Here is a 70,532-nt window from a genome sequence, read left to right as displayed (position 1 = left end):
TTGAGAAAAATTATCTAGTGTGGACACATTTGCAAACTTCCCTTCTATGCACAGTCCTGGGTGCTTTCTACATGGCATAGACTGCCTGAAGCTAAAAAAAACTCTCGTTTGTCGACTGGAGGCTACCCAAGTAGACCAAACACAAGCTGGGAGTCGGGAGAGGGGTGTAAGGGGGAGTCAGACCCCGTAGAAATGGGTTAAACCTCACCCCCTTCAAGCTGTGTGTCCTTGGGCAAGTTGCATAACTTCTCTGAGCCTTAGTTTCTTCCTCTATAAAATGAGGCTAACACTCCTTCTCACAGGCTGTTGTGAAGGTTACATGGCATTGTGCACAAATAATGCTGAGCAAATGTAGGTGCTGATTAAATGTTAGCTATGATTGGTGCCATCATGACTGAGGTCTGGATTGGTTGGGTATGGTTGCTGTGCTTCCAGAGACAAGCTGTCACCCACATTGTATCTGAACACGAGTAATGATGGTGCAGAATGAATACATTGGGTGGAGGCAGAAGGCTTCAGACTCACTGACTCAGAACTTCCGTGGGAGGGGCCTGGGAATATGCATCTGTGATAAACTCCAGGTCGATTCTTTTTTTTATTGAAATGGAGTTTCCCTCTTGTTGCCCAAACTGGAGTGCAATGGTACAATCTCGGGTCACTGCAATCTCCGCCTTCGGGGTTCAAGAAATTCTCCTGCCTCAGCCTCTGGAGTAGCTGGGATCACAGGTGAGCACCACCACACCCGGCTAATTTTTTGTATTTTTAGTAGAAACAGGATTTCACCATGTTGGCCAGGCTGGTCTCAAACTGCTGACCTCAGCTGATCCACCTGCCTCCTCCTCCCCAAGTGCTGAGATTACAGGCCCGGGTGATTCTTACAGTTGAGCAAATTTGGGAAATCTGGCTTTAGTAGAAAGACTTTGGAGTTAAGCTGCCTGGTTCTGCTACTTACTAACTGGGTGATCTTAGGCAAGCTACTTAATCGCTCTGTGCCTCAGTCCCCCTCCCCGCCCCCCCGCCGTTAAGCCCTTACCCAGCATGCACTAGACTCAAGAAATGGCAGCTCCTCCTCCTCTCTTCGCCTTCATCCTCCATACGAAGCCTACCTCCTGCTCCTGCCGTTTCTCTCTGACTCGTCCTTTCTCTCAGTCCCACTGGCCCTCAGTGGGTCTATTTGGCATCCCCCGGCCTCCTCGTGGGCTTCTGTAACTCTCGTCCCCACCATCTCAGTGAGTCCTTCAAGCAGAAGCAACAACAGAACCTGCACTGTGGTTTATAGTTTTCAACGCCCTTTTCACGTATTTTACCTTATTGACTCTTCCCAATCATCGTGAAGCAGCACCATCAGGGTCTCCCCAGGACGAGTGAGCTGAGTCTGAGGCTCAGGGTGACTGTGACCATCCTGAGCCCCCACTCAAGTAAACAGGAGCATCTCTGCCGCCCAGCCCTGTGAATGTTCTCCTGTGACCTGAGGCCTCTCAGTTCCTCCACTGCCCCTCATCAGGAAACAACTCTGGCTCCCCAGCAATCAGGTCCAAGAGCCTGCACCTGGTTTCAAGGCCCACCACAGGCCACAGCTGGGAACCATTCCCCCTCCTGGATTTTCCTGCATTTCCCAGCCCGTCCACCAGCCCAGCGGGCTCCTCTCTGCCTTTCGTCCTCCCTGCCTCCCTGCTTGGACGCAAGCTGCTTCCCCACAGAGCACCCCCCAGAGAGAGTGGATAACACTGGGAGGAATGGAGGCATGTCCCTGCCTGGGGTCCCATTCACCATTCACAGCACCCTCCAAACCCCCATGCCTGGCCTCACTCCCTCAGCCTCTGCCAGGCCTCCTCCTCCAGGAAGCCTCCCTAGCCTTGAGGGAGTATCCAGTGCTCAGCCAGGTGGTCACAGCCTCTTGCTGCTCCGCTCCCGCCCCTGAGATCCCTCACACACACACTGGCCTTTGGTCCCTTTCTGCCCAGCACCTCGATCTTTTGGTCTTATTTGTATTGTCCTGTCGATTGTGGTGGGGTGGGGGACACGGCTGCCATCCCCCATGTGGAGCCCACTTGAATCCATGAACAGAATGGGGGTGGCTGACGGGGCCCCTCGGCCACCTTTAGGTGCTAGGGGTAGTGGTAGAAATCACCACTGGCTATTGTGATCTCCAAAAGCACTTGTCACTCACTACACGGTGACACGAAGGTTGGTTTCTGGCTCCTACCTGTGGCCAGAATATCCCTGGGCAAACTGTAAGTGCTCCAAGACAGGTCCAAGTCACACTGCCAGTGGATCCTCGCGGTTAGGCACCCAGGGTGGAGTGCGGGTGGGGCCAGGACTGGTGGCTGGCTCTGTTGTGCTCTGATGCTGCAGGAACAGACCGGATGTCATCCAGGAGCCTGGAATTTGGGGGATGCCGCTGGGTGTGGCAGCATTGGAAGCCTCGGGTCCGCATCTCCATCTGCCATGTGTGAGCTGTGTACCTCTGAGCCAGCAGCCTGTAGGAGTGAAATAATCAGAGCCACTGTGTGGTCAGAAGGAACAACAGGGGTGGAGAATAGGGGTCGGGGAGGGGCTGGGGGTCCTGGAGGGCTGGGTTTCTGCCCTCACTCCTGCCATCCTCTTGCAGTACGGGGCAAATATTTTTACCCACATCTGGCAGGTGAGGAAACAGAGGCCTGAGAGGCTGGGCTGGGAGGTCACATGAGACTCTTAGTCTTGGCATCACCAGAGTCACAAGCCAAGTCCAAGTCCGAGGCTACAACCAGACCAACTGAGTCAAACCCTCTGGGGGTGGGACCCAGGCATCAGGATGTTTATGGTTCCTATATGATTGTGGTGTGCAGTCAGCGGGGAGAGAGGCTGATAGCTCAGATGGCACTTTGCAAACTTTCAAGTTGTGCAAAGGTCCCTTCGTGTCTTCGTGTAGCTCCTGATCCACCCTGAGCGTCCGTCCTCCTCTGAAATGGGGTAGTATAGTTCCCTGCATTGATAAGTTGAAATGCTTCCTTAATTAACATTGCAGCTGGACCACCCGGCACTCTTGGTTCCCTTTTCCCTGTTTGGGGATTTGTTTCTGTGTTGCCATCGCCCTTACCACGTGTGAACATAAGAGATACTTTACCTAGTCATGACTTTCATGCGTTAGTGCTTGACCTTCCATGAGAGCACCATCTGCATGAAGGTCAAGATCTTCGTCATTGCTTCACTTTTATTCTTTCCTGTATCCCAAGCACCAAGCAACACAGTATTTGGCACATAGTACGTGCTTAACAAACAGCTGTTGAATGAATGAATGTGCCTGGCGCTGTCTAATACATGTCACAGGCATTACTGCTGCTGCTGGGGTTGTGGTCTGCAGCCCTCGCTCCCTTACCGCTCACCTCCCCAGCTGGTTGCAAACCTAATAAAGTCCCCCTGAAGTCAAGCTGATCACCCCTTTCCCCTGAAACATACCTCTGTCCCTGCTTCTTGGGGTCTCCCCGGCCCACCAGCTCCCCTTGGACACGCAGTGCCCGAGAGCCAGCAGGGAGAAGTGGCAGAGTTTCAAGATTTCATTTGTAATTCTTTTCAGATGAAATGTCAAAAATATTATAAAGGCAGAGTCATAAATCTGATCCTAATATAGCATAGAGCTTATTAATGAAGAATAAATCACCGAGGGAAACCTCCCCGGAGTGCTCCGCCGGGGCCTGTGGGGAAGGTGGCATATTTATGTGCATGCGTAGCAGGTCTTTTACTTTCTCAGATAAATGGCCAAGGCAGATTTGTCAGGGCAGTAGCCTTAACATCAGCCAATTATATTTTTTTCTAGTAAAAATTGATCTATTCTATACAAATCTCCTAAGCATTTATTGGATTAGGATCACATCCAAATGTAGAAAATTAAACACACACACACAGTGCACACCACGGTGGGACTCTGGGAGGCCCTCAAATGGAATGACGACCCCCCTACCCATTCTCCCTGCCAAGATACTCTCCCGACTGAAAAGCTCAGAGTGAAGGAGCCAGAGGTAGCAGCCTCATTGCACAGGCAGAGAAACCAAGGCCCAGAGAGAGGACAGGCCTTGCCCAGGGTCACCCAGATTGCTAAGGCTGACACAAGACAAGAACTCCAGGTCCAGGCTGGGTGTAGTGGCACATACCTGTAATCCCAGCACTTTGGGAGGCTAAGGCAGGAGGATTGCTTGTGCCCAGGAGTTTGAGTCCAGTCTGGGCAGCATAACAAGATCCTCATGTGTACAAAACACTAAAATAATACAAAAATCAGCTGGGTGTGATGGTGCACACCTGTAGTCCCAGCTACTCAGGAGGCTGAGGTGGGAGGATCACTTGAGCCCAGGAGGTTGAGGCTGCTACACAGAGTCTTGATCACCCCACTGCACCAGCCTGGGTGACAGAGACCCTGTCTCAAAAAAAATTTAAAAGAACCCCAGGTTCTTCTTCTCATCTCAAAAGATGTCCACATCTGAATCCCCTAACTGTCCCCATGTGAACATGTTACCTTATGCAGCAGAAGGAACCTTGCAGGTGTGATGCAAGGAAGGATATGAGGATGGGGGGTTGTCCTGGACTATCCAGATGAGGCCAAGATAATCAAAAGCATTCTTATAAAGGACAGAGGGAGGCAGGAGAGGCAGAGGAAGAGATGTGACAGCAGAAGCAGAGGCCACAATGACACGGGGCCAGAGCTAAGGAGTACGGCAGCGTCTAGAGGCTGTGCGGGAAGTAGAAAAGTTCCTTTTTAAAGTTTCCTTTCTTGTTAAAGAATAAGCATGCTAATAACTTTGTTCAGCCCTATCCTATGTAGCTGTTAGACATGCCGTGCTCACAGGCACGCAGTACTTATGTGTCCTTGTACTTTAACCAATATACCTGTGCTGGACCTGCTCACAGCCACGTCCCAGCTCTCCATTGCTTTACCTGTTTAGAAAAGTTTTAAGTTGTTAGTCAATCCAGTTTTAGTTTAGATCGTGAGGTCTGGCTCCAGCCAACAGAGATCAGACAGAGCAGTAAGGACGACCCTACATGTGTAAGGGATACATTTGTGTGTTTTCCTTTGTTCATTGTACTTCTGTGACACAATGGCTAGCAAGGCTTCCCTTCCTGCAGTCCAGGAAGTAAAAACTGCGTTGCTGAAAGACCCTTTGTCTCAGTGCCAATTTTTCTTTGTGGCACCCAGCGTCCCTTTCCAACAGGTTGGAAGAGGCAAAGACCAGATTCTCCCTGCAGCCTGCAGAAGGAACGCAGCCTGCGGGCACGCCGCTTTTTGAACTTCTACCTCCACAGCTGTCATAGTCCATCTGTGTTACCTGAGGCCACTCAGTGGCAATTTGTTACAGCAGTGACAGGAAACGCACATCGTGTTAGAGGGAGAAGCCTTGTCAGGAAAAATGCCCCTGGCCGTGTGGGCTTCCATCTGTGTGCAGTGCTAGGGAGGGACTGCTACCCTGAGGGTCACCCCAGATCACCCCAGATCACCCCAGAGTCAGGTGGCTCCTCTCCAGAGGCCACAAGGCCACCACCCACTGCCTGCTGTTCCCTCATTTGTGACACGCTCGCTCACATGCTGGCTGCAGGGGGGTCTTCCACCGTTTTTTTGGTTCCCCAGACTCCTGCAGTTTTTCTGCAGCCTGACCCCCTTTCAAATGGTTTTCCCAGTGCCTCACCTTTCCCTATCCCCTCCTCTCAAAGATGTTCTGTAGCATGGGAGGCTAAGGAGAGAGCAACCTGCATCCAGGCGTTTCCCTGCAGCCCCTCCTTGGTTCTCAGCCACCGTCTTTGGTCACCTCTCACTGCCTCGGGAGCCTCAGAGCACGGGCCTCTCCTGCCCATCTCCTGCCCATCGGGGCCTGCTCTGGTCTGGTGAATCCTCTCTCCATCTCTTCGCACATGGGGACAGAGATGTGGCTCAGAGAGCTCCCAGGGAAGCACCTGAGGAACAGACCCAGGTGGAGGGGAGAGAGGGCAGTGGGAGCTTGTGGAAAAAGGGCAGGTAGCCAGTGGCTGTGGTGCAGATGTTCTTGAGTCTGGCAGGCGGTTTGCTGGTGGCTTGTTAAAAGTGCATATTCATCAGGGCGAGGTGGCTGATGCCCGTAATCCCAGCACTTTGGGAGGCCGAGATGGGAGAATCTTCTGAGGTCAGGAGTTCATGATCAGCCTGACCAACATGATGAAAACCCATCTCTACTAAAAATACAAAAATTAGCTGGGTGTTGTGGCAGGCACCTGTAATCCCAGCTGCTCAGGAGGCTGAGGCATGAGAATCACTTGAACTCAGGAGGCGGAGGTTGCAGTGAGCCAAGATTGCACCACTGCACTCTGGCCTGAGCAACAGAGTAAGACCTTGCCTCAAAAAAAAAAAAAAAAAAAAATTGCATATTCTGACTGGTGATGGTGGTACATACCTGTAATCCCAGCACTTTGGGAGACTGAGGCAGGAGGATCACTTGAGCCCAGGAATTTGAGTCCAGCCTGGGCAACATATTGAAACTCTGGCTCTACAAAAAGCATAAAAATTACCTGGGTGTGGTAACACATACCTGTGGTCCCGCCTACTCAAGAGGCTGAGGTGAGAGGATTGCTTGAATCCGGGAGGTCAAGGCTGCAGTGAGCTATAATTGAGCCACAGCACTCCAGCCTGGGTGACCAAGCAAGATCCTGTCTCAAAAAAAGAGAAAAGGCTGGGTGCAGCGGTTCATGTCTGTAATCATATTACTTTGGGAGGCTGAGGTGGGCAGATCACCTGAGGTCAGGAGTTTGAGACCAGCCTGACCAACATGGAGAAAACCCATCTCTACTAAAAATACAAAATTAGCTGGGCGTGGTGGCACATGCCTATAATCCCAGCTACTCAGGAGGCTGAGGCAGGAGAAGTGCTTGAACCCAGGAGAGGGAGTTTGCAGTGAGCCGAGATCGTGCCTTTGCACTCCAGCCTGGGCGGTAAGAGTGAAACTCCATCTCAAAATAAATAAATACATAAAGTTCATACACTAGCTTTGCGTAGCGGCTCACAGCTGTAATCCCAAAAATTCGGGAGGCCAAAGTGGGAGGATCTCTGGAGACTTAAAGATTAGCCTGGGAAACATCACAAGACCTCAACTCTAGAAAAAAATTTAAAATTAGCCAGACATAGTGGTGTGCACCTGTAGTTCCAGCTACTTACAGGCTGAGAACTCCAATAGGAGGATTGCTTAAACCCAGGAGTTTGAGACTGCAGTGAGCTGTGATTGCACCACTGCACTCCAGCCTGAGCAACAATGAGACTCTGTCTCTAGAAAAAAAAGATCACATATTCCTGGACACCCCTTACCAATAAACACGTCCTTGCCAGAGCAGAATCTCTGAGGGTGGGCCCTGGAGTCTACCATGCTCCTGGGCTGTGTCTTACTACACAAAAATCAGGAAGTAGGCCTGCAGCAGTGGCTCACACTTGTAATCCCAGCACTTTGGGGGGCTGAGGCGGGTGGATCACCTGAGGTCAGCAGATCAAGACCAGTCTGGCCAATATGTCGAAACCCCATCTCTATTAAAAACACAAAAAATTAGCCGGGAGTGGTGGCAGGTGCCTGTAGTCCCAACTATTCAGGAGGCTGAGGCAGGAGAATTGCTTGAAACTGGGAGGCAGAGGCTGCAGTGAGGCCAAGATCGTGCCATTGCACTCCAGCCTGGACAGCAAAGTGAAACCATCTCAAAAAAAAAAGGAAGAAAGAGCGTGAGCTTTACAGTCAGGGAGCTCTGGGCCAAACTTGCAGCTTTCCCTCCTCCTAGTCGTGGGAATGCTCTTGAACTTCTCCAAGCCTGTGTTCTCTTCCATAAAGGCTCTGATCTGCATGTGGCAGGAATGATGAGGCATGAACAGGGAAAGCACAGATGCAGATGCTGCAGATGCCCTCCTGCATCCTGGAGCCCAGGGGACCTAACTCCGAACAGCCCGAGGGCCTCTGGGAGTGCTGAAGAATGAGTGTCCCACGAGCTCCACCCAGCAGCCTTCAGCAAGGGCTGGATGGAGTTGGTGTGTAAATACCTGCTCCCTCATCCTTCCGGTGGGATCACGCTGAGGAGTGGGTTCCACACTGGCTCCCAAGTTTTCCAGCAAAATTAAGCTCCCATCACCCGCAGGGGTGCCCTGCCTGACAACACGCCCCCTGTAAGCTGCTTCCTTCCCTGGGTCACCTCCCTGCCCTCCCACTGGAGTTTCCCATGAGCATCTCTCAAAACAAGTTGTCCTCAAGTCCTTGTCTCAGGTCAGCTTCTGCAGGACCTCGGTCTAACATGAGCCTGGCAGCCTGGAAAGGAGCCTTTTTTTTAAGACATCGCCTTGCTCTGTTGCCCATGCTAGAGTGCAGTGAGGCAATCACAGCTCACTGTACCCTTGACCTCCCAAGCTCAAGCCATCCTCCCACCCCAGCCTCCAGAGTAGCTGGGACTATAAGTGCGTCCCATCATTCCTGGGTAATTTTTCCATCTTTTTTTGTAGAGACAGGGATTTCACCATGTTGCCCAGGCTGATCTCAAACTCCTGGGCTCAAGGGATCTGCCCGCCTCAGCCTCCCAAAGTGCTGGAATTACAGGCATGAGCCACCACGCCTGGCCGTGAGTTCTTTTCGTCTCCTCCTCTTTGGCTGTCAGTGTGGAGAACAGGTTGGCAAGCAAAGCCACCACAGGGTCTAGGTCCCGCTGCGGCTTATAGGGGTATGTGTGTAGACACTGATGTCCAGGGGCCAGCAAGGACAGTGTTCCCCAACTGTAAGGATGCCATCCAAGTCCCAGGGAAGGCGGCTCACGCTTCCCTTCCCTAGATCCCCAATATCTGCTAGTTGGGGAGCAGCGCTATAGGCCCATCCACAAGAAGCCCATCCCCCCAATCCCACATCCCTCAATCTGAAATGACACTAATCACAGCTTTCCCTAGCTTCATCTTTCTTGACTAGCTCCTCAGACACAAAGCCAACAGCCGCTTCCCTGCTCCCTGGGGACATCTCACCTCTAAATCTTGAAACTGCCAAGCCCCAGCTGGCCAGACCCCCGGCCGTGTGAATTCTAGCCCCCAGGGGCACTGAAGTCACCTCCCCGAGAAATCCTATGATTTCATCTTCTATTTAATCTTTATTTCTCCTCATACTTTTTAGAACTTCAAATAATTTCTCGTTTGTAGTAACTAGGAAGCCATAAATCGCCCCTTTATGTCTGAGGAAAATCAATTGTTATTTGACATTTTACCTTAATATCCCTGACTTCCTTCAGATGTAATAAAGCTTCCATCTGCCTTTGATTTTACAGGCAATTAGTAAGTCACCTTTTTAAAATTTCTCCACATTTTCTATCAAATGAATGCTAGGATTGAAAGGGAAAGCTGTTTTATGGGATTGAACTCACTGAGTAGAAGGGATTTATCTGTAGCCTTCGAGGTACCGACACTCATTAATGGGTTTTATTGATTCGGGAGCTTTCTAACCCTTAGCAATAATACAGGTGTCACCTGCCCGCGGCAGTCGGGAGGGGGCAGGGATGCTGGGAGGGGCCGTGGGGGAGTCCATACATTTCTGAGCGCTGTGTCCAAGCTAGAAAGGGAGAGAAATGAGTTCTAGCCCTTTGAAATGTGATCACACTCAGCCCAACCACACCCTCAGAGGTAAGTCACAGCTCAGAAACTCTTTTTTCCTGGGGACAAGCTGGAGTTTTTTGGTTTTTTTCTTCAAATTACCCAGGGGAATGCAACACATTTGCACCGGTGTCATGAGATCAAAAGAAAGAGGCTCATTAGCCGGGCGTGGTGGCTCACACCTGTGATCCCAGCACTTTGGGAGGCTGAGGCGGGTGCATCGCCTGAGGTCAGGAGTTTGAACCAGCCTGGCCAACATAGTGAAACCCCATCTCTACTAAAACTACAAAAAATTAGCTGGGCTTGATGGCAGGCATAATCCTAGCTACTAGGCAGGCTGAAGCAGGAGAATCACTAGAACCCGGGAGGCAGAGGTTGCAGTGAGCCGAGGTCACACCATTACACTCCAGCCTAGGCAACAAGAGCAAAACTCCATCTCAAAAAAAAGGGGGATCCTATTGTTGGGATTCAAGGCCCCGGGCTTGGTCTGCCTCTTTTAGCCCTGGTGTTAACCTCTGAGACTCAAGTTTCCTGCAGTGTGAAGTGGGGAGATGAATCTTTTCTTTGACCTCCTCGAAGGGCTGCCGGGGTTCACCCCCAGACCAGGTCAGTGAGAAATGCTTAGAAGACCATGCAGGGCTCAAGAAACTACCGAAAAACCAACAAGAGCCTTGGTTACAAATGGAAACCTCGTCCGCAAACTCCAGAACAAAACCTTCCTTGCTTTTCTAGAACTCGCCTTAATCGGTTCTGCACCCCCACTGCCTGGGCTGGTGAAGCTTTGGTGCCAGTCTTTCCCTCGGAGGTTCTCCAAAGCCCCCAGCAGCCTTTTCCACCATCCCCCTGCCTTGAAAGCCAGCATTTGACACTCAGAGCCCAGGAAGCCTTTCTTGGTCCAGACGGCAAGGCTAGAAGCCTAGGAGCTGTCAGCAGGAGATGCGAGGCCAGTAGCTGAGGATAGAGTTCCAGGGAGAGCATGACTAAGACGGCAGAAGTCAATCCAGAAGATATTCATGGCAGGCTCTGGGGGCAGGTGCAGGGTGCTCACTGTAAAATTCTTTCAGCATTGCCATACACTTGAAACATTTTATTAAAATGTTGGAAGGGAAACAAAAGGCTAATCTGGGGCAAATACCCCAAAGTAGGGTACCTGCCTGTGATGGAAAAAGGGAACCAATGTGAGCATAGGAGGAAGGCAAGAGGCCCTCTGAATCTACACAAATCTGTTGGTAGGAACTGCTACGTTATTTGCGGGCCCAGTGCAAAATAAAAATTTGGGGCCTTTCCTTCATAAATGAAGAATATCGGCCAACACGGTGGCTCACACCTGTAATTCCAGCACTTTGGAAGGCTGAGGTGGGTGGATCACCTGAGGTCAGGTGTTTGAGACCATCCTGGTCAACATGGTGAAACCCCATCCCTACTAAAAATACAAAAATTAGCTGAGCATGGTGGCATGCCTGTAATCCCAGCTACCCAGGAGGCTGAGGCAGGAGAATTGCTTGAACCCGGGAGTTGGAGGTTGCGGTGAGCTGAGATCCCGCCATTGCACCTTCTCTTTCCTGGGAAACAAGACCAAAACTCTGTCTCAAAAAAAAAAAAAAAAAAAAAGGGTATCAAGCTGGGGACAGCAGAGCATTAAACTAAGTGCCCTTCTAATCTGAGAGTCCTAGGTCCTGCATAGGTCTCCTGCCCATGAAGCCAGCCAGACCTGCTTGGGTTAAGAGGTCTATTTTGACCAACCCCTTCTGACCCATCTCTCCATTTCTAATCTTACAAGAACATTACCCTGAACTTAGCATTTGACCCAAGTAAACAATAAGTGAGTAAGTTGGGACCTTTTCTAATAATCATAAGAGTTACTGCTCATAAGACCTTCACCATGTGCCAGGCACTGATTCAGTCTTCCACAGACAGTAACTCATTCAATCACCCCAACAACCCTATGAGACAAGTCTATTGTTACTCATTTCGCAGATGAAAAATCGGAGGCACAGAGAGAATCGGTAATTTGCCTAAGCTCTCAGAGCTGGTAAGTGGTAGAGACAAGCTTTGCTCGCAGATGGCTGGGTTCCCGAATCACGCTTTTAGCCATTCCACTCTACTGCCTCTCCAAAAAGATAGTCAGGACAAGCTGGACAGAGATGGCCTCCTGGCTGGAATTTTTACTAGTCTCAGGAAGGCGACCTTCTTGGCATGGCTAGCTCGGTGCTTCTCAACTACAAGGTCACCACACACCATCTTGAACTACGTCACAAGTGTCATATTAGTCAGAAAGAAGCAAAGTCTGTGAATAATTAAACTTCAAAAAAAATGAGAGCAGATTCAAGCAGTGTCTTCCCACATATTTGTATCTTAACTGGCTTTTCAGACTACAGGAACAGCCAACATCAGAGACGTCTCCTGCAAGGTCTCCTAGGGGGGTTCTCGGAGGAGAGGAATGCCAGTGAATGTCATGGCAAGGCGAGGCAGGACAGGAGAAGCAAGAACTGCGGCTCTAACCTTATTAATAGGGATTGAAGAGCGCTGAATTTATAAAAGCAGTGTTTTTACTTTCATGGGCTCCCTCTCTCATTGCAACTGATCCAGGACACCACGGACGCCTGGTGGCCACCCGTGGAATTGCAGGCTTAGTGTCCAGAAAGGACAGGACTGTGCAGGGTCTTTCTCCCATTTGCTAGAGAGGAGAGAAGCTACATCCTCAACTCCAAGAATCCGGTATTCCCCAACTCCACATCCTTCAGTCCAAAAGTGCCCCTAACCACTACTTTCCCTACCACGTCTCCCTTTCCAAGTTCCTCAAACGCAACCAGCCATTTCCTGTACCTGTGTGCAGTCGTAGCCCTACGCAGGGGATCCAATGTGCCTGGGTGAGCCAGGAGGACCCCTTGAGGACATGGCCCTTGAGGATGGGTAGGAAATGGCCAGGGAGACAATAGGGGAAGGGCATCCTCATGAAGAGGGGATAGATTTGGGGCCACGGCCTTGTAAGAAAGAGCTCCAGGATGCACCGTGATTATTGTTTCATTTAACCCTCACGAACAACCTTGCCAGGGAGATAGTATTGCTCACATTTAAGGTGAGGAAGGAAAAATTCAGGAAAATGAACTTACCTGTCCAAAGCAATCTGACAGGTAAGTGGCAGGGCCTTGTGAGTTGAGGAGGATTTGAGCTGGTGGAGATCCGGGCAGTCATTCTAGATCACTGGGGAAAACAATAAACATACAGGGCGCCTTTCACATGCTTGCACCAACCTTGGTACTGCAGCCTGCCCAGTCCTTGGGCACGGCCAGGAGGGATGAGGGCCCTTCCTACCAAGGTGGCTGCCGCCAACTGGCTGGGCTGTACTGCACGCAGGCCAGAGGGCCGGAAAGATGAGATTTACGATGGCCATGGCCGTCATGACTTAAAGGTCAGGAGTTGAGCTATTTCATCTCATCAGACAGTTTTGCCTAGAAATAGCCACAGACCTTCATTCCAGGATGGCTTTTAGTCATGAGGGGGTGACCTGCACATCTCCTAAATCATGTTAATTCCCAGGGCAGCAGGCGGTGCTTTCTTCTCTCTGCAGCATCTTTCACCATTCGCCAGCCATTTGCTTATCTGAAGGAAAGTCTCTCTGGGCAATGTTGAGGAACGTTGAGGAATGCAGGGTCCGGGGGAGCAGGAAGGCCACTCTGATGTGGCCTGACTTGGGACCATCTGTCCACCCAGACAGAGCTCAGCAAATGGTCAAGGAGCTGAGAGTCAGCTCAGTCCCTCTCTCTCTCGCTCTTCTTCCCTCTACCTCCTCCCCACTCTCTCAGCCCCTCACCTAGCTAGCTGCCCCTCCCCTACCTCCCAGGATCCCCCTGGGGTGGGACCGCTTGCTAAGCAGTTCAGATGAAGTCGGGACCCTTTCCTCTCTGCAGACTCAGAGGAGGCTGAGGCGGGTGGATCACTTGAGGCCATGAGTTGGGGACCAGCCTGACCAACATGGTGAAACTCTGTCTCTACTAAAAATACAAAAATTAGCTGGGTGTGGTGGCCCACACCTGTAATCCCAGCTACTTGGGAGGCTGAGACAGGATAATTGCTTGGACCTGGGAGGTGGAGGCTGCAGTGAGTTGAGACTGCACCACTACACTCCAGATCTGGGTGACAGAGCAAGACTCCATCTTAAAAAAAAAAAACAAAAAAAATGCCCATCCAATGGCAGGACTCTGGGCACAGGACATGGGACATGGGACAGTCTCAGTCATAGCCACTGGCTGAGACAACTCCAGCAAACAGTGTCTTTGCTGGTCCTTCTCACTGTCCACCCACTGGCTTTTCCTGACTCCTGGAGGGGCCCTGCAGACCCCTTCCCCAGATCTGATTCCTAGGTCTGGGATCCCACCAGCAGCCTCGATCACTCCTCATTCCCCTGGAGGTCCCACCCCACACCCTCTGGACTCTCCAAGGAGTGAAAAGCGCCTTTCACTTTCACTTTGCTGGTCTGTTAAAAGCCAAATCCAAATCATTAGCAAGAGAAGTCAGTTGCCCTTGGCAGATCCTCAAACCCTTCCTGGGAGGTGAGATACTTTTGTATCCTACCTGGCTGGAGACATGCCTTCCCCTCACCCTCAAACCCCAGAATAGGCAATAAACAAAAGGAAACTTTTCTAATGCAGTAAATAAAACGAAGAAAACTAAAGCAGACCAGATTCTGTTTTATTTCCTAATGAAACAGAGGCTGTATGTCTCCTGACATCCCCGGAGGGCCCATCTCATCTCACCATGTGAGTTGGCTGTAACTCATCATCCCTACCATTAAAAATACCTACAATGTACTGGGTGCTTTCTATATGGCATTCTATGCAAGACTTACACCGACCCTGAAATGTAGGCGCTATTATTTCCACTTCACAGGTAGGGCTCTGAGGTTCATTAGCTTTCTCAAGGTCATGCAGCTAAAAAATGACAAGGTGAATCCAGGTGGGTAGTCCCTCCTGTGGGGCCCCAGGGAGCTGCCGGCTGATTTCTGGGGCGTTTGCACGCAGAGCGAGACTGGGCCAGCAGAGGGCGCCAGTGCCCCGCCGAGGCCGTGGGAGACCGGCGGGAAGGCGGCCGTGAGGCCTGGGCTGGTTTGGGCTTAGAGACTACAGCCTCCAGACTCTCCGCACGCACAGCGCAGACCATTAGGACCCAAGGCTCCTCTCTCAGAGGATGCCCTGGAGCCAAAGTCTGGGGGCAGATGAGGACCAAACACTGCCTGGCTCTTTATTTTGCATCCAGAAACGGTGGTCTGGATAGCTGCAGCCCCCACCCGCTGAGGGAACTCAGGCTGGTTTTGAGGAGAGAAAAAGGAGGTGGCTCTCCCACCTGGGTTCTGGTCCCAGTGGACCATGGGAAGGCTGAGACTTTCTCCGTGCCTCTGTTTCCCCATCTGTAAAATCGCAGCATTTGTGCAGCCCAGACTCCTGAGTCCAAGGTGGGGGGCGGGGGCGTTGTCCTCTACCATTTCGGAAAACCTGCTGCCCAGCGTGACCAAGGTACCAGGGGTCGAGCACCAAAACGAAGAACCCCCCTGCATGTGGATACGGGAAAGGGAATTGATGTGCGAATACATGCAGCTTCTTTGCTATTCCCTAAATAAGAATATCAAATCAGAGTCCGTGGGAGTCAGGGTCTGGGGTTGGTGGTCAGAGATGGGATCCCCAGGCCTGTCTTCCTTTCCAGCTCTCCAAGCCCTGCCAGTCTTTCCTCCTCCACCTTCTCTCTTGCCTAAAGTGAAATTGTCATGAGCTTGCTAATCCTGAAAGGTTCTGTGCCCTCCCTGCTGCCAAAACCATCCAACCTATTTACCAGAAATGGCTTTGTTCTAAGAGGTACAAAATGGACCTCAAGGGTGAGGGCCCACGGGTCTGGCCCCCAGAAGCACCCTGGAGCAGCGAGGACCCACAGTGCAGTGACTTTCACCAGCCTTCCCTGGTGGAGGGGAGATTCACAGTGCAGACTCTTCTCCAAGGCAGGAACAGATGACCCAGCCTGAAATAGACCCACCTTGTAGACAGCAGCGGGAGCTGGAGGGACTTTGTTGAGGACTGGGACCCATGTGCGGTTGCTACCATGCCCTGCTTTGGCAGAGAAAAGATGCAGATCCTGGGGTCACACCATGTGACCTCTCCGGAACCAGAACAGCCTCTGTGTGGACTGCCATGGGGTCTCCCTTGAGAGCTGGAGCCACCACAGAATCTTGCTCACCCCAGGGAAGTGGCAGCAATAGGACCATCGTGACCTTCACCTTGACCTTTCACCACAGGCTGACCCCTCCCAGGTGGGAGTGAGCGCAATGGCTGGGGTCTGTGTCAGAGCCGGAGGAGTGTCTAAACAGGGAAGTAAGAGAGCATCGCAGAGAACATTAACTGCCCCCTCTTCTGTTTGCCAAGCACATTTTGCTTCCTGCTTTCTCCAGCCTGAGGAGTCAGGAGGCTCTGAAATGTCTAAACGTCACATGGCTTGACCACAGCCAGGGGGGTGCAAAGCCAGGCTTTGAAGTTTCTATTCTGATTCCCAAGAAAAAAGGAAGGACGGCAACAGTAACAAAAGAGAGAGAGCGAGACTTGTTAGAGGCAGGAGGAGTCTCAGGCCACAGGTGTCTCTCCCCAGCCCTGGGCTGGGAGGGAGCTGGGGGCCACCCTGCCCTCCTGCTCTTTCTTCTGCCCTGGGATTTGATTGCTCTGCAAGTTCAGTGAGCTGTCAGTGACAATACTGGGGGCTCTGGGCTGCTCAGACTCAGACACAGGTGTGCCCTCCCCACTGAATTTATGAAACCCCAGACCTAGGGCAAATCCTAGAGACCTGTTGAACCCATGGCTACTTAGCAGCAGAATTCCCTAGGAAGCATTAGAAAGCTACAGACCGCTCCAGGCTTCTGCAGGCTCAGCCCCCTGCTCTGCTGCCTGCCCCTCCCCGCCTACAGCAGCCCACCTCAAGGCATTTCTCTCCCCCAGTCCCTAACTGCCTGCCTCCCACCACCCCCTCCAGGACCCTCCCTCCTCCCACCCATCCTTGGAGCTGCCCACTTCCCTATGAAATGCTTCCCCACCCCACCACCCACATCAGCCCCTCTGTTGCCCTCTGTACCCCATACCTGGCATCCTGGCTCTCAGCCCCTCTAACAGTCTCTCCCTTTGCTTTCCATCAGAACTTTCCCCTTGACCCAAACTGCTGTGTTCCAGTCCCTCATTGCCCTGACCCTGGGATGCCTTCTGTGCCCTCTGGCTTTGTTCTTTCCCAGACCTACACAGGTGTGCACATGTGCATGCACACACACACACACACAGACACCCTGCCTACTGCTCACACACTTTCCTCCTCCTCTGAGTCTCCTGAGTCCTCTCCCTTTTTCAAGTACCGGCTCCAGTCCCACCCTCCTTGGACCTGCCCAGACCAGCCCTGTCCCAGAGACCTCTCCTCTCTGAACGGCAGTGACCATGTCCTCAGTCCTCATCCGTTCCACGCCCTCTCCAAGTTCATTCTCTTCCTGCAGAGCTGGCCAGACCTCCCCACGAGGAGCTCCTGAGGTAGGAGTTTCTTTGATCTCCTAGGTAGTCACTCAATGCCAACTTGTGGATTGACAGGTGATTCTTACATTTGCAACAAAATCTGCCCGTAGCCTGCTCCTGCAGCACGAGGAAAATGAGACTGGTCCTGAGAGGATTTGATTCGTGCATTCTGGAGGGACAAGCCTGCCTGGAAAAGCCTCCTGCAGGAGAGGCAGACCAGGCTGCCCCACCCTGAGTGTGGGTCCTAGCTCTGGGCTGCTGGGTGATGTAACTTCCCGTGTACCCATTATCCTCGTCCCGTCTCAGCAGCAACTCAGAATCTCTGTCTGGGTCTGGTCCACCATTGGCCCCTGTCTGAACTTGAACTCTTTCAGGGCTGTCACAGTGACCCATCATTCTATTACACCCACAGTCACCTGCTGGGTGGTGAGATGTCAATGTGAGCCCTGCTGTGTGCACCAACTTGACTGTCGATATTGTTACCTCCTTAAGGGTCAGAGAGGTTTAGAAACTCACCCAAAGACACCCAGCCAGTAAGTGGCTCAGTTGGGGTTCAAACCCAAGTCTATAAGATGCCAGATTGCCTGGTCCATCCAGACACCTGACTGCATCCTGCACTCTGCACACAGTAGATTTAAACCATTCAAACATAAACAGAAGTCAGGGACTGGGCGTGGTGGCTTACACCTAGAATCCCAGCACTTTGGGAGGCTGAAGTGGGTGGATGGCTTGAGCCTAGGAGTTTGAGACCAGCTTGGCCAACATGGTGAGACCCCATCACTACAAAAAAGTACAAAAATTAGCCCTGTGTGGTGGTGCAAACCCATGGTCCCAGATACTGGGAGGCTGAGGATGGAGGATCACTTAAAGTTGAGGTCAAGCCTGCAGTGAGCTAAGATTGCACCACTGTATTCCAGCCTGGGTAACAGAGCCAGACCCTGTCTCAAAAAAAAAAAAAAAAAAAAAATCTACGGAAGTGAATCTACCTGGAAACAGAGAACCTAAAGAATCAGCAGGAGATTTGGTTGGAAATGTAGCGTTGAGGTGTCTGAGAGCCTTTTAGACACAGGCCAAGTGGAGATCCAAGCCAAAGCCTCCCTCCATGGTTTTAGGCCTATACTGGTGAATGAGGCAGATGCAGCCCCGATAGCATCTGCCTTCCAGCTCTGCCACTGGGCGGAGACATCACAGACTTGTAGTAGGGATAGCTAGCCACCCACTGGGGTTCATGTGTCTTCCACTTAAAACCTAGAAAATGGAAGCTCAGAGTAGACATAAGCCTGGGCTGTTTTAAAAGGTTTAGTAACCGGAAAGTAGCTCTCTTCCTATCCCCGGTGTCTGCATACGGCTGTGGGGCCACAGTGGTTTGACATCGCCATCGGTCCCCCCTTTCTAGGGTCAGAAGAATGGGTCCTGCCTCTCGGAAGGTAGAGCTCTCTGGCCTGTGCACGTTGCAGAAAGTGCTGCGGTTCTAATTATCACCAGCAGATGGCGCTCCCAGGCCCTCAGCTGGGTTCATGCTACAATGTTTCCATCTAAATCCATGAATCAATTTTTCTCACTCCTCTGTTTGTGAAAGCTACACCTAAAATGTTTCTACCTAAATCCATGAACTGGTTTCCCTTACCCCTCCTCTGTAGGCGAAAGCTCCTCCAGAGACTAGAGCAGGATTTTGAAGGCCCATGAACTGAGAAATTAACTGTTTGGGTGCCAAAAGTGGGAGTTGTGATGTGGGTTAAACTGACGGAGGTGAATGCTATTGCTGTTTGAAAATGTAACCACATTCAGCTTTCAAAATAACCGGCGTCTCAGCCAGGCGCGGTGGCTCACGCCTGTAATCCCAGCACTTTGGGAGGCTGAGGCAGGCAGATCACTTGAGGTCAGTTCAAGATCAGCCTGGCCAATGTGTTGAAAGCCTGTCTTTACCAAAACACAAAAATTAGCAGGGCGTGGTGGCAGGCCCTTGTAATCCAACTACTCGGAAGGCTGAGGCAGGAGAATCACTTGAACCCGGGAGGAGGAAGTTGTAATGAGATGAAATCGCACCACTGCACTCCAGCCTGGGCAACAAAAAACCCCAGCTCAAAAAAAACACAAAAATAACCGAAGGCTGAGGACATGGGTTCAGTGTGTGAGTGTGTAACAAAGACCAGAGTGTGTAGACACTGGGTTTCAGAGCTCACCTCTGTGTCCAGCTGTCTGTGAATCTGCACTATATATACCGCAGTGGTGAATGTGGACATGCACATGTGTATGGGGAGCAGGAGTGAGAACATTGACCTGACGTGTCTCCTTTCGTGTCTAGCTGTGTGTGTGCATTGTTAGGAATGCTGAGTGTGGACTGAGCTTTTGTGGCTGTGTGTGTGTGTGTGTGTGTGTGTGTGCCTTCCCCTGCTTTGGCATTTCTGCCCAGATACAGGGGCTTTGCCCTATGGGTGAGCAGGCACACACGTGCTTAGTAGCATCCCTGAGGCCATCTGGCAAGGACACACGTGTGTGCTGGTGCTCTGAGCCTGTCTGTATTCAATTTTGTGTGATATGTGGCCCACATGCACAGGATGTATGTAGGGACTCTCAGGCTCCAGGGAGGAGGCGTGCATATGTGTATATGTGTGTTTATGTGTGTGCACCCCTGGTGTCCTGCCTCTCTGGGGCTTAGTCAAGGCTGGCTGCTCTTTGTTTCTGGGATGTTTTACTTCTCCATGACACAGAATCCTTCTAAGCTGCTGCTCTCCTCCATAAGCGCTGCACCTGCCTTTCTCTGGCCAAGCATGCCTTAGAGGAGATGGTTTATTTGTTCAATTAAAAGAAGAAAGACCCTGGGAGGCTGCATACTTAAAATTACATTTTAAAAAGCTCTGACATTCATGAAACTATAAACCTCACAGTGGTGTCCTGCTCCCCGCAGGCTCCTCCCCGCCCTGAACTAAGGGGTTCACCTCCTCCAGGACTTGGACGGCCCCTCTCCTGAGGCTGGGAGATCAGACCTTTTCTTCTCTGACCGGAGAGACCCCAGTATTGTTTGCATGTGTAATCATGTGTTAATCTTTCCTTCCCTCCAGATCTTTTTCTTCCTTAGTGTTGTATTCAGGAAAAAGGCTAGGAAGCAGAAAACCCAGATTCTGATACCCTCTCCCTGGCTGGGTGACCTCGGATGAGGTCCCTAACCTCTCTGGGCCTCAGATTTTTCCATGGCAGAATGAAGCCAGTGCACATTGCGATCTGAAGTTTCTTCCTGCTCTGACACAGACACCTGAGCCCCACAAAATCTTGACAATGAGTATAGGAGTTGGCATTATCCCCGTCTTATTAAAGAAGCAGAAGCTCATTAAGGTGAAGTGACCTCCCCCTTCCAGGGACACTGCATCTTCCGCAGCACCACTCTGAAATGGACAAAGGTGGAGAGAGCAGCGAGTAACACAGACAGGCACACGCTCACCACTCCCTGCTCGATCCTCTCTCAAAAAACCCCAGACGGCCAGGAGGGGATGGATGAGAACTTGCCTTGCAGCCCTACACAGTAATTATTGGTGTTCATAATGATGCCCTAAGGCATTACATTCCCCTGAAACGCCTTCAGAATCATCAAAGAAAGATTAAGCCGTGCCTACTATAATTGCTCTTTGAAATACCTTCTATTTTATTCTCCTGCTTGGAAAATTGATAACCTATGGATTTTCAATTAACTTTAAGTTACAAAGAATATTCAGTTTACCCAAGCATCCCATCCATTTATGGTTCCCTTTTAGGAGGAGCTGATTATCCATCTCAAGCTGTATTCCCCAAGGAGCCTGACATTTTTATGGAATGACTGAGTTTAGGGATGGAAAAACCCTCCATCTGTAATGGGAGGCCCTGGCTCCAGCCCCTTCTAGGACTGTGACTTTGGCAGGTCACCAGCCTCTCCAAACTTCAGTGTTCTCACCAGTTTAAAAAATGGATTAATGCCAGCTCTGCTTCCTCAGGGTCCTTGCCAGAATGAAGTAGATGATGGATGTGTTTGTAAATATCATGTCTATGCAAATGAGAGACGCACAGGAAGCACTTGAGAACTGCTTGGTGAGACCCCTGGCATAGCCAAGCCAGCAAAACTGCTGGGCTGGGCAAAGAACATGCAACAGGCTTCCCGGCCTCACAGCATTCCCATTAACAACTGATGCAGCCATGGCTAAGTCACTAGGCCTTTCTGGGCCTCAGTTTCCTGATCTGTAAAATGGGGAACAGAGAGACTTGGTGAAGATCAGAGATTGCAGATAACCAGTCATGCCAGGGTGCTTTTAATGGAATGGTAGTGTTTTAAATTCATTGCCAACACTTAAAAGTTGACAGGGCTGCTGATTTAAAAAAAATCTGGGAATATGGCTTTTCTGGACAAATGGAAAGATATGGTTGGTTATACTGGGCCCATGTTCATGCAAGGGGAAATTGGCCAGTGCCAAGTAGCTGTTGCCCTCCTCTTTCTCCCATCAAAGGAATCCAGTTGTCTCCCGCCCAGCTGGCTTGGGGAACTTGTGTTTGCTTGCTTGGCTCCATGGGTTCTGACCCCTAAACTGACCGATCTCTAAAGCTTTAGACCTTGAACCATCATCACACCTCCCCTGGGAATGCTGGCCTTCACTGGGAGGGGAAGGGCGAGTTGGGCAGTGATCTGGGACCTCCCTGGGACCACCCTCTCCACCTGGCCTGGGTCGGGAGAGGCACATTCCTTCGGCAGCTCCCAGGCCAGTGGGCAGAGGGCTCTGAAGAGACTCCCCCCACCCCAGCTCTCACAGCCAGAGCTAGTAACTCACAGCTGCGGTTACCCACACGCTGATTTCTGTTTTAAAAAATACTGCTGGGTAAACAGTGAGGGAAACCTGAGCTGTTCCCACACCACATAAATCCCCGGTTTGCTGTCCTATCTGGTTAGCTGGTTTCCCCAAATAATGGCACTGCTGCCTGGAAAGCAAGGGGCTGGGAAAGGGAGCCCCGGGAAGTGAGCGGCTGGGAGTCTCCCAGGCTGGCTCTGGGCCCAGGTCTGGCGGCCTCCCTCCTTCTTTCTTTCAGCACTTCCTGCCCAGGGGCACTCACCTTTGTCCCTGCTCCTTCCACCTGGGCCGCCCTTGCTCCACCCCTCTGCTTTGTCTCTCTGTAAAGACCTCCACAGAAGGCTTTCCTGGCGACCCTAGGCTCCTCCAGCAGCCAGAAAGCCCACAGCCAAAGGCAGACCTACCCCAACACCACATTTCCCTCTGGAAGGCTCCCTTAAACTTTCCTTCCAGAGCCTTCTGTCAAAGTGCAACATCCTGACTCAAAAGGTAAGGCTGGAGCCTTCTGCATCCTGAAAATAAGTTTAGCTGTGGATTAGGATTGCCAGATTTAGGGGGGGAAAACACACCCGGTTAAATTTGAGTTTCAGAAAACAACAAACTATTTTTTAGTCTATGTCCCACATATTTCCTGGAACATACTTACCTGGGCACCCTGCATTTCATCTGGCAGCCCTACCTTAGCTCTTTTCCTTGAGAATAGATTTTGATGGGGAAGAAGAAGGGGGAAGAATTATTGGGTCCACCAAGGTCCCAGCCTCCCCAGCAGCTCCTCACTGCCAAGTATATAGTTCTGACCAGTTGGTCTATAGAGCAGTTGTTGAACAGGACTTTCAGAATGCCTCCTTAAAACAGGGCAGGGTTGGTTGGGTGCAATGTTGCATGCCTGTAATCTCAGCACTATGGGAGGCTGAGACAGATGGATCATTTGAGGTCAGGAGTTCGAGACCAGCCTGGCCAACATGACAAAACCCTGTCTCTACTAAAAATACAAAAATTAGCCATGACGTGTCCCTGTAGTCCCAGATACTCAGGAGGTTGAGGCAGGAGAACTGCTTCAACCCGGGAGGTGGAGATTACAGGGAGCTGCCATTACGCCTTTGCACTCCAGCCTCAGTGACTGAGTGAGATTCTGTTTCAAAAAAAGAGAACAAAAGTAGAGAGGCTGGGCACTGTGTCTCACTCCTGTAAATTACAGCACTTTGGGAAGCCAAGGTGGGAGGATTGCTCAAGGAAAGGAGTTCAAGACCAGCCTGGGCAACAGAGCAAGCCTCATGTCTGTTGTTGTTGTTGTTGTTATTATTGAGACAGAGTCTCACTGTCATCGAGGCTGGAGTGCAGTGGCACAATCTCGGCTCACTGAAACCTCTGCCTCCCAGGTTCAAACGATTCTCCTGCCTCAGCTTCCTGAATAGCTGGGACTACAGGCACCCACCAACATGCCTGGCTAATTTTTGTATTTTCAGTAGAGACAGGGTTCACCATGCTGGCCAGACTGGTCTTGAACTCCTGACCTTGTGATTTGCCTGCCTCGGCCTCCCAAAGTGCTAAGATTATAGGCGTGAGCCACCTCGCCCAGGCCTCCTGTCTATTTTTCTTTAAAAAACGGGGGTGGACAGAGAGATGGGGAGAGTCCATTTGCCCTTCCTCCTTTGTGCTGCTAGGAATTCTGACATGCCAGTTGAACAAGGTGCCACAGGGGAGCAAGGTAGAGAGACAGCACCCGGAGGAGAGGCCATGGACTGCCGCTGCGCTTTGATGAGGGAGAATAATAACTCTGTGTGTGTTTCCCCTTTTGTCACTTGTTTTCATTCTGCACAGCTGACTCCAATCCAGACCGCCTGGAAAGTGGTCATTCGCTGGGTGCTTACTGAGTGTCTGTACCTGGATTATACAGTCAGCCTCCGCTTTACAGTCAAGGAAACTGAGTCATGTCACCTCCAAGAGCCAGGTTTCTATGCAGGCCATTCTGTGTATTATATTTTTCAGTCATCTGCCTACAATCTTGGCAGCAGAAAAGTATAGCACCAACGGTTTAAATGTGTGTATGTGTGTGTGTGTGTGTGTTGGTGCACATGCATACACACACATACACACACACACACACACACACACACACAGAAAACCCATCCACAGAACTTATCTCCCTTAGCTTTGTGTTTTCTGAGAGTTAGAGAAAGACCTCATTATTGGGCCCCTGGGGTGGAATGCAAGGGCTGTTCTGTAGTTTACTCAACTCTGACCCCTGGATCATATTATTTGAGCCTTATAAAAGCACTGTTGGAACTGGGCATGGTGGCTCACACCTGTAATCCCAGCACTTTGGGAGGCTGAGGCAGGCAGATAACCTGAGGTCATGAGTTCGAGACCATCCTGGCCAACATGCCAACATGGTGAAACCCTATCTCTATTTAAAATACAAAAATTAGCTGGGCATGGCGGCAGGTGCCTGTAATCCCAGCTACTCAGGAGGCTGAGGCAAGAACCCAGGAGGCGGAGGTTGCAGTGAGCTGAGATTGTGCCACTGCACCCTAGCCTGGGTGACAGAGTCAGGCTCCATCTCAAAAAAAAAAACAAAGAGCTTTGTCAGGCAGGCTGGCAGGCTGTAGTAACTCTGCTGCCTCAAAGTCTTCTGAGAAACAAAGGGCACATGTGTACATTTCAGATAAATCCCAGGCCCAGTGGTAAACACACTAGTCCGTAGCCATGTATGCCATATCCGAAATATGCCTGTCTTCTGTTCATCCCTTAAGGCCTCGCTAGAGACCAGGCATCTCATCTGATTCACACATTCTACTATGTAAGCTCAGGCTAATGGCTTCATCTTGTTCCCTGTTTGGTGGCATATAAATATTTCACAGGGCCCTTCTGGAGTTGTCCTTAAGGCAAAAATCTCAGGTATCATTGTCATCATGCAGATGTTACCCCTCCATGCCAGACCATGAGGAGAGTTTTCGTAGACCACCTCACTCATGTCTCTCAGCAAACCCATGTGTGGAAGGAAAAAGTTTATCACCATTTTACAGATGAGGAGACTGAGGCTCAAGCAATAAGGTAAGTCACTCAAAGTCATTTAGCTTATTAATAACAGAGCTAAGGCCAGGTGCAGTGGCTCATGCCTATAATACCAGCACTTTAGGAGGCCAAGGCAAGCAGATCACCTGAGGTAGGAAGTTCGAAACCAGCCTAACCAACATGGCAAGACCCATCTCTACTAAAAATACAAAAATTAGCCAGGCGTGGTGGTGGGCATCTGCAATTCCAGCTACTCGGGAGGCTGAAGCAGGAGAATCACTTGAACCTAGGAGGCAGATGTTGCAATGAGCCAAGATCGAGCCACTGCACTCCAGCCTGGGGGACAGAGCAAGACTCTGTCTCAAAACAAAAAAAAACATAGAGCTGAGCCCCTGATTCCCAAGGCCATGATTTGGACCCTTGGGTTATATTGACATAGGAAAAGGTATCTGGGGGTGAGGATGAGCCACCGTCACCTACATCACGATGTGACCTGCCCAGTGGCTCTGCATAGTTCTCCCATCCAAGTACTGGCCAGGCCCAACCCTGCTTAGCTTCTGAGATCAGGCACAGTCAGGGTAGTATGGCTGTAGACTGGCTCTGCCTAGTTGAGCACAGAGGTGTGGCTGTTCGTCACATGCATCACCCTAATAGCCAGATGTTCTAAGATGCAGTTCATTTATCCTCCTCACTGCCACGTGAGGCCAGAACTGTCAACTCCACTTTGCTAGTGAGAAAAATGAGGCTCAGAGAAGGGCTTCGATTTGCCTGAGGCCACACAGCCCATACATAACAGGCAAGGTCACACCTTGAACTGGTGTCTTCTGCCTCCAGGTCCAGGGTCCTTCCCCGACACCCTGTCTCTCCAGACTCAGGTGGGTGGGGTGGCCGCGAACAGAAGCCGCCCTGTCCTGCCAAGTACACGCCTGCCTGCTGCACACAGTGGGGGAAATTGCACAAGTTCCTTGGGATGGCTCAGGTGTGGCCAGGCTGCAAGCCCTCCCGGGGGCCTCCTCCTGACTCACACTTTTCCTCTTCCTCCCCTCATTCTGCACCACAGCTGCCAGAGACCAGGTTCCCTCCCTTCCTGAAAACAGGGCTCTCCTGGCACATCCGCAGGGCTTCTCTCTGTTCTGAAGTGGAGTCTGGCTCTGTTGCCCGAGCTGGAGTGCAGTGGTGCAATCTTGGCTCACTGCAACCTCCGCCTCCTGGGTTCAAGAGATTCTCCTCCTGCATGGCTGGGACTACAGGTGTGCACTATTGTGCCTAGTTAATTTTTGTATTATTAGTAGAGGCAGGGTTTCACCATGTTGGCCAGGATGGTCTCGATCTCTTGACCTCGTGATCCGCCCACCTCGGCCTCCCAAAGTGCTGGGATTACAGGCGTGAGACACTGCACCCGGCCCACAGGGCTTTTTCTACACACAGTCCCTTCCATCCATCTCTGTCTCTGGCCCTGCGGGGCCTTGACAGGGAAATGCTGACTTTGAGGAGGTGAAAGGTGCTGGTGCCCGGCCTTCATCTAACAAATGGGTTGTGTGAGGGGAGGAACTCTTGTTGTTTTTTCCTGATCTCAGAAGAGGGGCCTGTCAGGAAGATGTAGGGGCCAGGAGGCCCCCGGCTGCGCCCTGCAAGGTGGCTGACAGACGCCAGCAGCTGCCGGGGGCTCTGGGGTGCCCAGGCCCTGTGTTCTCAGGGCAGAGCACCCACCGCGCCCCCTCCCGTGGCCCTCCTGACCTCCCCACCCACCCCACCATGACACAGGGCCCACTCTGTCCAGGGGCAAAGGGCCAGGCGCTGGGCCTCCCTGCCATGAGGTCCCTGGGCCAGATGCAGAGGCGGAGCGGGAATCCGGTTACAGCCTGTGGCTGGCCCAGGGGAAGGTTTTCCTAGGGAAGCTGACAGACCAGATCTTCCTCCCAGCCTCCCACGGATTCCTTCCAGAACCCCCACAGCACAGAGTGCCCCCCCCACAGGACCGCACAAGGCTGTTTCTGTAGAATTTCCTCAGAATTCCCCATTCTCAGATTTACCCTTTGGGATCTTCGAGGTTAACCACAAATAAATGTGCTAGGAAGGAAGCTATGTTTGTCCATTACCTACTCTGCTCTTTGCATAAAGGATTTCATTGAAATTTACAAATGTCTGTGGGCTGGGCTGCCTGGATTTGAATCCTGGGTCCGTCCTCAACTTCCCTGCTATGTGACCTTGTGCAGATTACACAGTCTCTCTGCATCGGAGTCCTCTGCTGAAAAACGGAGCTGATGAGAATGACTCTTGCCTCCGAAAGCTTTCATGGGAATTCATGGAGGTAAAAGTGTCTAAGATGCAAAGTGCCTTAGACAGATCCCATTCTGACTGTCATCTCAGATGAGTAAACAGAAATTCAGAGAGGTAAGTGACTTGTTCCAGGGCACACCGCCAGGAAGTGGAAGACCTGAGGTTTGAACTCAGACCTTTCTAACCTCAAACCCCATGTTTCTTCCTCTGCATCTGACCTGCTCCAGACTGAAGAGCAGGACCCCTGAGCCCAAGTGCTGGTTCCACCTTTTCTTTGGTATGTGAGTCTGGGCAGTCCAGTCAACCTTCTGAGCCTCAGTTTTGTCATCTGCAAAATGGAGATGTAATTCTTGCTTTACCCATCCTAGGAAAGTTATGAGGCTCAGAGAATTGTGTGTGCCACAGCTAAGCCCTTGGCAAAGCAGAGGGATGAGTCTGGTTGGCAGCTATGACTCCATCCCCTCTACTGGTCTACAACACCCTGACCGCTTGTTCCAGAAGAGAGTATGTCTTGTCATATGAACGTCCCTCCTCATCTTTTACAGCTGTTCTTGCTCCCGGGATGTGTATCTGACTGGAGTTTCTGGATTAAAGACAAGTCTCGGCTTTATTTCACATCCCTGGGTGCCTTTCCGCTCTTCCTAGGGGCATCTTCTGCACCTACTCCCCCAGGGCCCCATCTCCACGCCGCAGAGCTAAGACCCAGGGGCCCCTCCTCAGGGAGCCCCTGTTGTCTTTGGAAGCAGCCAGCAGAGATGCTGCTGTGAGGTCCATGCCTGGTTCTGCCCCCATCCTGCTGCTCTGGACCACGTACATCACCCGTGGGAAGGAGTTCTGGGCCCTGGGTGTTAGGAATGTCATCCTCCAAGAAATTGCATTAACCCTGTGAGAGACCAGCAGGGCACAGCCATGAGAAAAACTGATTGGGCATCGAGATGGCACTTGGGCTGGCTGCCCTGCGATGTGCACCAGCCCGGAGACCCACGTGCCTGCTTGCCAAAGAGGCACCTTTGGGGAACAAGGAGCCCCTGATTCCTATCTCCCAGCCCCAGATTCCTCAGAAGCCTCTGCCTCTGGAGGTTGAGAAAGGGAAACAGGTGGGTGGAGGTGAAGGGGGCAGGGAGCAGGTGGGAGGAGACTCGAAGAAACTTCATGGACCTTATTTAAGAATCTTGCCACTGCCATGAAGAAAAATGACTTGAAATCTCTCTAGAGAAGAGTGTGGCTAATTGGCATGTAAGTTGGAGGTTAAAGAGCGGAAGGAAGAATCTGATTGTTTTTTTAAGTTACTGAGAAAGTGAGAATGCCACTCTGGGCAGAGAGAAATTCTTTTTTTTTTTCTAGCCTTTCTTTATTCTAGAGACCATAGTGGGCCGCTGAGACTTGCAAAAAAGATTTCTTTTAATCTACCTTCCTTTTTCGCAGGCAGAAGGGCGTTTAAACCAAACGCATTCACCAAGCTTCCTCTTGCACTTATTCCTCGCTTTGCTCCCTGGAATTTGGCATTTGATGGATTCTGGATCTGACTTAAGGCTTTTTCTAAATCCAAGACTTGGGGAATTTCGTTAACAGTGCAATAAAAATAACTTCATAATGTTATGGGAGGGACATTAAAGACGGGGCGTGTGTGTATATGTGTGTGTGTGTGTGCGCGCGCGCGCGTGTGCACGCTACTCTCTTTCCTTAAAATAAAAAAAAATACAATGTTTCTTTAAAAGTCTCCATCTGCAAATCCCATTAGATGTGCATATAAGGTTTCTGATGATTAATAGTTGCCTGCTAGCGTTTTGGTTGGAGGGGATCTTTGTGTGCGGGTTAACCCCTCCCTCTCCTCTCTCACATTTCACTTCAGAAATTTGTCACTCTCTCCCCACCGCAGGATTTAAAAGTGTGTCCCAGCAGCCCTGGTCCGGCCCTCTGCAGGCATTTGCTCCGGGCTCCAGGACAAGCTCCTCATCAGCTGGTGCGTCTGGGTTGGGACAGTGAAAATGTTTAGTGTCATTGGCGACAAATACACGTACAGGGGACCCCAGTAGGCAGGCTGGTGCATCGGAGGGGCAGGAGGAAGCCCGACATAGGTGTGTGCACACGCATAGGAGTATCTGGCCACATGTGTGTGTCCTTTAAAGAGAGACTTTGGTTTAGGTTTTTGTTTTCGGTCCTGGGGTAAATTTTCTGCTAAACATTTTTCCCTATTTTTTTCTTTTGCATTTAAAAAAAACTGAACGTAAAAAGTATAGAGTCAAATCTTTGAAAGGACTGAGGCGTGCCGCGGACAGCAGATGGATCCCGTGGCCAGCAGCTGCATGAGGAGCCTCCAGCCCCCAGCCCCTGTCTGGGGCTGCCTTCGAAACCCCCACTCAGAAGGCAATGGGGCCTCAGGGCTACCCCACTACCCGCCAACCCCGTTCTCCTTCCACCAGAAACCAGACTTCCCAGCGACAGCGACGGCAGCATACCCCGACTTCTCGGCCTCCTGCCTGGCGGCCACCCCACACAGCCTGCCCCAGGAGGAGCACATCTTCACTGAGCAGCACCCCGCTTTCCCACAGTCCCCCAACTGGCACTTCCCTGTCTCAGAGGCCCGGCGCAGGCCCAACTCAAGCCCGGCAGGGGGTTCCAAGGAAATGGGGACCAGCAGCCTGGGCCTGGTGGACACCACAGGAGGCCCAGGCGAGGACTATGGGGTGCTTGGGAGCACTGCCAATGAGACAGAGAAGAAGTCATCCAGGCGGAGAAAGGAGAGTTCAGGTAGGTGGCTCAGGAGCTGCTGATCGTTCCTTTACTGTGTGACCTTGGGGAGATTACTCACCCTCTCTGTGCCTAGGTGCTCTCACCATGAATTTCTGTCTAGCCTATCTAAATGCAGGAGACTAGTGGTTTCTTTCACTGAGAGTTCTAGGATTCTCTGGTGATGGGGACAGTGTCTGTGTCCCAGCACTCCTGGGCCCCAGAAAACATGTCCCAGCAAGACAATGAAAAAGGATCAGCAAGGATTTGGAGGACATGTGAAATGGATCCTCTGGATGCAGACTGATGGGACTGGTGAGGGGCTTTCCTGAATCAGGCTGCTGTTGAGTCATATTCCTCCCCACCACGCTCTGGCCAGCCCCAAGTGGTCCTAGAGCCACAGGCCTCACTTACCAAGGAAGTCAGCTGAGACTGAGGCTCTGGGAGCTAAGACTGAAGCTGGGACCCTGGGTGGCCACCCAAAGCCAGGACTCTATGTGTCCAGGAGCCTAGAGGCAGAGAAGTAGGCCTGGGATTGGGATGGGAGAGTGAAGGGGTGAGCAGGGGATGGAGGGCTGAGGTTTGGGGCAGACTGCCTACCAGGTATTACCCTGCAGAGTTGGGCTATGCCCAGGCCCAGGGGACAGCTCAGCATGCTGAGATCGGGCTGACCCCCTCCCAGGAACGCAGCCCCTCAAGGAGCCTCGAGGGATGGGCAGCCTGCGAGAGTCAGGGAGGCAGACAGCCGAGGGAATCCATGCTGGAGTCCCAGTGACTGGAGGGTGAGGTTAGCCTGTTTGTTAAGAGCCTAGCTAAAGCCCTTCTCTTCCCCGGGGTGGGGATCTGCTGCTTCCTCACCTCCCCACCAGGCCCTCCCTGGCTTCTCACACTGCCTGTTCACCTTTTGTCTGATTCTTTGTCCTGACCTTATTCAGAACATGGTAGTGCCCAGGCCTCCTGCCTGTGCTGCCCGGTGTCCTCCTGACAGCCACCCTCGGGGGCACACTTATCTGTCGGAGCCTGTAGAGGACCTTCCCGTGGGGCTAACCAGGGCAGGCCAGAAAAGGAGGGCACCAATTAGCAAGCAGGAATGCTCTGGGTTTCTTTACAAAGCACTTTCGATGCAGCACAGCTTTCCCGAGTTTCTGCTCTTAGCCAAGCCCCAGGAATGCTAAGGTGAATGAAGGGGTCTCACCCAAAAAAGCACAAACTGAGAGGAAGAATCGTCCTGCAGAGGCCTCTCTGCAGCGGGATGTGCCCTGATGGGGAGGTTCTAGGTGCAGTTGGATACCGACGCTAGCCCTTCTGAGTTTTATTCGTATACGAATCAAGCAGGTTTTATTCGTATCTTGACTGTCTCAGTGTGCAAAATGAGAGACTGGAAGTTTGTGAGAACACAGAAAGATTGGGGTCAAAAAAGAGTGAGCAGCTTATCTCCATTTGCCTAGAACTTTTCCAGTTTGAGCACTGAAAATCCTGTGTCCTGGGAAACCCCGCAGTCCCAGGCAAACAGGACAATCGGTCACCCTAGAAGTGCGTTCGAACCTCAGGCTTCAGACCTGATATCAACCCTTCTGCAGATTTGAAATGCTCACTTTGAAATGATCTTTGGTCCTCCTGCTTGAAGAAGCCCCTCAGTGAGCTCACAATGGGTGATAGGAACCCACCACTAAACAGCGGGGCCTTTTGAACCTCCAGCCAGTTAGATCCCCATCCCAAAAATGAACTCATCCTACCCCTGGCAGGAAATGTGCCTAGGAGGCGCAGGAACTCAGCTGTAATCTGGGTTGAAGAGCTTTCCCCTTGGTGGCGGCGCCTGCCACTTTCCAGGGTACTGGGAGCCAAGGGCAGTGAGAAGGGATAGCAAAGCCAAGAGGCTGCTGGGCACAGGCGGAGACTTCCGGCATTCTGAGTCTCAGCAAAATCTAAGTGCACCAGCTGTCCTCTCGGCAAGTGGCCGACAGCCCTGCAATGCAGGGAGAGCATTCACGCCAAGCAGCTGGCCGCCCAGGAATACAGGGACACCCTCTGCCGAACGGCCTGCACACTTTGGGGTCAGACTCCAGTGGAGGGAGGTTCCCATCCACAGGGGCCCTGGGCTTCCCTAGGGGTCCCCTCAGGAGCAGCAGCAGCAGCTGAGGCAGGGTCCAGCGAGCCGACTCTCACTCATCGCCGTGATTCCAAACAAACTTGCTGTTCAACATGGAAATCTTTATTGCCCAGTTGCTTGAGTCCTCTTTTGGGATTTAACTGAAGGGGAGGAAGGATGAAAGAAAGATGAGCTTTGTAAGAGCCTAAAGAAGCGGGAAAGTGGCCAGCCGCAGTGGCTCATACCTGTAATCCCAGCACTTTGGGAGGCTGAGGCAGGCGGATCACTTGGAGGTTGGGAGTTTGAGACCAGCCTAGCCAACAGGGAGAAACCCCGTCTCTGTTAAAAATACAAAAATTAGCTGGGCATGTTGGTGCATGCCTGTAATTCCAGCTATTATTCAGGAGGCTGAGGCAGGAGAATCACTTGAACCCGGGAGGCAGAGTTTGCAGTGAGCCAAGATCGTGCCATTGCACTTCAGCCTGGGTGACAAGAGCGAAACTCTCTCTCAAAAAAGAAAATAAATAAATAAAAAGAAGGGGAAAGTGACGAGCTAAGCTCATAACCTACTCCAGGAGTCTGGAATTGAGCTCAGAAAAGGCAAACCCCACAAAGAACCCTCCCCCTCCCGACCCTGCCAGTCCTGAGTCTGTGATTGGATCATCTCTCTAAAATTGTGATTTTTTTTCATCATCAATTTTTTGCATTAATTTTTGTTTTTAAAAATATTGCCTTAAAATATTATTGATCTTGATTACAAAGGATTTGGGCGTGCCCTCTCATTTGGGGCTCCCCAAGTCTGGGTTGAGTGGTCTCTGGAAGGTTAACCAGCATTGATCAGAAACGTGTTTTCCGTAGCTCTTCCTGGTCAGACAGGCTGCAGTGTCAGCACTGCAGCTTTTGGCTGCATGACTTTGGAAAAGTTCTTAACTTCTTCCAGCCTCTGTTCGCCTAGCTGTAAAATGGGAATACAGCAGTAGCACCTTCCATAGAGAGTCTCTGTGAAGGTTAGATGCAGTGATCCATGAGATTAACTCTGTGCCTGGCACATAGTAAGAGTTCAATAAACAGTAGCTATGAATGGTATCAGGCCCATATTTCCTGCAACCGCCATCAGAATATAAGATCTGACAAATATTTCTATATTTATGGAGATGGTGGAATTGAATATTTCAGTTGTGCTGTCTTAGAAATTCCTGAGTCTGGGGAACTTCTGGCAATCATTTTGGTCCCGTTGTTATCAGTGTGGATCGTGGAGCTCAGAGACCTGCTGGAGAGGGTGTGGGTGACTTGGGCCTGGCAAATGCACCCCTTTTGGAGTGGCTGAGAAGCCTCCAAAATTGAAAGTTTGTTGCAAGAGGAACATTCTCTGCTCTCCCTCCTCCCTCACTCCTGTGGAATCTGGAGCAGACCCACTCAAAGAAATGATCAAGAAAGCAGGGTTGGCCAGGCACCGTGGCTCACATCTGTAATCCCGCCACTTTGGGAGGCCGAGGTGGGCGGATCACTTGAGGCCAGCCTGCTGGCCAACATGATGAAACCCTGTCTCTACTACAAATACAAAAAAAAAAAAAAAAAAATTAACCAGACGTGGTGGCAGGCATCTGTAATCCCAGCTACTCGGGAGGCTGAGGCAGGAGAATAGCTTGAACTCAGGAGGTGGAGGTTGCAGTGAACAGAGATCACGCCACTGCACTTTAGCCTGGGTGACAAAAAAAAAAAAAAAAAAAAAGGAAAGAAAGAAGAGAGTTCCCTGGCCCTTGACACTTCTCCGCCCTGGAGACCAGCATGGTGTTAACTTACCCAAACCACTCCCAGCCCCAGGCCAATGGGGGTAAAGGCCCCTGCTGGCAGGAACAGCTGTGAGGCCACTGTTGTTTTTCCCTAAACTGTCCTTGCTACTGTGGTTGTCTTTAATTTATGGGAATGAGGGATTTTGCGGTGGGTTCCCGATGGGGTTCAAGGAAAGGTTGCGTGTGATTAGAGTGGCTCCAGGTGAATCTGACCGCCCACCTGGGAAAGCTGTGGGGCTAGAACTCAGCACTGCTCTCACGTCCTCCCTCTGCTGAGACGTGCCTTTAATCAGACGTGATTTGTCTCATCCTTCTTCAGCTCCAACACATGTGTTCCCAGAGCTGTCCTGCCCCAATTTCTCCTTGCAAGTTCTCTGCCTGCCCCTGCCCAACCATAAATTCACCTACGGTATAAAACCCCACAAATGGGCCTCTCTCTCCCACTTCCCCTCCTGATGCCCTTTGCCGGCCACCTCCCCCAGTTCCCCTGCACTATCCCTGCCATGAAGCCACACCAGGGACTGACCTTGCAAACACATCCTGTGTTTTCTTCCCCCTCTGACTGTGCTCTGGCGGTTTCTCCTTGCTTAGAGCACACTTCCCTTCCCCATACTTCTGCCTGTTGAAGTCCTGCTTAAAAACCACCCCTTCCAAGAATATTTGTTTCCTTCTTTTTCAAAAATTTATAGTTACACTTGTATGTAACATGGCATCAGAGAAACCTATAGTTAAGAAGTTTCTGCTAGAATCTGTGTTGATTTTCTCACTTTAGCCAGCAGTTGCTTCGTAAAGGAACTCTCCAGAGATTTCTTACCTGGGACATCTTATATTTGAAATCTCCTTTTTAAAAAAGTGTGGCCAGCCGGGCACAGTGGCTCATGCCTGTAATCCCAGCACTTTGGGAGGCTGAGGTGGGTGGATCACGAGGTCAGGAGATCAAGACCATCCTGGCTAACACGTTGAAACACCGTCTCTACTAAAAATACAAAAAATTAGCCCGGCATGGTTGCATACGCCTATAGTCCCAATTACTAAGGAGGCTGAGGCAGGAGAATCACTTGAACCTGGGAGGTAGAGGCTGTAGTGAGCTGAGATTGCACCACTGCACTCTGACCTGACAACAGAGCAAGACTCCATCTCAAAAAAAAAAAAAAAAATTGTGGTCAAATACACATAACATAAAACTTACCGTCTTAACCGTTTTTATGTGATATACACAATAGTTGTGCAATCGATTCTAGAACCTTTCATCTTGCAAAAAAGAAACTCTATATCCATTAAACAATTCCCCTTTTCCCCTTCCCCCATCCCCTAGCAATCACCATTCTACTTTCTGTTTCTAAGAATTTGATGATTTTATATACCTCATATAAGTGAAATCAGGCAATATTTGTCTTTTCGTGACTGGCTTATTTCACTTGGCATAATGTCGTCAAGTTTCACCCAGGTTGTAGTATGTGAGTATGTGACAGGATTTTCTTCTTCTTCTTTTTTTTTTTTTTTGAGACGGTGTTTCGCTTTTGTCACCCAGGCTGGAGTGCAATGGCGCGATCTCGGCTCACCGCCACCTCCGCCTCCTGGGTTCAGGCAATTCTCCTGCCTCAGCCTCCTGAGTAGCTGGGATTACAGGCATGCCCAGCTAATTTTTTGTATTTTTAGTAGAGACGGGGTTTCACCATGTTGACCAGGATGGTCTCGATCTCTTGACCTCGTGATCCACCCTCCTCGGCCTCCCAAAGTGCTGGGATCATAGGCGTGAGCCACCGCGCCCAGCCTCTTCTTCTTTTTTTAATATGGGGTCTTGCTATGCTGCCCAGGCAGGTGTTGCTCTGGGCCTCTAGCAATCCTCCCACCTTGGCCTCCCATAGTGCTGGAATTATAATGTGAGCCACCATGCCTGGCCTCCTTCTTTCTTAAGGCAGAATAACATTCCGTTGTATGGATACATCAGATTTCTTCATCCATTCATCTGTCGATGAACATTTAGGTTGCTTCTACCTCTCGGCAATTGTGAACAATACCGCAGTGAGCCTGAGTGTGCAAATACCTCCTGGAGAGCATGTTTTCAATTCTGTTGAGTGTATATCCAGAAGGAAAACTGCCAGATCATGTAGTCATTTTATTTTTAACTTTTCAAAAAAATTATTTATTATCAAAAAAAATACAGACAGGGTCTCACTATGCTGGCCAGGTTGGTCTTGAGCTCTTGGCCTCAAGCAGTCCTCCCGCCTCAGCCTCCCAAAGCACTAGGATTACAGGTGTGAACCACTGCACCTGCCCATATTTTTAATTTTCTCAGGAAACGTCATACTGTTTTCCATAGCAGCTGCACCATGTTCCATTCCCACCACCAGTACACAAGGGTTCCAGTTTTCTCCTCATCCTCGCCAACACTAGTTCTGTGGGTTTTTTTTGTTTTTGTTGGTAACCATCCTAACGGGTATGAGATGATATTTCATTGTGGTTCTGATTTGCATCTCCCTGATGATTAGTGATGTTGAGCATCTTTTTACATACTTCTTGGCCATTTGCATATCTTCTTTAGAGAAGTCCTGTTCAAGTCTTTTGCCTTTTTTTTTTTGTTATATATATACAGTCTCACTCTCTCTCTATTGCTCAGGCTGGAGTGTGGTGGCACAATCAGCTCACTACAGCCTCATCTTCCTGAGCTCCAGCAATCCTCCCACCTCAGCCTCCCCAAATGCTGGGATTACAGGCATGAGACACTGTGCTCAGCCCCCTTGCTTATTTTTAACTGGATTTTGGGGGCATTTTTTTTTTTTAAGAGACAGAGTCTCGCTATGTTGCCCAGGCTGGAGTGCAGTGGCTATTCACAGGAGCGATCCCATTGCTGATCAGCACGGGAGTTTGGACCTGTTCCGTTTCCGACCTGGGCCAGTTCTCCTTCCTTAGGCAACCTGGTGGTCCCCTGCTCCCGGGAGGTCACCATATTGATGCCGAACTTAGTGCAGACACCCGATCAGCATAGTGCACTACAGCCCAGAACTCCTGGGCTCAAGAGATCCTCCAGCCTCAGCCTCCCGAGTGGCCGGACTACAGGCACGCGCCACCATACCTGGCTTTGGGGGCTTTTTGTTGTTGAGTTGTAGTTCTTTATATATTCTGGATATCAACCCCCCATCAGATACATGGTTTGCAGACATTCTCTTCCATGCCATAGGTCACCTGGTCACTCTGTTGATTGCTTCCTTTGTGGTGCAGAAGTTTTCTAAGTTTGATGTAGTCACACTTGTCTGTTTCTGCTTTTGTTGCCTTTGTTTTTGAAGTTTTAGCCAAGGAATCATTGCCAAATCCAGTGTCATGAAGATTTCCTTGTGTTTTCTTCTAGTTTTCTATTTTTAGGTCTTACGTTTAGGTCTTTAATCTATTGTGAATTAACTTTTGTACATGGGGTAAGGTAAGGGTCCAGCTTTTATATGTGAGTATACAGTTTTCCCAGCACCACTTGTTGAAGAGACCATCCTTTTTCCATTGTGCAGCCTTGGCAACTTTACCAAAGATCATTTGACCATATATGTGGCCATTATTTCTGGCCTCTATTCTACTCCATTGGTCCATGTCTGTCTTTGTCCCAGTACCATATTTGTTTGTACCTCCATCATAGCATCAAAGGACGACTGGCCTTGTATCCAGAGGTATAGATGCACACAGCTGCCTCTCTCCCTAAAATGGAAGTGTCTGGAGGGGCAGAATAATATCTGATCCACCTGTGCAGTCTCCCTGGCACCTGGTGAAACATTTGCACACAGAAGAAGCCCACTGAATGTCTGGTCAGTGGCCTCAATTGCAGCCTGACATTCATTCATTTTTTTCACTTTCTGAGAGCAGCTCTACTGCCTGGCATGAAGATATCCACCCTGTGCCATATGCTTCTGTGAAGTGCTTCAAGATTTTCACAGTCTCACTTATGAGAACGATTTTCAGAGAGTCAGACTTCAATCCTAAAACCAGCCCAGGGTCAGAGTGAGTGCTGGGGCCAGAAAGAGACATAAACACCCACGTGCAGGCTGGGTTGACTCTGCAGGAACCCTCCACGGGGTGCTGACGCCAGAGGCACCATGGCTACCATGGATGGGAAGCAAGTGGGGCTGCCATGGCTGGGCAATAAGAAGGACCCACCATGGCTAGCCAGGTAGGGGCACCACCATGCTGGACAGCTACTGTGTCAGCTGTCACAGGGGTGTGTGGCTGTGTTCTCTATTCTAGAGAAAAAGCCACCTTTTTCTAAGCACAGAGGTCTCCTATAGGCTAGCATCAGCCTTTCCAAGCACCCCTCGGGACCTCACTCCTTCTCAGTCCTCCCCACTGGCTGTGGGTAGTTGGGGGGTATCTTACTCTGCTCAGGCTGCCATGACAAAACACCCCTGACTGGGTGGCTTAAGTCACAGAAATTCATTTTCTCCCAGTTCTGGGGACTAGAAATCTACAATCAAGGTGTCAGGAGGTTTGGTTTCTCCTACAGCCTCTCTCCTTGGCTTGCAGATGGCCACCCTCTTGTGTCCTCATGCGGTCTTTCCCCAGTGCCCTAGGTCCTTCCCTGGCATGTCTCTGTGTATTCTAATCTCCTCCTCTTTTTTAGAGTTTTGCTATTGCTCTGGCTGGAGTGCAGTGGCACGATCTTGGCTCACTGTAACCTCCGCCTCCCGGGTTCAGTCAATACTCCTGCCTCAGCCTCCCAAGTAGCTGGGATTACAGGCGTGCCACCACGCCTGGCTAATTTTTGTATTTTTAGTAGAGATGAGGTTTCACCATGTTGAACAGGCTGGTTTCGAACTCCTGGTCTCAGGTGGTCTGCCCACCTCAGCCTCCCAAAGTGCTGGGATTACCGGTGTGGCCACTGCCTCTGGCCCCTAATCTCCTTATAAGGATATCAGGCAGACTGGATTGGGACCCGCCCTAACAGCTTCATTCTAACTTCATCCCCTCTTTAAAGGCCCTATGTCCAAATATAGACACACTCTGAGGAACTGGGGTGGGGGCTTCAACACAGGAATTGGGGAGGGAAGCACAATTCAGCCCAGACAGGGACTGTACAGGGACAGGAAGAAGGGACAAGGTTCAAGCCATGGCACAGACCCTCCAGCTGAAAGCCCCTTTGGTGAAAGCAATGCCCCCAATGTGTGCCTGACCCCAGATCTTTGGTAATCCAGGGTCCTGTCAGCCGCTAGAGGCCTTCCACTCGAGATGGAGTTGTTTCTATCCACAAGCAGATCCCTGAGTTTCCAGCTTACACCAACAAGTACAGACATAAATAGTGGAGGCAGTTTTAGGGGTGAATCTCTCAAGAATGGGGCTGTTTGGCAGAGGAAGAGAGAAAAGAGGCAATGGGGCCAGGCGAGGTGGCTCACGCCTGTAGTCCCAGATACTCAGGAGGCTGAGGCAGGAAAATCACTTGAACCAGGGAAGTGGAAGTTTCTGTGAGCCGAGATCATGCCACTGCACTCCAGCTGGGAAGACAGAGTGAGACTCTGTCTCAAGATTTAAAAAAAAGGCAATGATAGAGATGAGAATGAAATAAATGGACAACTCCAAGAAGTGTCACCTGGTCACCAGAGTGATGCCAAGTTCCACACAGGTGATCTCATGCCCACACTCACCCCCTTGCTGGGCCACAGCACGGTAATGTGAGGAAGGGTGGTGAGAGACTAAGGTCAAACGCATTAGCCAGGTAGCCCGGGTTCAGGTCCCTGATCCACAACTTCCTGGCTGTGTGGACGTGGGTGAGTCCTAACCCTTCCTGAGTCCTCGTCTCCTCTGAGGAATAAGGATGACAGTACCTACTTCATAAGGTGGGTGACTGTGGGACTAAATGACATCAGAGATGCAGAGTCCACTTTTCCCAAACCCACAGATGAGTACCCTTCTCTCTTTAAAGTCTTCCCATGATGCTGGCTGGCTGCGTCAGGTTATCCATGTTCAAAGTCAGGTCAGAGTGACCTGAGCTCTGCTGAGTCTTTGCCCCTGACATCAGCCGGGCCTGCCTGACTCTGAGGATGTCACTGATCTAGGGTTGTGGCAGTGCTGGTGGGGTGTGGTTTGAGCGGTGCACAGCTGCAGCAGCCCCTCTTGTCCTGAGTCCATGTCCAGAATCCCCAGTGAGGAAGAAGTTTTATGGTCCAGAGTGGCCAGTGTGGGAGGGGAGACAGCAACTGCACACTCAGCCAGTGTCTCTCTGGGCATCCCGGCCTTCGAGTTAGAGCTCCTGACCGCCTCTTCCGACAAGCAAAGAACGCTGAGCCCAAAGCAGGACTCAGGTCTTGGCCGCCATCTGAACTCAAAGGCTCCAGCACAAATCTCACGCCTGGGTCTGCTCAGGCCCTGATCAGGTACAGTCGAAAGCTCTGGAGATAGTCAATTTCTGTTGAGGCAGCAGGATCCTGACCAACGGCAAAGAGGGAAAGGTCCAATAAGCCCGTGCACCCAAAAAGGCCATCCCAGGGGCCACTCAGCTTTGTCCCAACACTCTGCCATGCTAGGGAATCCGGGATCCTGCCCATTCACCTATTTCTCTGGCTTGAATAAATCAGGGACACCTGAGCCCAGGGAGGGGGTAATTCAGAGGCAAAGCATCCTCTCTGTCTGAGAGGCAGGACTCAGAGCCCCTGCAGAGCTCCAGAGCTGGCCCCTTTGCCCAACTCCCTCTCTGCCCATTACTTGGGCTTCCCACCAAATCTGGTTCCCTGGGTTCTGTCCAGGACCCGCCCCCATCCTTTTCTGTTTTCTTCCCCCTTGTTTTCCTTGCATGCCAGGTAGAAGAACAGTGTGAGCAGTGGGCCTGGGTCTCAAGGCCACACTTCCTTTGGTGACAGCTGAGGATGACATCTGGAACTTATAAGCAAAACCCAGCACTGCCCACGCCTCTCCCAGCCCCTCTTCCCCTCACCAACCTACCCCACCTGGGACCCTAGCAAAGACTAGCACCAGGCATTTTCATTCCAGAAGAACCTGCCTCTCTCCCATGAATCATCTCTTGAATTCCCTGGCCCCACTGCTGGGCTCCTCAGAGAGGCTGGAGCCCTGCCCATGTCTCTTTAGGCACCTACAGGAGAGGGAAAGGGCCTGGACATTGGGGTGGGGCAGAGCTCAGTGAAAAAGTCAGCCCAACCCCAGGAAGCCAGGGAGGTCCCAGATGTGAACATCTAACCAGTCTTGGGCTAGCTCCATTCAATTATTTTCTATTTCCATGGGCTTTGACCCCTCCTTCTGAGGTTGAAGGTAGCAGAACTTATGAGGACATCAAAGTGTCTATGCTGTGATGTTGAAGAAGCCACAGACACTATTTTCAGAGGATTTGCCAAGGTTTCACCTACTGGTGTCATGCTCCAAATTCTCCCTTCTTCTTCCCTCTCTGGGGAGTCCCAGGGAGACAGACCTGAACCCAGACTCAGACAATGTCCCTAGGATAGGCACGGCCTCCCTATTCATCATCCCCCTGGGGCAGTGTGACATGAGGCTATAGCCCTAGACTGGTCCCAGAGGCCTTGGGCAAGCCATTTAGTCTCTGGGTCTTAACTTGCTCATCTGTTCAATGGGGTCATGTGGATCTTACCTACCTAATGGAATAATTAAGAGGATACAACAGGAGACAGCCCAGTAGGGTGGAAACAGTTTTCTATCAAGAAAACCTGGGTTCTAGGCCCAGTTCTGCCCCTGATTTGCTGTGTGTCACTACACGAGTTTGTAACCTTCTCTAGGCTCACCTATAGAATAGAAAGGTGACATTGACCATCTCTAAGTCCCTTCCACCTCTACTTTCTATGGTTCTATAGTATCCGTGAAAGCCTAAAAGAAGTTCTCTTTGGGGGAAAGAAATCCCTTGTCAACTGCAAAGTGCTATTTGAATGTGGGGCATTTGGCCTCCTGTCTGATTTTGAATATGAATGTATGTAAATTGGTGCCCTCAGAGCTGGACTGTAGAGTACAGAACTCCAGAAAGGCACATTCCACTGGGTCTGTCTGAACCTCCCTGTAGCACTGATAAAGCTGTCTGCTCACTTTAGGAAGGCTGGCCAAACATGGCAGCTGTGTATGAAATAATTTGCCCTGGATGGTGTGGAAACTCATGGTGGAAACCACAATAGCACACACACCATTTGCATTTCTCTGGGTGCTGTTGACTGTTCCCTCACAGCCCTGCTCCAGCAGAGGGTGAGGGTCATGCAGGGGCTGGGGTGGGGCAGCTCCTCCCTAACCGCAGAGGCAGCCAGCTGAGGGCCAGTGTTCTTCCTCCAAAGTCCTGGAAGAGGCAGCCTCGGCCCCCAAAAGAGAAGCAGCGCAGGAGTGATGGATTGCCATGTGACTCATCTAGTTATTGTGCCTGGAATTGTGGGACCCCAAAGGCTGCAGTAATAGTGGCCTAGGCCGGGTGCGGTGGCTCATGCCTGTAATCCCAGCACTCTGGGAGGCCAAGGTGGGTGGATCACCTGAGGTCAGGAATTTGAGACCAGCCTGGCCAATATGGCGAAACCCTATCTCTACTAAAAATACAAAAATATCCTGGTGTGGTGGTGGGCTCCTGTAATCTCAGCTACTCGGGAGGCTGAGGCAGGATAATTGCTTGAATCCAGGAGATAGAGGTTGCCATGAGCTGAGATCACATCACTGCACTCCAGCCTGGATGACCAGAGTGAGACTCAGCTTAAAAAAAAAAAAAAGCGGGGCGGGGGGGGGGCGGCGGGCACAGTGGCTCACTGTAATCCCAGCACTTTGGGAGGCCAAGGTGGGCAGATCATGAGTTCAAGAAATTGAGACCATCCTGAACATGGTGAAACCCTGTCTCTACTAAAAAAAATACAAAAAAGCTGGGTGTGCTGGCACGCACCTGTAATCTCAGCTCGTCGGAAGGGTGAGGCAGGAGAATCGCTTGAACCTGGGAGGCGGAGGTTGCATTGAGCCAAGATCACACCACTGCACTCCAGCCTGGTGCCTGGCAACAGAGTGAGACTCTGTCTCAAAAAAAAAAAATGAGGAAAGGCCAGACATTTAAAAGGTAACCCTTGGCTGGGCGCGGAGGCTCATGCCTGTAATACCAGCACTTTGGGAGGCTGAGGCAGGCGTATAACCTGAGGTCAGGTGTTCAAGACCAGCCTGGCCAAACATGGTGAAACCCTGTCTCTATTAAAAATACAAAAATTAGCTGGGAGTGGTGGTACATGCCTGTAGTCCCAGCTACTTGGTAGGCTGAGGCAGAAGAATCACTTGAACCTGGGAGGCAGAGGTTACAGAGAGCCAAGATCACGCCATTGCACTCTAGCGTGGGAGACAAGAGTGAGACTGTCTCAAAAAAAAGTTAACTCTTTCACACAGGTCTGAAGACATGGTGCCTTAGGAGCATAGTGTCTAAGCTCTGTCCATGAGCCATCCCAGATATCATCTCCAGTAGAACTCCTGATGTTTCTAGTGAACTGAGCTTCCATGGAATGCAGGCACTGTGCTAAGTGTCAACGCGCTACCCAGCTCATGTTGCTTCTCAGCCTTATGAGCACAGTGGTGTAGCTATTCTTGCTTTACAAATGAGAAAGCTGAAGCTCCAAGAATCTAAAGGACTTGCCTGAGGTCCAACAGCTCTTCCTCAGTGCCTCCCTCACCTACGAGTGCTAAGGCCCAGGTTCACCAACAGGTCCTCCAACACTTCTGCAAATATAACTTCCCTCTACACAGCTCGGGGCAGGGAGAGAGAAATGGCCCAACAGAATCCTGATCATTGGGCCGTGGAAAGGCTGGGGAGGGCTTTGAAACACAGCACACAACAAGACCTCAGATCTGACTGAAGGGAGAACCTAGGAGCCGAGACAAGAATATGTGAACTTGGTGAAGCCTCGGATTTCATCAAGGCCAGGGATTCTCAACTGGAGAGTAGGGAGTGCAGGTTGTCAGGGCTTATGTACTGGGAAGGAACTCTGACACCAGCTCCCTGGCAGAAATAGAATCCAGTCCAATCCCATACTTCTACACATGGGGAAACTGAGGCCCAGAGAGGAGAGGAAGGCTCCCTAACAAAGTTGTATTATCCTGGGAACAAACCATCCTGGAAGGCATGAGTTCCTTTCATGTGGTAGGGTGCACAGGAACTGTGCCCCTGAGCAGGGTGACCAAATACCTCCAGCCAGAAATGGCATGCAAGTGCTCACAGTGTGTCCATCTTGATGAATATGTTGCAATTTGTAACTAAAAACTGTTGCAGAACAAAGAGAACCATAACTTCCACTTCCACTTCCTTTTTTCTTCTTTTTGCTTTTTTTTGAGACAAAGTCTCACTCCGTTGCCAGGCTGGAGTGCAGTGGCTGGGATCTCTGCTCACTGCAACAATTCTCCTGCCTCAGCCTCCTGAGTAGCTGGGACTACAGGCATACGCCACCACGCCCAGCTGATTTTTGCATTTTTAGTAGAGATGGGGTTTCACCACATTGGCCAGGATGGTCTCCATCTCTAGACCTCATGATCCACCTGCCTTGGGCTCCCAAAGTGCTGGGATTACAGGCATGAGCCACCGTGCCCGGCCCTCCACTTCAACTTTCATAGCTTGCTTCCCATACTGCTGGTCCCTTTATCATTTCCAACAGTGATGACAGTTGATCCCACTCTGGGAAGTCGACAAGGGATTAGCACCTTCCCAGAGCCAATATCCATCCCACTTGCCATTACTAGGTATCATCCCAGGTTCACACAGGGGGTTAGCTGAGACCCTCAGTTCCCAACCCAGGCTGCTGCTTCCTGTTTCCTCTGTTGGAAATCGTCACTGGAGCCCCAGAGGCTAAATCAGAAGAATAAGAGACAGGAGAGGAGAGGTGGCCAGGGATGGGGCATAGCTTGGCTGACAGTGATCAGTTGCCCTGCCCACACAACCAGGCCAAGACCTGCTCCAAAGGGGTCCTCTCCTGCTTTTCCCTCTTCTCTCTAGGGAGGACTATGTATAGAACTGGGGCAGGGGGAGTTGTTTTGGGGGATGCTATGGGGCACCTGTGCACACCTAAGCAGGCCTCGGAGGATGGTAGGTGTGGGTAGCAAACAGGGTGGTGCCTCCAGGGGCCCTGGAAGTGGTGACAAGCCGAGCTGCCATGGTCCAGCTCCAGGCCCCAACTGGGCCAGCCAGCCAGGAGATGCTGGAGAGCCTAGGTTCTAATCAGATGGATCTGGGTTCAAATCTCCCTTCTGCTACGTAAAAGCTGCCAGGCACCCTGGGCAAGTTCCTGGGCTTGTCTGATGCTGCCTCCTCTGTATAACAGGATGAATTAGCAAATACTTAGCAAGTACTTTTTCCTCTTCTCTCTAGAAGAATTATGTGCAAAACTGGTTGGGGTAGGTTGGAGGAGGGGGGCAGTTGTGCCAGGTTACAGAAGCAACTATGACTAGAGGCTAGAGTCAGAGAAAGTGTTTCCCCGGAGGAGAGAACTATTGATCAAATTATCACACAAACCCATGTAAGAGTGCTAAAGGGGGCAAGAGCAGTATCCACTTATAGGCTGCTGCTGGTGAGGTTCAAGCCACGGTCTCCTCTAGGCATACACAGAAGCCTTCCAGAAGCACAGCTGTTTCTATCCCAGCCCTTCAGGTGGCATTTTATGGAACTGATAAATTGGAGAATATATTTGTCCAGCACTTTTAGATTTCTTTTTTTTTTTTTTTTTTTTTTTGAGACTGTCACCCAGGCTGGAGTGCAGTGGCACAGTCTTGGCTCATTACAACCTCCGCCTCCCGGGTTCAAGTGATTCTCCTGCCTCCGCCTCCAGAGTAGCTGGGATTACAGGCCCCCTTCACCACACTTTTTGTATTTTTAGTAGAGACGGGGTTTCACCATGTTGTCCAGGCTGGTCTTGAACTGCTGACCTCAGGAGATCTGCCCGCCTTGGCCTCCCAAAGTGCTGGGTTTACAGGCGTGAGCCACTTTTAGATTTTTATAGCGTTTTGCACACACATATTAACTCATTCAGTCTTCCAATAACCCTAGGTGAAATTGTTTTCAGTTTCTTGATGAGGAGACCGCTGCCCAGAGAGGTTAAGTGACTTCCTCAAAGTCCCCAGCAAGGAGATTCAGGATTCAAGCCTTTGCGCCAGTCCTCTGGGCTATCCACTCCCGGCAACCGTGAAAAGGAAGGGCTGGAAAACGCGGAGCCCCGGGGCGGGAGGAAACTGGGAAACCAGTCTCCGACCGCGCCCGGCGTCTAAGCCAGGGTTTCCTGCCTCTCTCCAGGCCCGCGGGCCGGGCTGTGCTCCGGGAAGCCCGTCATCCGCTCGTGACCGACCCTCCCGGGCCTGCTGCCAGGAGGGGGCGCGACGCTTGGCGGCGGCCAAGGCCGGAGGGCTCCTCGGGGACCCCAGCCCGGGGCTGCGCGTCCTTCCCTCCAGCCCACGCTCCCGCTTCCGGAGGGTCTGGGCCTGCCTTCTCCGGCCTGGAGCCAGAGGCCGCCGGGCAGGCAGCCCGCGCCTGGAACTCGGCCCCCTGCCCTGTTCCCTGGGCGCGCCCCAAAGGCAGCCAACCCGATCGGACGCAGACCCCCGGGCCAGGGCACCGGGACTATCAGGCCCCTCCCCCGCTTCTCTGGTTCCTGGAAAGGTGGCACCCACTCCCCTACCATCCCGCGGCAGGGACCAGGGACGCGCAGCGCGAGGTGGGCCCGGCCAGGCGCCCAAATCACTTTACCGCACGCCTCCGGCTCGAAAGCCGCCCAGCCCAAGCAGTGGGGAGCGGGGGCGGAGGACGGGGAAGCTGGAAATACGAAGGGGGACTGCATAAAAAGCAGTAGAGCGGGGTGTTGGGAAGAGAACCACCTAGGCTCCGCTCCAAAGCGGATCGCCCGGTTAAGGTGGGGTTCCTGCCTCGCCACCCACTCCCAATGCGGCTGCTTAGGCGCCTGCATGGGCGGCTTCTCTGCCTTAGACTAGCTGGTCTAAATTCCCCAGCCCTGGCTTCCAGGTAGCTTAGACTCGGCCTTTGAAAACAGGACTCCCCTTCCAACACTATCCAGCAAGGCAGAGATGGGTCTTTCAGGGAGCAGGAAGTTGGGGTGCAGGTTTCAGTAAAGCACCTCACTATGAACCACGGTCTCTGTGTCTATAAAATGAGGACAATGAAGCGAAAGACTTAAATGTTAGAGCCCCTTATTCATGGCTCCTGCAGCCATTCCCTGGCCACGTGGCATGCATTGAGAGTTAATGGCTAGGTGTGTGGTCTCTGCCCGCCTCCTCTCCACCGACCATCTCCAGTCATTAAAGTGAAGGTAGAGCTGCCTCCCACCGTCTGCTCCAGAGATAACCATGCAGCCCTTTTATTTATTCAGGACTTTACCACTTGTAAGCCCTTCCTTTTTTTTTTTAGCCTTGCTGTATCGCCCAGGCTGGAGTGCAATGACCTGATCTCGGCTCACTGCAACCTCCGCCTCCTGGGTTCAAACGATTCTCCTGCCTCAGCCTCCTAAGTAGCAGGGATTACAGGCGTGTGCCACTACGCCAGGCTAATTTTTTGTATTTTTATTAGAGACGTGGTTTCACCATGTTGGCCAGGATGGTCTTGAACTCCTGACCTCGTGATCCTCCCTTCTTGACCACCCAAAGTGCTGAGATTACAGGCGTGAGCCACCGCCCCCGGCCCCTACATATTTTTCATTTGAACAGTATGTGTGAGTCAAACCGCCTGAATTTGATTCTTGTCTCCCACATCCCCTGGCTTAATAAACTTGGACAATCTGTTTAACTTCTCCATGTTCATTTTCTGGTCCATAAAGTGAGGCTAATACTAGAACCACTTGGTTGGGCTATTGAGGATTAAGAGGCTAATATTTGTCAGGTACAGCACCTGGCGCAGGGTGTGTCCCAGACCCTGCTGGCAGTTATGACTGAGCCACACTGATTCTAACAGGAGCCTCCTTCCGAGGGGTCCAGATGACTTTCCATACTTGGCTCTCTGGGGCAGATTCTGATTGGGTAGGCAGGTCTGGGGCAGGCCTGAGATCCTTCGGGTTTGAACAGCTCCCTGGTGCTGCTGATGCTGCTGGTGTCCAGGCCCTCGTTTGAGTGGTGAGGTCGTACAGCAGTGGACTTGATCATGCACCAGACGCATCTGAGGGGTTTGTTTTTGGTTTTTTTTTTTTTTTTTTTTGAGACGGAGTTTCGCTCTTGTTACCCAGGCTGGAGTGCAATGGCGCGGGCTCACCGCAACCTCCGCCTCCTGGTTTCAGGCAATTCTCCTGCCTCAGCCTCCTGAGTAGCTGGGATTACAGGCATGCGCCACCATGCCCAGCTAATTTTTTGTATTTTTAGTAGAGACGGGGTTTCACCATGTTGACCAGGATGGTCTCGATCTCTCGACCTCATGATCCACCCGCCTCGGCCTCCCAAAGTGCTGGGATTACAGGGGTTTGTTAAAATTGATCGCTGAGCGCCATCCCCAGAGCTTCTGACTTAGTAGGTCTGGAGTGAGACTAGGATTTGCAGTCCTATCAAGTTCTCAAATCCTGCCTCTATCACTTCTCCTAGTCCTGGGACCTCTGGGTCTCCATCTGCAAAAGTTCTCAGGTAAGGCTGATGCTGCCGATCTTGGGACCACATTTTGAGGCTTTGTTTTAGAGCATCTCATCTCACCCCACAAACTTACGGCCACCAGTTATGACATGCTGGGGGGTGGGCTGGGGAGTAGACATCATTAAACAGCCAAGAGTAGCTTCTTGTGCTTTGAGAATAAAAGAAAGTTTGAAGGTGGGGGCGGTGTGTGGGGGGGAGCAGGTACCTGAAATTGGAAGCCAAAAAAAAAAGTTCCCAGTTCTAAGATGGGTAAGACACCAGAAGGAATAAAGAGGGCAGCGTAGCTTTCTCAGCATCCTGTAAAAATAAGGGAGACTGGGAAAGGCTGCCTAGTTGCTCGAGGAAAAAAGAAAGGGAATGGAGTCTCCTTCAGCCCATGTCTTCCTGTTTGGGGTCCTCTCTCCCTAGACAACCAGGAGAGCCGAGGGAAGCCGGACGGCAGCAGCAAGGCCCGAAAGGAGAGGACAGCCTTCACCAAGGAGCAGCTGCGGGAGCTCGAGGCGGAGTTTGCCCACCATAACTACCTGACTCGGCTCCGCAGATATGAGATCGCTGTAAACCTGGACCTCTCTGAGCGCCAGGTGTGCCCCTGGCAGCCCCTCTTCTTCTCTGCTCTCTCATCTCCCTCCCTTCCCTCCTTTCCTGCCACCCCTCCCTGGACCTTCTCCTTTTTCTTCCTCCTCCATCCAGTCCAGTGGTTCTCAACTGTGGCCATACCTGAGAATCACCTGGGGAGAATTTAGTAGCGCCGATGTCTGGGTGGGAGATGATAAAAGATGAAAATCAACCTGGGGATGATTTTAATTGGTCTGGGATGGGATACAGGCCTCAAAATTTTTCAAAGGCCCCCTAGGTGATTCTCATATGCACCTAGGTTGGGACCTCCGGTCTGCCTATTCCCAAACTTGAGTATATGTTGGAATCCCTAAGGCACTTGTTCAAAATGTGGATTCCAGAGGTCTGGAGAGCGATTTTGCCATAATGAGTGGGCCTGAGAGTCTGTATTTCCAGTACGTTCCCCAGGTGATCTGGATATGCCACTGGTTCCTGGGCACACTGAGAAACTTCCCTGGCTCTTTGTTTTGGACTTTCCCTCAGCCATCCCACCCCCCCACACCCATTCTCTGATACAGAAGCATAGTAATAACAGTAATGTTTGAGAGCAGATTTCCGTTGATAGAGGGCTGTGCCAGAAGATTGGACTTTGAGTCAGAAGACTTAGCTTCAAATCCTGCCTCTATCACTTCTCCTAGTCCTGGGACCTCTGGGTCTCCATCTGCAAAATGAGATCATAATCCTGCAAGTGACACTGAAGCTCAGATGAGAAAATGTGTTGACCAAAGCTGTCTAAACCAAAAAGTGCTCTATACACGTGCCTGAAGCTAAGGTTGATGACCTCTGCTCCCAGACCCTTGAGGAATGGAGGGGGAGGCAATGGGGCTTGGCACCTGAGGAGCCGGCCATGTGAAGCGGGTGGGGCCAATGCAGAGTGCTTTTAGAACATGTTCCCCTGTGTGGGGCTTTATACCAAGACACAAGACAGACCCTCTGGGCAGACTGGTGTGTCCTCTCTTTGGTCTCAGTTCCTGGGGCCTTTGAGGGAGTAGGGAGTAGTAAGTGATGGTTTCAAGCTGGGGTTCCTGGAGTTACACCCTGGCTAGCCTGAGCATTGATATGGGGAGGAGGTCACACCAGCTCTGCAGTGACCAGGCTCCTTTGCTTCCTCCCCCAGGTCAAAGTGTGGTTCCAGAACCGAAGGATGAAGTGGAAGCGTGTGAAGGGAGGTCAGCCCATCTCCCCCAGTACGCAGGACCCTGAGGATGGGGACTCTGCAGCCTCTCCAAGTTCAGAGTGAGATTCTGCATGGAGAAAAAATGACTGAGGACTGAGCCCCTCTCCAGCTACCCCCACCCCATTCCCACCTTCACCTTTACCTTCTTCCTTCCCCGCCAGGCAGCCTCTCCACATCTTTCACTGACTCTTGGATATGAAACTGCCCAGCATTCCTGGGAGTCTTCCAGGAAGTTCTGTCCAGCCTCTTAGCAGTCTCTTCCCTAGGGCCTTTACTTCCCACACTCTCATGGAATCAGACAGCAATCCTACCGGGCCGGATGAATCTGAGAACAGCTTCAAGGACACTGCTTCTTAGGGTCTCTTGACTGCCACCCACACCTCCTCCTACCACGGTTCTCCTGTGTCAGCCAGGCTTCCTCCTGGTCTGGACACCACCTGGCCTGGTGGGAGAGGAGCTTTGGAACCAGCTGGTGACTCGGAAAGTAAATGCTTCAGAAGGAAGGAAATGACGGAGACACACACGCCCTGACCCGCCTTTCCTCTGTGGGCTGTACATCTAAGGCTCTGGGGCCCCTTAGTTGTCCCTGAACCCCAAGAAAAATCAGAACGAGGAGAGTCAAGGACAGCAACTCAGCTGCTGCACGCCAGAGACCTATCCCTGCCTCCAAACTTGTTGGCTAAGTGGGGACACTTCTGAGCACTGACTAGAGAAGACAGCAAAATAGCCTGATGTAGGTTACTGTGTCCCCATACAGGCCCATCCACACAGTCTTGACTGGGTGGACAAAGAATGAACCCATGATAGCACCTGCTCCTTCAAAATAAAAATCAATTTAGGGATTCAGCAGGGGCTGTTAAGCAGTGTCCAGAGGAAAGGAGCAGCTACTCCTTTTAAATCCAGAATTTCTGGACTGAAAACCTCTCCAGATGCCCAGTTGTTGAGCTGAACTACTAGGAGCTGGAAACAACGTAGGGGCCGAAAAGTGTTCCCTATATTCTGGAGGGGGTTGGGAAATAATAATGAGGGCTGCCAGGTGAGGGCCTGGAGACGTGGAACCCTCGCGTGGAAGGTTCTCCAGCTAAGTGTCTGCAAAGGGGACAAAAAAATCCCTCTTCCTCCATGGGATGGATTTAAGTTCTCCCTGTGTGTTCTACACATGCTATAATTGTGGGAGGAAATGCTAGGTTTTTGTGTATGGACTGCTCAGACCTCAGCCAGGTCTTCTGGGATGCCACTTGATGACTGATGGCCAAATAGCCTGGGGGACTGACCCCCTGGCCTGCCTCAGAGTTCTGTCTCCCAACACCAGCTGGTGTTGCAGAGGGAGGTCAAAGAAAGTTTTGATCTCTTGTATACAGATTTAATCATTCACATGTAAAAATAACCCCACCTCCCCACCCCAAAGAGGATGAAAGCTGTGGAAAATGATCGCCAAATGAGATGGCTGGTTAGAGGATGATTTTTTTTCTAAAGCATACTTCATATATTTTCTTAAGATTACATCAAGCTAATTGTGCAAGGTCAATTCGCTTTGTAAGAAAACTCTTGAAGAAATAAAATCAATAAAAAGCAAAGTTCCCAGCCTTTTTCTTTGCAGGGCTAACAACCACAGCTCTTGTGTGCAGCCTTCTGATTGATGAGACAACGTCTAGAAGCAAGAGAAGAAGGGAAGAAATGACCAGATCAAGGTGTCCCCCTTTAGTTTCTCAAAAGGTGGGCACAAAATATAATCGTTGCAGAAAAAAATATTTTCTCCCATGCAAATGCATGGTCTTGATTTCTCATCGTAAAACTAGCTTGTAGTTTCCCTAAACTATGACCTATCAAACAGTGTTTTGTAAACAAAAGATGAACTCTTTTGTTAATAAAGGAATCTTGACCACAAACTAATGTTTAAATTCTTGACCATCCCTAATGTTTAAATTCAAAGTTTGAAGATTTTATTTTTCAAGGTAGAAAAGTATATATTAATAGTAGTAAAAAAAATAAGAAGAAAAAATATTCCATATTCTTAGTCTTTTTTGTTTTGTTTTTGAGACAGAGTTTCATTCTTGTTGCCCAGGCTGGAGCACAATGGTGCCATCTCAGCCCACTGCAACCTCCACCTCCTGAGTTCAAGCGATTCTCCTGCCTCAGCTTCCGGAGCAGCTAGGATTAGAGATGTGTGCCACCACACCCAGCTAATTTTTGTATTTTTAGTGGGGACAGGGTTTCTCCATGTTCGTCAGGCTGGTCTCAAACTCCTGACCTCAAGTGATCCACCCGCCTCGGCCTCCCAAAGTGCCAGGATTACAGGCATGAGCCACCACCCCCAGCCTCTATGTCTTTTTAACTAGAAAACAATTTGTCTCACCAAGATGTCAACAATGGACAAAACAGGAATGGTTATGGCGAGGGGAGAGAGGGAAGCAGGAGAAGAGACCTGGCCACCCTCCTGCTGGAAACTCAACTCCATGCTTCAGGGGACTATAAGCATCTCAAACTCTGATATCTGAAGGGGAAATCGCCATCCCCCAAATTAGCTGAGAGTCTCTCCCTGTGCTCTGATGCCTCTACTTTAGCTGACACCACCACAACCTACCTGTTCATTCACGCTGGAAACCTGGGACACATCCCTGATACTGACCTCTGCTTTTCCAAACCAATCTGCTACCCGGTCCGGCTCATTTTACTTTCCATATAGATATTTCTCCCACCCATGGCATTGTCTTCCCACAACCACTGCCTTCCTTCTGGCTGTTGACATCTCACTTGAATTAGATAGCCTCTGAGAGCTCTCCCTCTTGATCTGAGGCTGCTCAAATTCCAACCCTTCTCAGCCTGTAGAGTGATAGCACACACGAAAATTCAACTCTGCCTCCCCCAGCTTAAAACCTATCAGTAGTTTCCCTCGCTTATAAAATAAAGTCCAAGAGCCTTCACAGGTCCCCATGATCCTGCCCCTGATCACCTCTACAGCTGCAACCCACCACCCCTGCCATGAATCCTGTGCTCTCACAAGACCAAGCTGCCTTCCATCCACAGCCACAGGCCTTGTGATTTCTCTTCTCGGCTCATTCCCTTCTGTCTGGAGTCCTTTCCCAGACCTGGAATCCCAAGGACTTATGCATTCTAGGAGCACTCTAAAGGAACACGCATGAAGTTTTAAAATAAATATGGCCCAAGTGTTTTTTTGTTTGTTTGTTTGTTTTGTTTTTCAGGAGACTTTATTACCCAAGCTGGAGTACAGTGGTGTGATCATGGCTCACAGCAGCCTCAAACTCAAGAAATCCTCCCACCTCAGCCTCCTGGGTAGCTGTGTGAACCACCACACCCAGCATTTTTTTTAAGGCAGAATATCACTCTGTCACCAGGCTGTAGTGCAGTGGCACCATCTTGGGTCACTGCAACCTCCAACTCCCAGGCTCGAGTGATTCTCCTGCCTCAGTCTTCCAAGTAGCTGGGATTACAGACGTGTGCCACCAGGCCCAGCTAATTTTTGTATTTTTAGTAGAGATGGGGGTTTACCGTGTTAGCCAGGATGGTCTCCATCTCCTGACATTGTGATCTGCCCACCTTGGCCTCCCAAAGTTCTGCGATTGCAGGCATGAGGCACCACACCCCACCCCAGCTAATGTTTAAGTGACTTTGTAGAGATAGGGGGTCTCACTATGTTGCCCAGGCTGGTCTTGAACGTCTGGCCTCAAGGGATCCTCCCACCTCACCTCCCAAATTCCTGGTACTACAGGCGTGAGCCACTGCACCCAGACCAAACTTGTTTGTTTGTTTGTTTTTTTGAGATGGAGTTTCACTCTTGTTACCCAGGCTGGAGTGCAATGGCGCCATCTCGGCTCACCGCAACATCCGCCTCCTGGGTTCAGGCAATTCTCCTGCCTCAGCCTCCTGAGTAGCTGGGATTACAGGCATGCACCACCATACCCAGCTATTTTTTTGTATTTTTAGTAGAGACGGGGTTTCACCGTGTTGACCAGGATGGTCTCGATCTCTTGACCTCGTGATCCACCCTCCTCGGCCTCCCAAAGTGCTGGGATTACAGGCGTGAGCCACTGCGCCCAGCCCGCACCCAGACAAAACTAACTTTCAATAGTAGGCCAATGCCTAACATGAGGCAGCAACAGTCACTGATTTCTAAAGAAAAAATCTCAGTGTGAGAATTTTCCTTTCCCCAATAAACCCACTTAATAAGCCCACTGAGGAGAGTCTGGTCATGAAATTAAAAGTACATGCACATGTCAATCAAGAGGGTTCTGGTTTTGAACACTCCCTGCATGCCTCTCCCTCTTCAGCGTTGGTGTTTGATTGACCAACGCTGGGTGGGCATTAGCTGGGACCAGCTGTTCTTCAAGTTGGTAAAAATCCTCTACTTTCTTCCGAGGGCAAAGCTGCATGAAGGAAGCAAGGCCACCCACTGGCACCACCCTGATGGGAACTAGTGAGTGTGAACAGAGATGGTGGCTTGGTAGGAATCCAAACAACTGAGTATTCCCAGACAGTAACTTTTCAGTAATGGGATTCTGCATCCTTGAAAGAGCATCAGGGACGAACAAGTGTGTGGCTGACCTGCTGAGAGAGGCCAGGAAATATGAAAAAAAAGAGAGAGGAAGCGAGTAAGGAACCAATTTCCAAATGAAAAGGCCTGGCTCAGGCCTTCAGAAATCTGCTCACCTGCCTGGGCCAGGTCTTGCAATGGATGCATGCATTTCTGATAGTTCCTCTATTCAAAGATAAGAATCAGTGTCAGGCAGAGATCTGCTCTTTTCTCTCCAGATCCCCAAAGTACCACAATTCCAGTAACTGGGTAAGCCCATGGTGGCTGGCTTTCTTTCCTTCCACTGAGTGGAAATGATTGCAGCTAAGAGCTGCATATTCCCTGGCCAGGCAGAGGAGCCTGTGCCTGCTAATTCCTCACAGCCACCACTGAGGCACCAGTCAGTCATGTCCTCTCTTGGCCACCAAAACGCTGGGCTCTCACCATGTTCCTTCTGTCACCGGCTGCCCCTTCTCAGCCCCATTTGCTGCCAACCCTGGGCATTTGAATATTTTTGAAACACTTTCAAAAATATTCAGAAACACTTTCAAAAATACCTCAAATCAGTTTGGGTGCAGTGGCTCACACCTATAATCCCAACACTTTGCGAGGCTGAGGTGGGTGGATCACTTGAGGTCAGGAGTTAGAGACCAGCCTAGCCAACATGGTGAAACCCCATCTCTACTAAAAATACAAAAATTAGCTGGGCACCGTGGTGCACACCTATAATCCCAGCTACTTGGGAAGCTGAGGCAGGAGAATCACTTGAACTGGGGAGGCAGAGCTTACAGTGAACAGAGAGCATGTCTCTACACTTCAGTGTGGGAGACAGAGCAAGACTCTGTCTCAAAAAAAAAAAAAGAGAGAAAGAAATCTCAGCTGGACACAGTGTCTCATGCTTGTAATCCCAGCATTTTCGGAGGCCAAGGTGGGCAGATTGCTTGAGGTCAGGAGTTTGAGACCAGCCTGGCCAACATGGTGAAACCCTGTCTCTACTAAAAATACAAAAACTAGCCAGGCGTGGTAGCGGGCACATGTAATCCCAGCTACTTGGGAAGCTGAGGCAGGAGGATCGCTTGAACCTGGGAGACAGAGGTTGCAGTGAGCTGAGATCATGCCACTGAATTCCAGCCTGGGCGACAGAGTGAGATTCCATCTCAAAAAAAAAAAAAAAAAAAAAACCTCAAATCCATAATCCATGCTCTTCTCTAATGCTACCGTGACTGTGGCCACGACTGTCCGTTTATCGTTTATTCTTTATCTTCCCACCTTGCATGTATTCCCATATGGCCACTACCACAATCCATCATTCTTCTATTTTCTGTTTGCCTATTCATTTGTGGTCTGCTTTCTAGGCTGGAAGAAAGAGAAAGGGATGTGTTTTTCTGACCATTTTGATCCCAGCTACTAGCATGATGCTTGGCACCTAATAAATTCTCAATAGATAGTACTGGATGAGTAGACATATACATGGATGGAAGGATGGATGGATGGATGGATGGATGGATGGATGGATGGGGGAACTGCTAAATTATTGACATCACTGCCTTCTCAGTTCAAAACTGCCCATTGCTGGACACATGGACAACGTGAGAGAAGCTCAGCCCAGAAGCTGTTTCGGTAGCTTGATGGAGTCAGGCCTTCAGAGACCACCAGGTCTGGCAGGCTGTGCCCTTGAGAAGCAGCACTCAACAGTCACCCTGTTTCTACAGCCCTGGGAACTCTCTGGGACCATGGTTCTCTGCAAATCCCTCTCCCACTCTCCGAGCTCTGTCTTAAGTCTGGACAAGCTTCTCCTCTTTGACCTGTGGTTGGCAAAGAAACAGCTTCCAGAGCCTGACCCCTGACAACAGCGAGACTCAGGCGTGCCTGATAAGAGGTTTGTGACCCGCTCACACACATCTCTGAGGGTGACGCTTAATAGCTTCAAGGTGACATCAGGGTTGGGACTTAGATCTGATTGAACAGAAAGAGACATGACCTAACTCGTCTCTCACCATGGGCCTGGCTGCAAGAGCTTCTCTTTCTTTTTAATTTCCTAACCGGAGCTGCTGGCTCAGGACTCCAGCCTGTCCCCAGAGCTGGGGCCCACGGCTGGGCTTCAATCCAGCGTTAGTGGGAAGGGAACAGGCTCAGCCAGGGTCTGAGAACCCCCAGGATGGACTTCGACCGAGTCTGTGCTCGTCTTGGCAAGAGCCTCATGGTTGGCTTTCTCCACCATCCAGCAGATTTACCCAGTAGGGCAGATCCAAAGGCTCTAAAGCATTCCTCCAGGTATAAAAAATCTTGCTGCAGCCTCCCTTCAAGCTGCAGGCTTCCCCAGTGGCTATAAAGGATGGTTTTATTTGTGTTTTAAAAAATGATTTAAAACCAGTTTTCCAGGAACACAAATCCTGTCTAAAGCACCCGGTGCACCTGGTTAGAGAGCTGGAGGCCGGTGTCTGAGCTGGCTGACTGCCTGGTGGGACCATACTATCTTCAGGTTATTTTCCTTTAAAGTATTCTCTGTATTGGCCGGGCGTGGTGGCTCATGCCTATAATCCCAGCACTTTGGGAGGCCAAGGCGGGTGGACTGCCTGAGCTCAGGAGTTCATGGCCAGCCTGGGCAACATGGTGAAACCCTGTCTCTATTAAAATACAAAAAATTACCTGGGCCTGGTGGTGGGCGTCTATAGTCCTAGCTACTCAGGAGGCTGAGGCAGGAGAATTGCTTGAACCCAGGAGGTAGAGGTTGCAGTGAGCGGAGATCATGCCACTGCACTCCAGCCTGGGTGACAGAGCGAGACTCCATCTCTTAAAAAAGATAAATAAAAATCTCTTAAATAAATGAAAATAAAAATAAAAAAATATCTGCATTGCGGGAGGAGAAATCCTGTATTTCTTATCATCTTCCCTCTCCATGGCTCTCACCTCATCCCCACATACACACATACACACACCCCAACTTTGGACACTATCAGATTCCAGTTCTGACACAGGCTTTGCTACAGACTAGCTGTGTGGCCTGCATGAAGTCATTCGTCTTCTCTGATCCTCGGTTTCCTCATCCAGTGGCCTGTAGAAGTAGTGGTGCTTGATAAACATTTGTTAAAAATGCTTCTACAAAGTAGAGTTCATATTTTAGTCACAGGCTGATGGGAGGATTCATTCATTCATTCACTCCACAAAAACATTACTTGAGAGCTAACTATGTGTTAAGTCTTGGGTAGGGTGAGTGGACACAGTCAGACTGTCCCCAGGAAAATGGGGTAAGGTCTACAGAACACCTCGCACAGTACCTGGGTCCGAGTGGGCCCTCCGAGTGGGAGCAAGCGCCCCTCTGTCAGTCTCTCTCTCTGTCTCTCTCTGTGCGTCTCCCTCTTTCATACACACATACACATTCTAGTCAGAGTGTTCTTCCCCTTCTTCAGGGAGGGTGCAACACAGTGTCAGTACTGTCTTCTGCCTTGAGTACAAGCATGGAGCACGGAGGAGGAGGCCTACATTTCAGTACCTGGTTTTCTTTCTTTTTCTTTTTTTTTTTCTGACAGACTCTCACTCTGTTGCCAGGCTGGAGTGCAGTGGCATGATCTCCACTCACTGCAACCTCCGCCTTCTGGGTTCCAGCGATTCTCCTGCCTCAGCCTCCCAAGTAGCTGGGATTACAGGCGCCCACCACCACGCCCAGCTAATTTTTGTATTTTTAGTAGAGATGGGGTTTCATGTTGGCCAGGATGGTCTCAATCTCTTGACCTCGTGATCTGCCCACCTCGGCCTCCCAAAGTGCTGGGATTACAGGTGTGAACCACCGCGCCAGGCCCTCAGTACCTGGTTTTCTACTCATTTGCTGTGTGGCTTTTAGCAAGCCACTCACCTTCCTTGGGCTGATTTCTCAACTGCAAAAACAGAGCATTCTAAGACCTTGTTCTGCCTTGAATATAAAAGATAAACAGACACTATGGGTAAAATGTTTTCAAAGCATTGAGCGCTACCAAATAAGAAGCACAGCTGAGAGGCAGTAGTGGGTCATGGGGAAAGTCAAGCGCTTGGAGGATGCCGAATCCAGATTAGCTTCCGTGTTAACCCAGAGCAGAACTTTCACACTGTGGCCGCCATTACAGCCCTAAGCACATCTTAAGGTACTCAATCAGCTGCTAGGTCAATCCCCTCCCGTCCACACCCGCTCCAAGGGAGGCATCGCTGGGATCTTGACCCAGGGGCACCTGTGGAGGAGCGGCCTCATCAGGAAGGATCAGAAAGTGAAGGCCCAGGGCACTCCTCGGCTGTGCTCTCCCAGGAGGTCTCCCAGGGCACTCGGCCCATGTCATGCTTGCCAGTCCACCCTCCCTCATCCTGTCTTCCATGGCTCTGCCCCCCAGGATCCCACTTTTCCTTCCTGGCATGACCAGCCCATGAAGGATCTAGAGCAGGAAGAAACCAGCCACAACTGTCCCTTCCTCATAGCAAGGTGCCCTGCAGGTGGCCTGCCAAATGGGCATGTCCCCCTCCAGAAGCAGGTACCGAGTGCTGAAGGCTGTGTTTCTTCTAAGAGAGGGTGGGGAGACCTGGGCCCTTTAAAATGCCTTTTCATCCTCAGCTGCTCCCCTTCACTCACCTCTTCCCCGACAGGCCTGAGGAGAACTGCGGGTGGGGACACTGGAGGGACCGAGGCCCCTGAGCCCGGGGGAACTCCTCAGCCAAGACCAGGCTCTTTCCACTCAAGAATTTGTGGCCCTTCTGGGGGCTGTGGCACAGGATGCGGCGCCTTCATCCCACAAATCCCCTCTGTGCGTCCCCTGAAGGATCTCTGTGGAGCAGATGCCAGGGGTGGGGAGGTGACACAAAGCCCCTCTTTGTCGGGGGGATCCGGGCCGGCAGTCGGGAGGAAATTAGACAGCGCTCCTGACAGCAGGCTCCGTCTGGGGTGTCTGTGAAATATGGTCCAGAGGGGCTCCTTCCTGAAACCAGTTCATGGTTGCCGACCGCCCCCACCCCTGCTTTGGGCACAGAGGACACTGCCTGTTTGGAGAGAAATGATATACGACACCCAGCTTCCTTCTCTCCACTCCTGAGGAGCCTAACGCAGCTCTGAGAGCCTGGGGAAGCTCGTGGCTGCTCCTTGGAGGTGTGAATGTATGTGCATGTGTATACACTTGTGTATGTGCGTGTGTGTACCTGTGTGCACACATCTATGAGCCCGTGGGTGTGTGCGTTGTATGGGTGTTTTCTGAGTTTGGGTATCTGCTCACTCCACGGCCAGAGAAGAGGGCTCAAAATGCTGGCCGAACAAACAAAATGTCAGCCAACATGGCACCCTCTTCAGAACCCCTTCCTTTTCACAGGCCAGGATGAGGACCTTTGGGACCTAGAGCCTAAACAAAGCTATTTAGAGAGCGGTGGTGTGAGGGGGAGGGGAGGCAGCTTACTGAGGACCCTGTCTGCTGATTCCATCCTCCAAGTGGCCGGCCACCTCACAAGGCAGGAATTGTTTTCAAGACGAGCACATCTCCCGCCCCACGGAGGCTCCTAATCCAGCCACAGCGGAGCCTACGGATCCTTCAGTGGCCCCAAACCATTTGTCTTCAAGAGAGGAAATGGTAGGCTATTCCCACCCACCTACCTCCTTTGCGGCCAGCCGGGTCTCCACATCTGGGCTGCAGCTGGCTGCTCTCTCCAAACAAGAAGAAGACAGAAAGCTGTCAGCAGAGGGCTCTGAAAAGCACCTTAACCCCTCAGCAAGCTGGAAGCCACAAAGGACCAGCCTCAGTTTCCACACCTGTGAACAAGAGCAAGGGCAAACCCTGCCTTCTGAAAGGCTGGCTGTTGGGAGAATTAAAGAATATAAAGGCCAGGTGCAGTGACTCACAACTGTAAATTTTTGGAGGCTGAGGCGGTGGATCACCTGAAGTCAGGAGTATGAGACCAGCCTGGCCAACATGGCAAAACCATGTTGTCTCTACTAAAAATACAAAAATTAGCTGGGCATGGTGCATGCTCACTATAATCCCAGCTACTCAGGAGGTTGAGGCAGGAGAATTGCTTGAACTCAGGAGATGGAAGTTGCAGTAAGCCGAGATCACGCCACTGCACTCCAGCCTGGGCAACAGAGCGAGACTCCATCTCGAAAAAAGAAAAATGAAGAACATAACGTGTGGAAACACTCAGTAAGCTCTCAAGGGCTGTCCAAAGGTTACTGGCTGGTTTACATCCAATAAACATCTGCCAGGTGTCTGCTACAGGTGAGACTTGGGATGGACACTATGAGAGAGTAAGAAAACGAACAGTTTTTGGGGGGGACAGGATCTCCCTCTGTCATCCAGGCTGGAGTACAGTGGCATGATCACAGCTCGCTGTAGCCTCAGCCTCCTGGGCTCAGGCAATCCTCCCAAATGGCTACAGGTGCTCACCGCCACACCCAGCTAATTTTTAAATTTTTCTGTAGAGACAGGGTCTCACTGTGTTGCCCAGGCTGATCTCCAACTCCTGGGCTCAAGCAATCCTCCCTCTTCAGCCTCCCAAAGTGCTGCAGTTACAGGTGTGAGCCACTGCACCTGACAGAACGGTTTTTGGGCCATCAGAGCCAGTGCAGCCTTTTCACTGTCGTCCACCACAAGCTGTTGAGGTGGGCAGGTAATCTTATGCCCATTATGCAGTTGAGGAAATCAAGGCTTTGAGAGTGGGTGGTCTCAGGGCCCCCTCTTGCTCAAGGTCACATGCCCGCTCTGTGTTGGAAATGACGTGCCTTGTGTTGTGTCATTTGAGCTATTGGAAGGAACCCACCATAGAGCTCTCTCTGGCGAGCCACACTGGCCAGCAACACTGGGCATCACCTGAGATGGGAAATGGATTAGGTGCGAAGTCACTTGCAGTGGAGCCCTGGGCTCAAGTTAATTACTGCCATGTCCTGACCAGTTTCTGAGGCTTGAGTACTTCCCTTTCTCTTCCCCTGTCTGCCTGAGGAGGGTTAGGTCTTTGGAGCAAGATTCCACGCTTTGCTTCTCTGCCGTTCTGCCTCCCCTGTCCTCAAGGTGCCTGGAGTCTCTTCCAGGAAGGAATCTTGATGAGGAAGAGCCCCGATGACTGAAGGACTCAGAGGAGGTGTTGTATGATATGATGGAAAGACTGTGGCCTTTAGGCTCAAACAGATCTGCCCTGAATCCCAGCTCCTTCTCTTCCAAGTGCGGAAGCTTGGCCAAGCCATTGTTTCTGAGCTTCACTTTCCTCATCTGAAGTGGGATGTCATCCGTGGCTCTGAGCTGCTGCAAAGATTAAATAAGCTAACACACATGGAAGAGCCCAGCCCCGAGTCTGGAGCTCAGTTAGTGAACCCGGAGACTGGGCTGCCTTTCCCTTGCCTTTACTGGGGAAGAAGTGATAAATGAGAGAGAAATTAGTAAGTCCAGGAGAAAAGGTAGGCAAGATCTCACTGGTTCTGGAAACCAAGGACCAGATAAAAGGAGTGAAGTTTCAGGTAACCGGGCATGGTGGCTCATGCCTGTAATCCCAGCACTTTGGGAGGCTGAGGTGGGCAGATTGCTTGAGGTCAGTTCAAAACCAGCCTGGCCAACGTGGTGAAACCCTGTCTCTACTAAAAGTACAAAAATTAGCTGGGTGTGGTAGCATGTGCCTGTAATCCCAGCTACTTGGGAGGCTGAGGCAGGAGACTGGCTTGAATCGGGGAAGTGGAGGAGGAGGCAGAGATTGCAGTAAACCAAGATCGTGCCACTGCACTCCAGCCCGACAGAGCCAGACTGCATCTCAAAAAAAAAAAAAAAAAGGAGTGAAGTTTCAGTAAAATGAGGCTAGAAAAGATGGTAAGAAAGACTTTCAACAAATGGGCTGAGAGTCACTGGGGAAGGTAGAGAATAGGTGTTTCCTCCCCATCAAAGGAATCTTATGAACAAACACCACTATGTAGCAGAGTTGGTAGGCCCTTGGAGACCCTCCCATCCAGTTCCTTGAACTCATGAGGAAACTGAGGCTCAGAGAGAAGGGACTAGTTCAGGAGGGGCCTACGCCCAGGGAGATAATCTGCTCTTATCAGTTGGAGGTCAGCAGAGGGACAGGAGGGAGGGCTGGACCAAAGACAGCAGCCAAATCTGGGCTCCTGCCCTCTGTCCAGGGCTTGATGTCCTCACAACAGGTCCGACCTGCCAGTGGAAGCCAGTTGGCTAGCGCTGAAGGTCCCTATCTGTCTAGACTGCTCGCTGGCCCATTCTGCTGAGAAACCCGACTCAAAGCGGGGCTGGGGCAGGCAGAATGACCTTGGAGGTCCCCGACAGCTCCGGAAGTCTGAGCACAGAGTCTCTGGAAGACTGAGAGGTGTTGTCTCTGCAGAAAAGCCGTCGGACATTTCCGTGTGACGGTGACACAAACCATTCCTTCCTCCATAATCGCCCCTTGCTATGGCCCTGGCTCGAGGCAGACAGCCTGCTGTGCATGGACTTTATTTTTAAAGCCCTCTTGCTTTTTTTTCTTTTTTCTATATCCCTGTGAATGCCTGAACTCCCAGGCAGAGGAAAGCACTCAAGCCTGTCCTTGAGTGTGCTGATGGTGATGTGATGTCCCAGACGGGACCCTCCAAGCTCTGTGGCAGGAACAAACCCCCAGCTGATGTAATTTAAAAGAATAACCTCCCAATTTTCTCATCTCCCTTTGCTGGATACACCTTATCAAATGACAGGAGAAGCCAATGTTTGGTTAAATGGTTCAGAGGTTAATACTCAACAGATGGGAGAATTTTTTCCTTTTTTTTTTTTTCTTCTTCTAGGAGATCTGGTCTGCTCCTCTTGCTTACAAAAGGCTTAGCAGTGGAGGGTGGAGGAGAGGTTGGGGGAGGGAGCAGGGGGTGTTCTTCCTATCGTGCCCGTTTCTCCCCAGCCACCATTGTCCTCAGGGTCTCAGGCTGTGTCCTCAGCCTTCACAGGACCACGCTGATAGGGCTGCTTGCATTTGGGGAGGTAGATCCTGTCCACCCTGTTAGGGTACCTAAGTACACCAGGTGTCTGCTGGCATCGGGCAGCATGCAAAAGGGCAGAGTAAAGGGAAGGAAAACAATACAAGCGAAAATCACAAAATCTCTCTCCATGCTTTGGGCAAATTATCGAGTCCCTGAAACTCTTGTTTCTTTTTTTTTTTTTTTTTTTTTTCCTTTTGAGACAGAGTCTCACTCTGTTGCCCTGGCTGGAATGCAGTGGCTCGATCTTGGCTCACTGCAACCTTCACCTCCCAGGTTCAATTGATTCTAGTGCTTCAGACTCCTAGCTGGGATCACAGGCACAAGCCACCATGCCCAGCTAATTTTTTGTATTTTCAGTAGAGATTGGGTTTTGCCATATCGCCCAGGCTGATCTGGAACTCCTGGCCTCAGGTGATCCACCTGCCTCAGCCTCCCAAAGTGCTGATATTACAGGCATGAGTCACCTCGCCCAACTAGTTTCTTTATTCATAAAATGAGAATGATTTACATGGCAGGGCTATTGGGGAGACTCAAAGAGGATTCTTCACGGAAACCAGACATTCACCTATACTGCCAGTTTCACAAAGGGTAAAAAAGTACATCGCTGGCTGGGTATACTCTGTCACCCAGGCTGGAGTGCAGAGGTGCAATCTCAGCTCACTGCACCCTCTGCCTCCTGAGTTGAAGTGATTCTCCTGCCTCAGCCTCCCAAGCAGCTGGGATCACAGGTGCCTGCCACCATGCCTGGATAATTTTTGTATTTTTAGTAGAGATACAGTTTCACCATGCTGGCCAAGCTGGTCTCGAACTCCTGACCTCAGGTGATCTGCCCACCTCGGCCTCCCAAAGTGCTGGGATTACAGGCGTGAGCCACCACACCCAGCCAATGATGTCCAATTTATCTAAAATTTATTTTGTTGCCTGTGCTCTTCTTATCAAGTCTAAGAATCCATCGCCAAATCCAAAGTCCTATTTACCCCGATGTTTTCTCCTGTGTTTTAATTCTTATATTTGGGTTCTGGATCCATTTTGAGTTAATTTTTGTTTATGGAGTGAGGTAAGAGTCCAACTTCATTCTTTTGCATGTGGTTATCCAATTATCTCAGCTTCATCTGTTGATAAGAATATTGTTTCTCTCATTGATTGGTCCTGGTATCCTTGAAAACCACTTGGCTATATTTCTGACTTCTCAGTTCTATTCCATTGGTCTATGTTTCTATCATGATGCCAGTACCACATTGTTTTGATTACTGTAGCTTTGTAGTACATTTTGAAATTGGAAAGTAGTGTGTCTTTTTTTTGAGATGGAGTCTCACTCTTTCACCCAGGCTGGAGTGAAGTGGCTCTATCTCGGTTCACTGCCCCTTTCCCAGGTTCAAGCAATTCTCCTGCCTCAGCCTCCCAAGTAGCTGGGATTACAGGTGTGCGCCACCACACCCAGCTAATTTTTATATTTTTAATAGAGATGGAGCTTTACCATGTTGGCCAGGCTGGTCTCAAATTCCTGACCTCAGGTAATCTACCTGCCTTGACCTTCCGAAATGCTGGGATTACAGGTGAGAGCCACCATGCCCAGCCAAGTGTGAGTCTTTTAACTTTCTCTTTTTCAATATTGTTTTGACTATTCAGGCCCATTGCAATTCCATATGAATCTGAGAATAGAATTTGGCATTTCTACAAAAAGATCATTGGAATGTGGATAGAAACTACAATGAATCTTCTATTAGTCAGGATTCTCCAGAGACAGATCATAAATAGGAGAGAGAGAGAGATGGATGAGAGGGGATTTATTAGGAGAAGTGGCTCATATAGTTACAGAGGCCGAGAATATGCCATCTGCAAACTCCAAAATCAAGGAACTCAGTGGCATGACTCAGTCCAAGTCTGAAGGCCTCAGAACCAGGAAATCTAAAAGGCCTGATAATCTGGAGTTCTACGTCCAAGGGCAGGAGAAAAAGAGTGTCCCAGCTCCAAAAGAGAGAAAGCAAATTCACCTTTCCCCTGATTTTTTGTTCTATCTGGGGCCTTAGCCAATCGGATGGCGCCTGCCCACGTTAGGTGAGGGCAGGTGTTACTTACTCAATCCACTTGATTCAAATGCCATTCTCTTCCAGAGACACCATCACCAACATACCCAGACATAATGCTTTATCAGCTATCTTGGTGTCCTTTAATCTAGTCAAGTTGACAACTAAAATTAATCATCACGAGTTAGTAGATCATTTTGAGAAGTATTGTCATCTTAACAATATTAAGTCTCCCAATCCATGAATGAGAGATGTTTTGAGACAGAATTTTGCTCTTGTTGCCCAGACTGGAGTGCAATGGCACAATCTCGGCTCACTGCAACTTCCATCTCCTAGGTTCAAGTGATTCTCCTACGTCAGCCTCCCGAGTAGCTGAGACTACAGGCATGTGCCACCATGTCCGGATACTTTTTGTATTTTTAGTAGAGACAGGTTATCACTATGTTGGCTGGTCTGGTCTTGAACTCCTGACCTCAGGTGATCCACCCACCTTGGCCTCCCAAAGTGCTGGCATTACAGGCATGAGCCACCTGCACCCAGCCAAGCCACCAAACCCGTTCTTATTTTAAAAAATAGGTTTCAGACACGCCTGTAATCCCAGCACTTTGGGAGGCTGAAGTGGGCAGATCACACAGCAGATCACGAGGTCAAGAGATCGCACCACTGCACTCCAGCCTGGCGCCTAGCGACAGAGAAAAACTCTGTCTTGGCCGGGCGAGGTGGCTCAAGCCTGTAATCCCAGCACTTTGGGAGGCCGAGGCGGGTGGATCACGAGGTCAACAGATCGAGACCATCCTGGTCAACATGGTGAAACCCCGTCTCTACTAAAAATTACAAAAAATTAGCTGGGCACGGTGGCATGTGCCTGTAATCCCAGCTACTCAGGAGGCTGAGGCAGGAGAATTGCCTGAACCCGGGAGGCGGAGGTGTGGTGAGCCAAGATTGTGCCACTGCACTCCAGCCTGGGTAACAAGAGTGAAACTCCGTCTCAAAAAAAAAAAAAAACAACTGTCTTAAAAAAAAATGGTTTCAGAGACACTTGTTAGCTTATGATAATAGTATTGTGATTTGAGGAGAGAAATTCTCATGCTTCAACATATGCACAAATATTTAGGAGTGACATGTCATGATGTCTGTAACTCTTTGAAATGGTTGAAATCATTTGGCAATTTCTTATGAAGTTAAACATGTACATACCATATAAACCAGCAATTGCAGGCTTGGGCTTCTAACTGAGAGAACTGACATCTTATGTTCACATGAAAACCTGTACACAGACCGGGCGCGGTGGCTCAAGCCTGTAATCCCAACACTTTGGGAGGCCGAGGCGGGCAGATCATGAGGTCAAGAGATCGAGACCATCCTGGCCAACATGGTGAACCTCATCTCTACTAAAAATACAAAACTTAGCCAGGAATGGTGGCATGTGCCTGTAGTCCCAGCTACTCGGGAGGCTGAGGCAAGAGAATCGCTTGAACCTGGGAGGCAGAGGCTGCAGTGAGCTGAGATTGTGCCACGGCACTCCAACCTGGGTGACAAAGTGAGACTTTGTCCAGAAAAATTAAAAAAGTAAAAAAATAAAAAGAAAGGATGATATTCAATTCAATGTGGCTCTTTCCTGGAAACTCTGTATCACCTCAAACCAGGAGTGCAAGTCTGTAAAACACACAGCACCCCTGTGTTAGCAGAGCCCAGGGTTGGTGGGCAGTGGGCTGGAGAAGGCTCCAGGTAGAACGGGGCAGAAAGAGGTAGGGCCAGGGAAGGGGTAGGGTTAGGACCATCTTTAGATGGAAGAAACGAAGGGCTTTACAGTGGGGTTGGGCCAGGCTGCAGGATAGGCTGGCAGGTGTGGATAGGAAGCACAGGGTTAAGAGCAGAGAGCCTGCCTGCTTCCCTGAAGCGCATGGGAGCACGGGGTAAGGCTGATTGGCCAAGGGCTTTGCTAGGACCTGGGAAAGCAAAAATGTAAAAATGGAGAAACCACGTATCCCTCAAGGAGCTTAGTGGGTGAGAGAGAGGAGGATGATTGGCGAAAAATGTGGTCAGTGCACACGAGAGAGCAGCACAGGGGACTCTACAGCAGCCCCAAGGAGAAGTGGTGGTCCCGCCTGTGCATACATGTGTTTGTGTGCGTGTGTGCATGTGCGTGTGCATATGACCACGAAGGCTTCCTGGAGGAGGGACAGCAACAGGAGCAGCCTTGCAGAGGCCAGGACAGCACCTTATAGAATCTGGGGTTATTGATCATAAAATGCCAATAGGAAGGCCAGACACGGTGGTTCATGCCTGTAATCCCAGAACTTTGGGAGGCCAAGGTGGGTGAATCACTTGAGCCCAGGTGTTTGAGACTAGCCTCCTGGGCAACATTGCAAAACTCCATTTTTTTTTTCTTTTGAAACAGAGTCACCAGGCTGGAGTGCAGTGGCATGATCTCAGCTCACTGCAAAACCTCTGCCTCCCAGGTTCAAGAGATTCTTCTGCTTCAGACTTTGGAGTATCTGGGAGTACAGGTGCGCACTACTACGTCTGGCTAATTTTTGTATTTTTAGTAGAGATGGGGTTTCACCATGTTGACCAGGATGGTCTAGATATCTTGACTTTGTGATTCACCCGCCTTGGCCTCCCAAAGTACTTGGATTACAGGCGTGAGCCACCATGCCTGGCCAAAACCCCATTTCTACGAAAAATTTTAAAAAATAGCCGGGCGTGGTGGCACATGCCTGTAATCCCAGCTACCTGAAAGGCTGAGGATGGAGGATTGCTTGAACCCTCCATGTGGAGGTTGAGGCTGTAGTGAGCCGTGATTGTGCCTCTGCACTCCAGCCTGGGTGACAGAGTGAGACCCTGTTTCAAAAAAAAAAAAAATTGCCAAAAGGAGATTGTGATGACTGGGTTGGAGAGACAGTGGGGAGAGGACAAGGAGGGCCTTGAGCACCATTTGGAGTGTGGGCTTCACACTGTGGGTGCTGCGGAGCTCCTGAGGCATGACCTGGAGGATCACGGGGACAGCTGGGTGGAGGATGGGCCCAAGGCGGACAGCACTGGAGTCTGAGAGGCCCACTGAGGCGGCTGTCGCAAAATCCAGTGAGAAATGATGAGGCTGTGCTCTGGCTACAAGAGGATCCATGATACATGTACTCGTGATACATGACTGGGGACAGAGTCAAGGAGGTGATATCAGTGGCATGTGGGCCAGTGCGGAGGGAAGGGGAGGGTGGCCTCATGGAAGCCTCCCAGTTTTCCAGCTCTCTTAGCTGCTGGGGAGGGAATGGATTATACCTTCCAGCTCCTCACTCCTGCCCAAAGCCCCGGATGACCCCCAAGACCATTCGAAGAACGTGTTGGCTCCCCTCCTCGCCCCACCTTACCTCCTCCAAGTGATTGTCTGGAGTCCCGAGGGAAGAGAGAGAGGAGATGAAATCATGGAACAAAGGGGATTAGAGCCGCATTTCTTTCCTTCTCTACAATGGAAAACTCTGTTGTCGGGAGAGGGGAGCTTTGGGGAAGGGGGGCCTGATGAGGTTATGGTTTTGAAACAGGAGCTGTCAGGAATCGCCAATCTGAGGAGCAACAAGGCTCTCATTTTTCTTTCTTCTAAGTAGGTGCTCTTCTCAGTTGCCTCCAATTTAGAGCCCCCCCATGCTGGAGTGAGTCTGTTTTATTAGATCCCCCCACCAAGCCTGCATGTGCCCCTTCCACTTGGCTGACCACTCAGCCTGGGCACCCACAGAGGAGGAAGTTGCCACCTCCTAGAGGGGAAAGAGTCTCCAAGACAGAAGCAGGGTTCGGGGGAGTAGGAAGAACCATATGTGGGGTTGGGGGGTTTGGTTTCAGGGCCAATGTCTGCCACTTCCTCCCACCCATGCAAAGTCAGGTAAGTTCTTTTTTTTTCTTTTGAGACAGAGTCTCCCTCTGTTGCCCAGGCTGGACTGCAGTGGCACAATCTTGGCTCACTGCAACCTCCATTTCCTGGGTTCAAGTGATTCTTCTGCCTCAGCCTCCTGAGTAGCTGGGACTACAGATTCATGTCACCACCCCCAGCTAGTTTTTGTATTTTTGGGAGAGACAGGGTTTCATCATATTTGCCATGTTGGTCTTGGGCTCCAAAGTCAGGCAGGTTCTGAACCTCCCGGGGCCTCAGAGCCTTCTGCATTTGTAAGTGCAAATGATTATCCCAGCTATGGTGACTAAAGGCGATAAAAAGGGATGTGGACACCTGACCAACCCCAACAATTTCAGGGCTAGGGCAAGAGTATAGATGGAAGTTCACCTACATATGTCTAAGTACTTAAAGAGGTTAAAAAAATCAAATTTAGTAAACTTGTAAATGAAATGTTCCATCCTCCAACTCTCACAAATATCCTATCCTAACACCCTGGAAGGCCAGGTTTGAATTTGCAGGTCCTGGACTCTGGAATTCAATGTAGAACACCCCAGCATGGGGAGAAGCCAGCTTTGGCCCTTACTCATGGCCCATTCTCCCCTTCCCTTCCTCCTGCCAGTTCCATCCTGCACAGCAAGGGCTTCAGGTAGATGCATGAGGATGCCCTAGCCCTAATCTCTCTCTCTCTCTCTCTCTCTCTCTCCCTCTCTCACACACAGACACACACACACCCTTCAGCCCAGAGGTGCACACACTGGGTGGTGGTAGGGGGTGCTGGGGAGAATGGATTCTGGGTAGAAGCCCATGCAGATCCTGGAAGTAGGCTCAGGGTCATTGGGGCAGGACATTCTAGGGTCCAGGCACACCCAGCATGGTGGATCAGCGGGTGCTGGTTCAAGACGGGCACATCCCTTCCCTGTGGACTCCTTGCCCCATGGAGAGGGGCATGGCTAGAAGAACAAGATCAGCAATACAGCTGAAGCCTCAGAA

General features: G+C 50.7%; 1 protein-coding gene across 3 annotated transcripts; it reads left to right on the top strand.

The window, feature by feature from the left end:
- The first annotated feature begins 29,132 nt into the window (after nucleotides 1-29,132).
- On the top strand, nucleotides 29,133-51,740 carry MEOX1 (mesenchyme homeobox 1). Of its 3 annotated transcripts, XM_035299666.3 has the most exons (4): nucleotides 29,133-29,184; nucleotides 29,645-29,972; nucleotides 48,780-48,952; nucleotides 50,104-51,740. In XM_035299666.3, the coding sequence occupies exons 2-4, from the start codon at nucleotides 29,849-29,851 to the stop codon at nucleotides 50,224-50,226; spliced, it is 420 nt and encodes a 139-aa protein (XP_035155557.1). In that variant the 5' UTR covers nucleotides 29,133-29,184; nucleotides 29,645-29,848; the 3' UTR covers nucleotides 50,227-51,740. The 3 variants fall into 3 exon arrangements, with proteins under 3 accessions (XP_035155557.1, XP_035155556.1, XP_008994958.1); XM_035299665.3 differs by lacking the exon at nucleotides 29,133-29,184 and having other exon boundaries at nucleotides 29,474-29,972; XM_008996710.5 differs by lacking the exons at nucleotides 29,133-29,184; nucleotides 48,780-48,952 and having other exon boundaries at nucleotides 29,474-29,972.
- The last annotated feature ends 18,792 nt before the right edge of the window (nucleotides 51,741-70,532 follow it).

The sequence above is a fragment of the Callithrix jacchus genome, chromosome 5 (genome assembly GCF_049354715.1).
Source record: "Callithrix jacchus isolate 240 chromosome 5, calJac240_pri, whole genome shotgun sequence".
Lineage (NCBI taxonomy): Eukaryota > Metazoa > Chordata > Mammalia > Primates > Cebidae > Callithrix > Callithrix jacchus.
The sequence above is the reverse complement of the archived record's forward strand: the minus strand, read 5'-3'. Positions and strand labels throughout refer to the sequence as shown.

Bases quoted from the DNA above. Each gene is read 5' to 3' on its own strand.
- MEOX1 (XM_035299665.3), top strand. From the start codon at position 29,504: ATGGATCCCGTGGCCAGCAGCTGCATGAGGAGCCTCCAGCCCCCAGCC. The intron at 29,973-48,779 runs GTAGGTGGCTCA...CTCTCTCCCTAG, and splicing joins GCGGAGAAAGGAGAGTTCAG to ACAACCAGGAGAGCCGAGGG. The intron at 48,953-50,103 runs GTGTGCCCCTGG...TTCCTCCCCCAG, and splicing joins TGGACCTCTCTGAGCGCCAG to GTCAAAGTGTGGTTCCAGAA.